Here is a 70478-nt window from a genome sequence, read left to right on the forward strand (position 1 = left end):
AGACATACATTCTTGAGGATTTAGCAAATGACATGATAATGCTGTCTAGGATTTGCCTGAGTAATTCAACTGGGGAGGAAGTTGATGGGTGTGGTTGAATGAAACAGGTTGTCTGTCCCTGGTTCATAACTACTGCAGTCAGGTGATGGAAACTGGGAGGCTCATAAGAATCTCTCTACTCCTGGGAGTATTTTACAGTTCCATAATGAAGAGTTTAAGGAAAGGTTTAGAGACAACTAGTAATAAAATCATAAAAGTGACAAGAAAAATGTAAAGTTGGAAAGTGAGATTAGAAACTCTTTAGAGAAAAGGAAAGGTAATTACACCTGAGAATCCCATGGACAGAGGAGCCTGATGCGGGCTACAGTCCACGGGATCGCAAGTGTTGGGCACGACTTAGTGACTAAACCACCAATTACACCTGAAATTTGGCAATCACATGCTTACTGCATTTCGGTCCTAAATTTGTCTTGGCTTCCTGGAGCCACAGGCTAGGTGAGTGGTCCCTTATAAAATACTCTTTTTTTTTTTTTTTTTTTAAGACTCTTAGGCATGCAGATTACGAGACAGGAGGAAGTGGGTTGGATTATGGAAATCCACCCAAAGGAAAACTTTCTCCCCAGGGAGGTTTTTTTTTTTTTCCTCCTGAGGGAGTGGGGATGGGAAATGTGGGGGAGGTAGTTTTTGAGCAAGGAGGAAGTTACTGAACAGGAATGAGGAAAATCAGCCAACTGGAGAGGTCCTCACTCTTAGACTCCCTTGCAGGTAAAAATCCCCCAGTAAGAACAGCTGTATGAAGAACATTCTGTGCCACACAAAGCTTTTTTCACATGCCTGAAATCCCTCCGTAGAAACAGTGCTTTGTTATCCCACATACAATGCCATCTTCTGGTCCCAGCACTGCGACAGCGGCCCTTGAGACACAGAAGTGATCGATTGTCTGATGTTTGTGCTGCAGGTGGGGAGGAGGGAAGGAAAATGACCTGAGGCTCTGGCCTCAAAATATTTTTGATCCTCAATTAAATAGCAATTAACTTTCAAATCTCCCCCTCCTGGTGCACATCTTAACTCCTCAGGGACAGACAAAACAAAACAAAGTTTCAAAGTCATCCATCACACAAAACATACTGCAATGAAATTCTGGAGAAAGGAGGCAATGGAGGTAAAATCTACAGGTAACATCTCTTTCTATGAATATATTCAGACATTTCTTCTACTTGTTTAACTCACTTGCAGCTATGTTTCTCAGGAATATATTCTTCAAAAATGTACCTCATCTATTAAAACACCACAAACACATCAGCTGAGGAATTCATTGTAATAGGATTTGATCAGTTTGACTCCTTAGGAATAGGGCTCTTATTCATAACAAATAAATAAAAAGACAATACAAAACAAAACAAGAAGGGGAAAAGTCCACTTGGATACTTTGATTAACTTTTAGATAATTCATATTCCCCTTGAGTAGCACAAAATAACACAAAAATAGATTGTTCTGGATTTGCTGCCTGCATTTATCATTTTTTTTCTATTTAAAATAAGAAGGTTTCCCTAGGCATACCCACAAATGTATACATTATGTATACATTTTTATATAAATGGATACATATGATGATATGGGTAAAATTACAGTCTTTTTTCTTTTTGTTGGATCACACCCTATCCTCCCTTCTTTTCCCCAAAGTGAACCATATTAACTTTCTTACCGATGTCTTTTTATGTTTCTTTGATATAAAACATAAGGTTTTGTCCTGTTCCCTATATTCTGTAGCTGTCTTTTATTATCAAACAATACCTTGTGAAATGCCTCCAGGCTGTCTGGCCCTAAAGCAATTTTTTACATGGATCCATGATATTCACTATATGGATAACAGTGTTTACTCAGTCACTCCCTACTCTTGAGTCTGGACTCTGATTCTGGCTTCTTTCTCATGTAGAATAATGATATAGCAGACATTGTAGGCATATGAATTCCCACGTGCTGATGTGTGTATCTCTATGAAGTTAATTCCCAGGAGCAAGCTGTTTGGGTTGAAGGATCTCATCTCCACTGAGAGAATGGTCAGAGGCTCAGAGGAAGGTCTTGGCCATCGATCAGGCGATACCTACTGATACACACACTACTCACCTTCTACTTTCAATTCCATTGCTGCCTCCTCTTGGTAAGAGTGATCTCGGAAGAAGCAGGTAAAACCTCCTTCATCTGAGAACCTCACATTCCGGATCCTGAGGGTCACTTTCCCCTCCCCAATGGTCTCTTTTAGCAGCTGCGTGCGGCCCCGGTATTCAGGTGCCTGCTCTTCATCTTGGTCCTTGCCATTTCGGTAGAGATGAACCACCCTGGAGAAGGGGGGCCGATACCATCCCACCTCCATGCCTGTAGCGTTCTTTCCTGGAGATATGCGACAGGGCAGTTCCACTTCATCCCCCACCAGCGCCCGGATGGGGTGTCCTGGTCCTATTACTCTGAACTGTCCTGTCCAAGACACCAAAGGAAAGAAACTGAGCGTTAGAGGGAACCTGGACAAACAAGTCTTTCATGGGAAGGAAGGGCTGCTTCAAACAGGGATAGAAGAAGAAGCTTGATTTTTAAGTGGAATTCTAGAGCCAGGGAGAAGCTCAATATTTCTTAAAGGTCTCTGGTCAGAGAGATACTGTGAGTTCCCTGCATAGACCATTCTAGCCAGTGGTATCCCATCCCTTAGGAATGCAGCCAAGCATTGCTCAGTTTAATGGTCCCGTGGGCCTTCCTGTTCAGACTTGGCCAGATTGATTCTTACACTCCCCTTAGCGGTTTTGCTTTGGCCACTTCACTGCTATCACCTCTCTATCACTTCTCAGCTCTCTGTCCTGTTCACACCCTGGTCCCAAATTCTTCTCTGAGATCACCCTAGAGGTGGCTCTATTTTCTTCTTCATTTCCTCTGTATCTTCAGCCCTCTCTATGGCTCCTGGACCCTGCCATACATGCTCCCAGTCTGTTTTCATCTGTGGGATGTGTCTCCTCCTCAGACAGGGAGCAACTGGGAGATGAGGCTGCTTTCTCCATTAGACCTGCAAAGATTTCCTGAAGGCATGCATAGCCCCCCTCTGTTAGGTGGCTCCTTGAGGTTGGGAATGTGTCTTCTGAGAGCAGGGCTCCTCTGTAAAAACTTATTAGTGTCTGATCGTGCAGAACAGAACTCTCAGAACAGAACTCTCAGACGTGACAAGACACTTCAACAAACATTTATCGAGGTTTACCATGGGACAAGTGTGACTAAGCATGTTATAGGTTTCATCTCATTGAACCTTGACAGCAGCACCAAAAGGTTGTTATGATATTCCCTGTTTGATTAAAGATAGGTAAGAACCAAGTTCAGGGAGAGCCCTGAGTTAAGGTCACATGATGGAGTTGGGGTCCCTTCTGAAGGCTGTAGGGAGGCTCTGAAGTTGTCTGAGGGGAATTACGTCAGCACATCTATGTTTTGGAAAGATCACTTGCATGGCAACTTGAGGATGTGTTGAAGGAGGTGAGCCCAGGGAACTAGCCTTTCTGTTCTCAGAGTCTCCCCAGGGCAGGAATAAAGAGAAATCTTACCTGCAGAGATGGAAGTCAACTGGAGGAAGAGGAAGAGGAGGGAGGGGAGACAGCTGGGCAGAGAGGAGCTCAATAAACTGGCCATCTCCACTGTCGGTGGGGACAGAGAGCCCCTGCAGCAGGGTCAGGCCAAGGAGTGGCCCTTGGGGTGCATGTCCCCACCCCTGAAAAAGTCCTAGGGGAGGATCGGGGAGGGCAGAGCTGCCCTGGCCCTGCCTCTTCCCCAGCAGAGCCACAGCTGTGCTCCCAGGCACAGCCCCACGTCATCCCTGCCAGGACTTACACAAAAGGGCTACAGAGCCAGGGGATGACCAGGGTTTGCCTTCCCCACCCCCTCGGAGCCGGAGCAGAGGCTGCCTGGTACTGGGCCTTCCTCCCCCACTCCCTCCTGGCAGCCAGCCTTCCAGGGGGCTTCCAGGACTTGACCTGTTGGGATGAATCACTCACTGGACCTCAGGCTGGAGCTTGTCCAAGTGATCTGCAAGGTCTCTCAACCCCTCACGTCCAGGCGCTAGCCAAGGGAGAGGGATCTGTGTTGGATTTTTTAAAAAATGAAGAGGAAACATTTAGACTTAGTTTCCTATTTCTACCATCTTCTGTCATCACCAGGCCATTCATTCCTCTTGGTGTCTGACCTTCCTCTCTCTCACTGCAAATCTAAATGCCCTTCCTTATGTTCTGATGTGTTGCTTGGATTTAGTTAGCTTCTCCCTCCCAAAGAATATTAATACAGTTTGGAAAGTCACAAGTCGAGTATCACGAGTTGATTGCCACCTGTGCTTGGAGAAAGTATTAGAAGATCTGCAAAGTCAGTGACTGTCAATCAACACAGGCACTGAGGACAGACCAGCAACCAGGATGCATCCTCCAGCCGGGGCATCACTCTCGTTTCCTCCATGTCACAAGGAAAGTGAGATCTGGGGTGGAACCTGCATGGAACAGACCATGGGGTCGCAAAGAGTCGGACACTGAACAACCAAATAAACAAATAAGAATCCATTTTCCTTGCATTGGAGGGTCCCAACCACTAAGGAAGTTGCCGAGAGCTAGGATTTGAAGTCACTCTACCTCTGAAGAGCTCATGCCCCTTACCTCCATGCCCTCGACTGCCTCACATCTTTGTAAAGGGGGTGGATTTCTGGAGCTGGGGTGAGCAGTCCCTTGGATGACATGGTCTCTGGACAAGGGGAGAGAAGGGAAACAAAGCTGGTGGTGTTGCCATTTACAGAAATCGTTATAGGAGCCTCTGGGTTTGCTGAGCATGGAGCATGGTGTGGTCGTGTCTAACAACCCTGTGCTGTTGGTCAGGCTGGTCGTGACGGTCAGCAGTTAATTGTTACTTTAATTCTGTGTGGCATATGTTATGTGCTCTTACAAATATTCTTCAGTTGTTTCTTGCTCTCCTCAGCAGTGTCCATTTGAGCCACACCTCTCACCAGGTCTGGTAACAGTCTGTGTACACAGTCATGTATGCAAAGTGACATGCTATAAATATGTTAATGTATATGTTAATCAACACACTATCCATATGTGAGATAGTAAGCACTCAATAAATGGGAGCTTACCTAGATGTTCCCTAACAGCAGTACTGCGTAAGTTTTTCTAGAGAATGTGTAGAATATGGATCATGCACTGTTCTGCCTCTTATGTTCGCTTAATAATGCATAATCCCACATTAGTATATAATATAGCCCTCTTGAACTTTGGAAAATGGATTCTTATTTGTTTATTTGGTTGTTCAGTGTCTGACTCTTGGCGACCCCATGGTCTGTCCATGAAATTCTTCAGGCAAGAATACTGGAGTGGGTTGCCATGCCCTTCTCCAGGGGATCTTCCCAACCCAGGGATCGAGCCCATGTCTCCTGTATCTCAGGCATATTCTTTATCATCTGAGCTACCAGCTACTAGGTTACATATAAATGTATTCCATTAACTTAAATTAATAAATATTTAGCAGAAATGATGTGTGTCAATCCTTATATTAGGCTCTGATTGTAAAAGTTTCAGCAGGACAAAGAAAAAAGTTTTTGTTTTTTTTTTTTCTTTTTTGGCCTGTAGCATGAGGCTTGAGGGATCTTAGTTTCCTGATTAGGGTTGAACCCAGACCTCCCTCAGTGGAAGCCTGGAATCCATGCCACTGGAAAGCCAGGGAATTTCCAAGAAGATTCCAGCTTTCTCCATGGTTTCACTCTTGATATGTCACGGTGGCCTTGTTTTTGTTTTTGCTATTTAATGTTGCATTTCTTCAGGCATAAGGGTGAATGCAGGCCTTCCCACATGCCTAGGGTCCCGTCCCTCTACTGGGCACAACACATGTGTATGCCTGACTCCACTTCTCTCCTGTGCCCAGGCTCCTGCTGGGGGGCACTGAGGGTGGCAGTGGTTCCTGGGGGGAGTTGAAGACATCTGAAAACCAGTCCTGGGGAGATTAAGAAGCGAGATCAAGCTTGAATCTAGGTCCCAAACCCTCAGCACACATTCTATTACCCCACTGGACTTCTTTTACAAAACACAAATTGAAAGAAAAGTGTTAAGAATTTCAAGATAGTGACATAGAGGGCAATTCCCTGGTGGCACAGTGAAGACTCCATGCTCCCAATGCAGGGGGCCTGGTTTGGTCCCTGTCAGGGAACTAGATCTTGCATGCTGCAACTAAAACCCAGAGCAGCCAAAAAAAAAAAAAAAAAAAAGATAGTGACACAGAGCATTAAAGCCCAAACACAGTGCTCCCTCCTAATCATGGGGTCCTGTGCAGCTGTGCTGGTTGTCCACTGCCCTCTGTACAGGTGCAGTTAGCTCAAACAGCATGTGCAGTTGCAGTTTTAATAAATTGCCCTGCACAAAGCTGTATACTCTGTACATGTGAATATACTATAGCTCAGCTTTCTCCTCTGCAAGTGGAGAATGACATCTGTCCCATTAGGACTGTGAGCAGAATTACAGGAAGGAACCCACGGGAACTGTGAATGGTACACAGTAAACACTCTGTAAGTGCCCTTATTTGCTCTCACTTGCAGTGGTTTTTTTCTTCTGGAGCTCCCCCTAGTGGTACGAATAGCAGGAGGAAATTGATATTTTCCGCTTTTGTGGCCTTATTTTCACAGTACGCTGCTGCTGCTGCTGCTAAGTCGCTTCAGTCGTGTCCGACTCTGTGCGACCCCACAAACGGCAGCCAACCAGGCTCCTTCGTCCTTGGGATTCTCCAGGCAAGAATACAGGAGTAGGTTGTCATTTCCTTCTCCACACATGTGCTTAAACTGGTTTGCAAGTTCCTAGGAGACTCAATAACTGATAGACTGTAAAACGTCTAATTTCTATCCATTTAGCCCAATGTTTCATGGGTCTACAGAAGAAATGCGAACACTGATCTGAGTAAGCTGATGCAGGTATCCAGCAAGTGAGTCCTTGTAGCCAAAAGTTTACGTTTTATCTATCAATATTTCTTCCATGTTTGTGTCTTCTTTGTTATTATTCTGAATTTCACCACCAATATTTTAATTTTTCAAAAAGAAAAGCATTCAACTTGTTATGAATCAGGTGAGTCAAGCATTTAGGCTTGCTACCCACCCCGTCCCCTGCCCCATAAATGGGAATGAATTTGTGCTGATTTTGAGCAAAATGTAATGAAGAGAAGGCAATCGCAACCCACTCCAGTGCTCTTACCTGGAAGGTCCCATGGGTGGGGGAGCCTGGTAGGCTGCTGTCCATGAGGTCGCTACGAGTCCGACAGGACTGAGCGACCTCACTTTCACTTTTCACTTTCATGCATTGGAGAAGGAAATGGCAACCCACTCCAGTGTTCTTGCCTGGAGAATCCCAGGGATGGGGGAGCCTGGTGGGCTGCCGTCTATGGGGTCGCACAGAGTCGGACACGACTGAAGCGACTTACCAGCTAGCAGCAGCAGCAGTCCTATGGAAGAGGCGTTAAGCTGTTCTGAGGCTCCTCTTGGAGTAAAACAGGTGCAAGTCAGAGCTAGAGTTCAGTTCAATACAAAGGAGAATCTTCTGTCCATCAGACTGAGGGAGAGAGCGGGCATCCCATTCCTGGACGTCCTGCCAGCTTAGAATGGCAGGTTAGGCTAGGTAACTCTAAGATGTTTCTCGTAGCTGTACAACCTTACAAGAATATACATTTTCTTCTTTCTTCCCCTTTCCTCCTCACTTCTTTCCTACCTCCCTAATGCCTTCACTTTTTGCCAACGCCCACTAAAGATGTTGCAGGTGAAGGCCCAGGAGGCGCTCCCAGTCTGCCTCGCAACAGGTGACGTATACGGCTTTTGCACCGAGAACTGGTTGCCAGGAGCCCTTGAGGGGCGGGGAACAACGCAAAAGCGAGGCGCCCTCAGACCGAACAACAGTGACATCCAGATTCAACCGGGAAAGCTTTTCTTGCTCTTTCAGTTTAGACCCACCTCCCTTGGTTACCTAACTTCCTCCTCTGTCTCTTTCCTCTCCTTTTGTCGACCCTGGATTAAGGAGCCCTTAAATGCTGCGGCGCCAATAGCTCAGGAGAGGGAAGATCCAGTTGGCCCTTCTGGCACCTGGCCGAGTCCCTGAGAGCACCCGCCTGCGGATGGCCCTTCTGTCCCTACGCGATTGCTCCTACGAAGGAAAACGTCGTGGCCATTTTGGAGCTGAGAGACTGTCTTTTTGCCCATCATCTTAGAGTCTGGCAATGACAGTCTTTTTTCTTTTTTTCACCTACCAGAGAAAACTACACGGAGAGAGAATTCTGTTCGGAATTCGTACAACTTTTTCAGGGCTCCCAATATCCCTGCTCTAGAATATGACAGACTCTCTCTCTCTCTCTCTCTCTCTCTATATATATATATATATATATATATATATATATATATATATATATATATATATATATATATATGCCTAGATGCTCAAGTGCAAATGCCAGCTCCATGCAGCTGATTGATAAACATGCCAGACTCCAGTTTACTAGTCTGTGGGAGAATGTTACCTTGGATAGAAAAAGAAACCTCAGCTTCTTTAACTGTAAAATGGGAGTTATGGGGTTGATGTGAGGATTGAATGAGACAAGGTATGTAAGGTACTTAGGTCTGTATCTGACTCTCAAAGGCCATAATAACACCTTTTGTGCAGGGCCTGCCTGGGCATAGAAAATCCAGCCATGAGAGCAGGACTCTATCTTGTTTTCCTTGTATCCTCCTAGGCTGGAAGAAGAGGGATACATAATAGAATATGGTTGTGTAAAGAATAAATGAAAAACTGGAATTTTCACCTTCAGATTGCCAGCCTTTGTAGTCTCCTCTCTTTCAGGCTGTGGGTTCTGCCTTCAGGCACCTTCTTGCATTGTAATCCCTTTAGATCAGTATTTACACTTTTACTTGGTCTATGATCATACCAACTTGTTAATTCAGAGGTTAGTATTTTTGACTTTTGATCTTGAGTCCTGGATTAAGGGCTTTGTGTGATGAGGAGCTTCGGGTGTCTGCTTGCCTGGAGGGAACTATTTTGAGGGGTAGGGATGACCTATGATAAATGGCTTTGGTTGCTTTTCAGGGGCCAAATGTGGCTTACCTGAAGCCAGGATCTCCTCGCCCTTCCCCCTCACCTTTGCCATCCCTTAATATTATACCCAGGACTTCCCTGGTGGTCTAGTAGTTAAGAATCCACCTTCCAACGCAGGGGATGAGGATTTGATCTCTGGTTGGGGAAGTTTTTCCAGTGGTCGTGTATGGATGTGAGAGTTGGACTGTGAAGAAAGCTGAGTGCCGAAGAATTGATGTTTTTGAAGTGTGGTGTTGGAGAAGACTCTTGAGAGTCCCTTGGACTGTAAGGAGATCCAACCAGCCCATTCTAAAGGAGATCAGCCCTGGGTGTTCTTTGGAAGGAATGATGCTAAAGCTGAAACTCCAGTACTTTGGCCACCTCATGCGAAGAGTTGACTCATTGGAAAAGACTGATGCTGGGAGGGATCGGGGGCAGGAGGAGAAGGGGACGACAGAGGATGAGATGGCTGGATGGCATCACTGACTTGATGGACATGAGTTTGAGTGAACTCTGGGAGTTGGTGATGGACAGGGAAGACTGGCGTGCTGTGATTCATGGGGTTGTAAAGAGTCGGACACGACTGAGCAACTGAACTGAACTGGGGAAGTAAGATCCCACATCCTGTGGGGCAAACTAAGCCTACCCACCACAACTAGAGCTCGAGCTCAGTAACAGAAGGCCACTGACTACAATGAAGACCCAGTGCAGTCTGTATATACATGTTCTTCCCAACCTCTACTGCCACAGCTTCCAAGACTCTCACAGGCACAGGACCCAAGTCTTTCTCTCTCTGTCATCTTCCCTCCTGCTCTAGGAAAGGAAGACTTTTTTTTTCCCACCAAGGCAATCCATCTCTGTGTTTATCCCAGGGGATGTTGATGCTCTGAACCCACAGCACCCAGCTGCTCAAGAATCCTTCGAGTGTCAGATGAGAAGACTGATGTCTAGATTTGTTAATTAATCAAGTTGATTCAAATGTATTCTTTCTTGTTGAATGAATGTTATGACAGGCATTTTGACTAATCAGAACAATTTGGTTCTCATTTGCCCTTGTCAGCAGCATTCTAAGTGGTTGGTGTTGCGAAGTCATGAGATAGATACTTTTACCTCAGAAAAAAACATTATGGAGAGGGAAAAATATTATATGTTTGACTGTAGGTGTTTTTCTAATCCTTTAGCTATGGACTTTATTGTTTTAATATTTGCAGCTATTATTCTATACATAAATTGTAATTTTTTTTACAAAACTCTATATTCCGTATTGCTAGGCCACTTCACTCCCATTTTATACCAGATTTCCATCAAGAAGTAGTTTCCTAAATCACAATCTGCCTGATTGTGTGTTGTTGTTGTTCAGTTGCTAAGCTGGGATCGGCTCTTTGGGATGCCATGGACTGTAGCCTATTTATCTGTGCATGAGATTTCCCAGGCAAGAATACTGGAGTGTGTTGCTATTTCCTTCTCCATGACTGTAGGATTTTAGAATATGCTTCTTGAAACCATTCTTTCAAGTTACTGACTTACTAACAACCACAGAAGTTCAACCAATTCAGTTAGTCTGTTGATGCTATTCCCTCAAAGAAGGACAAAGATTTTGAAAGGAGACAGTAAACTATTAAGAGGATTGGGGCCTTAAAATTAGTGAGAGTGGAGCTGAATGTGGAGACGTGTGTTTCTATGGGTGGGGTGGGATGGACATCGGGTATAGTAGTTTTGTGTTGGTTATTGCTACGCTTCCAGTGTGGCCTTGAAACATTATGGCTATTTCTAGTTCCCCAGCACAGCTTTCTGCTTAACTGGGGTTAATTAGGGCTACATACTATTGCATTCAAATCAAGGCTAGGAAATGAGACATTTCCTTTTTATTTCATACAGTGTTTGATATAGTTTCACAGTGAACATATGGCTTTTATAATAATGATTAAAAAAAAACAAAACAAAAAAACAACCTTACCAAACAAACAAGCCTGGAAAATCTCCTTAACTGGGAAAAATAGTTTCTGGAGGAACTTAAGCTTGCCTTGTAACCAGTGCCCTCTAGTGATCAAATTAAGTTATTGCTGTGAGATTGGACACAGCAAGCATGGCGGGACACTGGGTGAAGTTTAGCCGGGGTCTGTCCTTGTGAGAGTACTTAGTGGAGGACATATTGTACCTTAGTTGGTTGACAAAGTTGTACAGAGTTTATACGCACTGAAATATTAATGCATCAATGAACTCACATTTAAGAACCTGGTGGTGTGTAACATACCAGGATTGAATGCTGGTATGAATGTGGAGGAAATAACTAATTCTCGTTCTTGGGGAGTTTTTTAATCTCCTCAAAATGTTTTCTATGATTGTTTTGATATTTGTTCCTCACAATAATATGTAGCATAAGAAGATTAAATAAAAGTTTTATTCCTTTGTGTTGATGATAAAACTGAGACCAGAGATGTTGTGAGGGGCCCGAGGTCGCCAGATGATTGTTGTCAGGGTAAGACCTAGAACCCTGAATTCTAGGTTATCAGACTGGCATTCTTTTCCAGATGTTTCTGCTCCAGTTAGGGGTGGAAATATGCAGGCTTCATTTTATATTTAGGATTTTATTAAGTTCAATTAGATATTGAAGCTAGTGGTTCACTAAGTTTTCTCTACCATTTCTGTAGCCTTTAATTCCCTTTCTACACCTTCTTATTATTTTCCTCAAACTGAACTGTTTGGAGACCTGACTTTCAGCAACAGCATGAAATTTGTATATAATTAATTTTTTCTTATTAATCAAACCTATTTTAAATTATAACTTCCTCCAGTCTTCTAGTCATTGCTATGAGTGTATGGGTTTGAATAATTCTACCCCAGAGTAAGGAAACTTGATATTTTAATTAGTTCTCATATCAAATATATATTATCGGTCTTTATTTTTTAAACTGAAAAAAAAAAAAACCCAAAAACCCAGAGCCTGAAGCATGGATTTATTTTGCTATCTTTCTAGATCCCAGTTTCCAAATCACTTTTGCAGATCATAAGGACTATGAAGGCTGCTGACACCATATTTCTCTCAGATGTGTGACACCCCAGAGTGCCTGGCATTGTGCTTTGCTCCACAAATATCTGTTGAATAAATGAAAACAAAACAAAACCTACAGCCAATGCAGTTTCCTTCATACACCTGTAATACTTTCAATAATGGTTATGGAACAATAATATTTTCTTATGAGGCTCTTAGCAATAATGCCCATGACATAGATAAGAAAAACATTCTGAATCCTTTATTTTTCTGCGCAGACTCCTTGATGATATCCTCTTTTTCAGGCAAGAGTCCCCTTTTGTCTGTGTTCTGTGCTCAGTCTCTCAGTCGTGTCTGACTCTTTGTGACCCCATGCACTGTAGTCTGCTAGGTGCATGGGATTTTTCCAGGCAAGAATACTGGAGTGGGTTGCCATTTCCTTCTCCAGGAGATTTGTCCTGACCCAGGAATCAAACCAATGTCTCTTGCAGCTCCTGCATTGGCAGGCGGATTCTTTACCACTGAGCCACCTGGGAAGTCCTCCCTTTGCCAGTAGTTTGGTAATATTTGGCAACCCCGCCCCCAAATTCATACACGATTTACCCATTTCTACTCTTATGGAGTTATCCTGCCAGTAAATCCTCACATATGAGAATGATGCATGTACAGAATTGTTCAATGCAGCTTTGTTTGTAATTGCAAAATATTATAAACATCTTAGGGTCTATTAAGAGAGCTGATTAAACACATTTTCAGCCACTGAATGATGATTGTATGGAGACAGCCATCCAACAGAATATTATTCAGCTATGATAAAGCAAGAGGAAGGCCTTTGTGTATTATTATAGGACAATCTCTGCAAACACAATCACATTGTGTCAGAAAAGGGGAAATATATTTGTTTAAATAGCCATAATCTATCTCTGAAAGAATACATAAGAAATAAATTCTGTCCATCATGAAGGCATGATAGAACTTTTCTATACCCATTGTGAGGTGTTTGAGCTGAGACTAGGCCGGGGGGCACTTATAGGAGTTGTGGATGGGGACTCTTCTGGAGAGCCTCTGTGGGCCAGGAACTTTCACATCCAAGACTACCTCACTTGATCACCAGGAGACATATATTATTACCTCATTTTGAGAATGAGGCAAGGCACAGAGGGCTAAGCAATTATTTGTGTATCTTGGAGCTGTGGCGTCTGGGTACTTCCTGGTGAATCCAGGGCCAGGTGCAGTAGCAGCATCCAGAGACGGAAAAGATCTAAGAATCTGAGTGAAGGACTCTGAGAGGAGGCCAGTGCCCTCTCAGGGTTCTGTGAAGGGAAAGGAAGCAGCTTCCCTTCACTTGCTGCTTCAGACATCCTGGGGCTTCCCAGATGGCTATTGGTGGAGGATGGTGGGAGGGTATTCTTCTGGGATGGGGAATCAGAAGGACTCCATGTTTCTGTTTCTAAATTAATCACAAACATTCAATGAATTGTTGCTGTTGTTAAGTTGCTAAGCCATGCCAGACTCTTTGTGACCCCATGGACTAGCAAAACAGGCTTCCCTGTCCTTCACTATCTCCCGGAGCTTGCTCAAACTCATGTCCATTGAGTTGGTGATGCCATCCAACCATCTTATCCTTTTCGCCCCCTTCTCCTCCTGCCTTCAGTCTTTCCCCAAATCAAGGTTTCTTCCAGTGAGTCAGCTTTTCACATCAGGTGGCCAAAGTATTGGAGCTTCAACTTCAGCATCAGTTCTTCCAATGAATATTCAAGGTTGATTTTCTTTAGGATCGACTGGTTTGATCTCCTTGCCGTCCAAGGGACTCTCAAGAGTCTTGTCCGACACCACAATTTGAAAACATTAATTCTTCAGCACTCAGCCTTTTTGGTCCAACTCTCACATCCGTACATGACTACTGGAAAAACCAGAGCTTTGTACTATACAGACCTTTGTCAGCAAAGTGATATCTCTGCTTTTTAATATGCTGTCTAGGTTTGTCACAGCTTTTATTCCAAGGAGGAAGGGTCTTTTAATTTTGTGGCTGCAGTCAATGTCCATAGTGATTTTGGAGCCCAAGAAGAAAATCTGCCTCTGTTTCCATTTTTCCCCATCTATGAGTGCCTCCTACATTTGTTACTTTATAGGCAAACATTCATTTTCTTAGTCTTCCTGTCTCTTTGAGGCCTGGATCATCCTATAGTAACACTTTACATACTTACACTGTGTCAGGGTTTCAGTCGTATAAAGTGCTTTATGTTGTTTGAACCTCATAATTACTTAGCAAAGCAAATGAGTGACGGTAGAAAATTTTTTTCCATTTATAGTTAGAAATTAGGGATCAGCGAGGTCAGGTCACATGCTCATATTGGGTGCTGTTTGCTAGGGTGCTGTTGCTGGCTGATCTGATTCTTTGATTCCAGGTTGGTTTTTCTTTTTCCGCTTCAAATTCCTTTCTCTTTTACTTATGTTTTGCTGCCTCTCCCTCGTCCAAAATAATTCCCTAAATTATATAGCCTGTGAAGCTGTCTCATGACTGAGAAAAGTATGGACGTGACATATCTTATATTTTAAGTCTTACTTCTTTCTCCTCCAAGCAAGGAAGCATAACACTTGACTCTCTGTTTGTTCTCCTCCACCAAAAAAATACATGTAAAAAAAGATGATGTATAAACAAACAAAATACATAAGTGCACCTCACAATATGGAATAAAAATGTTCTTGTAAACTATGTTCATGTAAATTGAACAATTCATATTTTATTAGATAAATCTGAAGTCTAAATTTATCCTATTCTAAATATTTTTGCAATAAATCTGTTCTAGTTCTAACATTTTTTTGAGCTTACCTGAAGAAAGATATATCTGCTGCCCTGCCTCCCCACAAATAAAAGTAAACCAATTTCCTGGGGGAAAAAAAACCCACCAACAACAACAACTACCACATGCAACCTAAGTCTATCTAACTCCCAGATAGACTTTGGAGATTGCATGACCCCTCAGTGCCCACAGAATGAAATTACTCAGGAGTTAAAATCAAGAAATGGTCACTTTCTGGGTGGTTCAGTGGTTAAGCCACCACCCTTCCAATGCAGACAGTGCAGGTTCAATCCCTGGTGGGGGAACTAAGATCTCATGTGCCAAGCGGGTGGCCAAAAAAAAAAAAAAAAAAAAAAAAGGTTGTAGGGTGCTCAGCCCATCCTAGTTGTGCTTCTCTTCTGAGCCATTTCATCCTCCTTCCCAACCAGTACATCCACATTCCTCCCTCCACATTAATCTCCTGTTTAGCTTGTGTTCTTTCCTCATAGGCCCCTAGAGTATCAGTTACATCATTACCCCCAGTCCCCTCAGTAACATGTTAGTAAGAGGGTAGGAAATTCAGGGATACTTGCTATTTAAAAAATTCCCCACAATGGCTGCAGTTGGTTTGGGTTTAGGGAGGGAGACTTCAAAGGGTGACTGTTCTCAGATTTAGGACAGTGAGCACAAGAGGAGGATGAAACAAGACACCCTGTCTTGCCTGCCGGCTGCTTGACAGCAACTGGGGACAGCAGGGTCGCCAGTCCTTTTCCCAAGGTCCACTGGGTCTCCCTCTTCTTTTCATTTGTCCCCTTCCCCTGTCCTACTTGTAATTAAAGAGACAGAATAAAAATGTGCTCCAGATACAGAGAGACGATCTCCACCGTTGTCCCTATTTCACAGCAGCATCCTAGAATAAGACCAAGAAGACTGATCTTTGGAAGGGCACCTTCCTTAAGAGCAGCAGAAAGGGCAGGAGGACAAGCTTCCCAGTAGCATCCTACTGTACTAGCATAGTACATGGACCACCATGAGTGCTGCCATCTGAATGAAAGCTTATACATTACCAGAAACTATACCTAAAATGCCATTAGAGGAAATTCGAGGGTGATGGGAAATGAACAGAGATCCTGCCAGGCTTAATACTGGTGAGGCAGCTTCAGTTTACTAATCCAACTAGGATGGGCTATGCACCTACTGGTCACTAAAGGAAGGGCATGGGCATCCCGGCACCATGGGCCGCATAACAACAGCACCTGCAAATAGGGCAACTAAGGAGAGACATTGCTACAAGTTGTTTAGTTGCTGAGTTGTGTGCATGGACTGTCTCACGGACAGTCCTCTGTCCCAGGCAAGAATACTAGAGTGGGTTGCCATTTCATTCTCCAGGGGATCTTCCTGACCAGGGATCGAACCTTTGTTGACTGCATTGGCAAGTGGATTCTTTACTGCTGGAGCCATCTAGGAAGCCCATAGCTAAAAGGAAACATCCCAGAAAATACTGGAGAAGCCTTCCTGAAGAGGGACCCTGCCTGTATTCCTGCCAATCCCCTGGCTCTATCTATGCTTGGGTGAATCTACTCCTAACAGAAATCTTACTCATGTAATGTTTGCCCCAGTGGTTCCATCCGCAACAGCATGGCTGATACACAGAGGACTCCCAAGGAGTCAGACCCCTGGGTGCTTTCGAAATACCTCCCACAGCTGGTCATCAGGCTGAGCAGGGTCTTTGGAGTCAGATAAACAGATGTTCTGATCTCAGCTTATTATGTGTGAGACACTGGGCAGATTATTAAATTCACTTGCTTCTCATTTTCCTAGCTTATAAAAACAGAAATTACATCTATACCAGAGAATGTTATAAGGAGCAAGTGAGACAGTCTAAGTAAATCACACGGCCCCAAACTGTTAATAATACAATAAATGCTATTATTGTGATTCTGTAACTCACAGGATGGAAAGACCTACATATATGGAGGGTGTGTCACCATTATGGCCCATGGAAAAAAGTACCTATTTTACCAATACCTGCAAGGTCTTTGACAAACTACAGACACCATGAAGATGACTTCCCTGGTAGCTCAGCTGGTATAGGATTGCCTTCAATGCAGGAGACTCTGGTTTGATTTCTGGGTCTGGAGGATCCCCTGGAGAGTGGATAGGCTACGTACTCCAGTGTTCTTGGGTTTCCCTGGTGGCTCAGATGATAATGAATCTGCCTGCAGTGCAGCAGACCTCGGTTCCATCCCTGGATTGGGAAGATCCTCTGGAGGAGGGCATGGCAACCTCTCCAGTTTTCTTGCCTGAAGAATCCCCATGGACAGAGGAGCCTGGCGGGCTACAGCCCATGGGGTCACAAAAAGTCGGACACGACTGAACGACTAAGCACACAAAAAATGCAATCAGGCCAGCATGGTTGGAGCAGGGTGAGTGAGAGAAGGAAGGACCAAAAGCCTGGGTTTGTTGCCCAGCTCTGCTATTTATTGGCTGTGTGACCTTGGGGAGTTCATTTAGACTTTCTGAGCAGCAGTTTTCTCATCTGACAAATGGAGATATCACCACACTGAGGCAGTTGAAAGGATTAAGAGAGATAATGCGAGTTCTTTGTAAATGACACACCAATAAGGTATTATGTTTCCATGCTGCTCTAAGTGTAATAAATACTGAAAGCATCTGAAGGTGTGGATGAGTCATGCTGGTTTTTAGAATTTCAGAATGATGTCTTGGAATAATAGGGAAGAGGTAAAACTCAGCAGGTGTTTGTTTACTCTAGTTGCTAAAAGCAGAGCTTGCTTCACAGCTGTTTGAGACTTTCTTTCTGCTAGGATTTGAGTAGTATGATATGATTCTCTGGCCCAAGGCAGGACCCATCTGCCCCACTGTTGTAGGGTCATGGTTTCCATATAGGGCCTTTATGGAAATCCTCAATGGTGTTTTTATGGTATAGTCATGGTGGTGGTAGTTTAGTCGTTAAGTCATGTCCGACTCTTGTGACCTCATGGACTGTAGCCTGCCAAGCTCCTCTGTCCATGGGAGTTCCCAGGCAAGAATACTAGAGTGGGTTGCCATTTCCTTCTCCAGGGGATCTTCCCAACCCAGGGATCAAACTCAGGTTTCCTGTGTTGCAGGGAGATCTTTATGGACTGATCCACCAGGGAAGCCCTGTTTCTATGGTATTTCCATAAGCAGAATTTCTAGTCTGTATGTATACACACACACACATAACTGAATCACCAGAAACGAATACAACATTGCAAATCAACTATACGTCAATAAAAATTAAAAACTAATAAAAAATTAGTTCCAGTCTGTTGCCTCAGGTGTGTTCATTTGACTCCTGAAAACATCTATTTGTAAATATTTTCTCATACTTGTATAATGGGTTCCACACAACCTGTTCTGTAATTGCAAAATCCACAATGCTCTGAAAACCAAAAATTTTGTTTCTAAACTCATTTGGTGGCACACCTGGCTTGACTTGCCTCCACTTTGCGGCAAAGCCAGAGGTAAACCTGTGTATGGTCTTTACTCAGCCTAGTATTGAGAGTCATGCATTTTACTGCAGAAACATGCTTGTGCTTATTATGGGCCTGAGACCTGGATATACATATCAAACAATGGAGTTTCAACATTCTGTGGTTGCTAATAGAAAAATCTGGGTGATGTGTCTTTTTACGCTGAATATCATTTGGTTAGTGTCCTAGAATGCTCCAGTACTTTGGCCATCTGATGCAAAGAGCTGACTCATTTGAAAAGACCCTGCTGAGAAAGATTGAGGGCAGAAGGAGAAGGGGACAACAGAGGATGAGATGATTGGATGGCATCACCAATTCAAAGGACATGAGTTTGGGTAAACTCCGGGAGTTGGTGATGGACAGGGAGGCCTGGCATGCTGCAGTTCATGGGGTCGCAAAGAGTCTGATACGACTGAATGACTGAACTGAAGTGAACTGAGTGTCCTAGAGTGCTTAGCATTAGTGAGAATCATGATAGATATGTGAATTGGATATTTCAGAAGAGAAAAATGTTACAGCAAAATGAACAAGTAGGATCTCTACCAACCAATTTCATACATGCATTCTGATGCATGTGTTTTTTGAAATTGTATGATTAATTATACATACTTGGTGTATATACTTAATTATATATATTTAATTAAACATGATACTTCCTTATCATAAAATCCTTAAAAATCCGATCGTCTCATAGTTCCATGAGTAGAAATACTTAGCAGATTTGTTTGTGAGAACAGAATATTTTCTAGATCTGCTAACCTGACCTCATATACCTTTTATAAGAGAGACAAACTAACCACTGCCTTTTTTATTGTTTAGGTTAACCTAGCATTTCATTACATTGTGTTCATTCATTATTATAGAAGGGCTTATTTATGGAGAAATTATTTGCAGAGGTAACTCACCGTATCACCTTTATAATCTGGTCACTACTGGCCCAGAGCTGCTGAGAGACAGTGGTCCCCATGACCTCAGAGCATCTTGTGGGTACAGGAGGTAAGTACTGGGCTAGACATTTGCAATGTGGCTTTTTAATTTCATTGAAGTTTTGTGAATTCCTGATTGGATTCCCCTGTATATGCCTTAGTGAAGCCCAGCATGCAAATAACTCGTGTTTAATTTTAAATCTTTGTCCTATACATTTTTCTAAACAGCAAGAGCTGTGCAGGACAGAAAACCTAGCCTGAAGGTAACGTAAGAGGGTACAAATATCCTCCCTTCACACACTGACCGCTGCTGCTTCAGATGGGAAGACAGAGCTGAAATGCAGTGTGATCTTTGACGAAGAATACCTTGGGGTGAGAGTTGGATGAGAGATGCGCCTTGAAACAAAGTCTGGATGCACTGGAAAGTCTTTGGAAATGAAGTAAAAGACGTGGAATTCAAGTATTGGCTCTGTTGATTTTGTAGCTCAGTATCCTCTGATTTGCTTCTTAACTTCTCTAAATCAGTTTACTCTCCTCCAAAATTAAAACTTCCTTTGTGGCTCAGCTGGTAAAGAATCTTCCTGCACTGTGGGAGACCTGAGTTCGATCCCTGGATGGGGAAGATCCTCTGGAGAAGGGAAAGGCTTCCCACTCCAGTATTCTGACCTGGAGAATTTCATGGACTGTGTAGTCCATGGGGTCGCAGAGTTGGACACGACTGAGCGACTTATCACTTTCACCTCTCACAAAATTAAAACATTGCCATCTATTTTGCATGGTTGTGTGAAAATTATATTAGATGCCCCACGAAAGCATCTAGCAAATCATCAATTAACTGAGCTACTTTGGTTAATATGTTTTTAGGGCTTACGAGGTGTTAAATTCTGGGCTTTTTCCTCTCAGAGTTGGACAGAACATGAGGCAGATGAGAGGAAAGAAACTGGAAGTATGGGAAATAAAATGAACATGGAAATTGGTTAGGTAATTGGTCATGGAAATTCTCAGTTAATCTGAGTGGGAACGCCACTGTCTCTATAAAAAAAATAGTCCCAAACTGAGAAAACTGCCTTTGGTGTTGCCAAAGGCATAAAGAATACAGGAGCGATGGAAGGAAGGAATCAGGTCCAAGGACTTTTCTGGAAGAGAGGAGTTCTGAGCTGGATGTGGAAGAAGGAAGTGGATTGACTGTGGGGAGGAGGGGTTAGGATACTAAGCTGTGAGTGGGGAAGGACCTCAGTAAATCCCTGAGGAATATGGACCAGGAAGCTGGGAAGCCATATCGGAGAGTACAAAGGTGTGAAAGAAAGAGTTGCAGCTACTGGTGGAAAAAGGTGAGTGGTTTGTATACCGAATATAATTGGAGCCTCTCTCCATACCCTCAGATGCCTCTGCCCATTGAATAAGAGATATTGGCTAGACTGCTTCAATATGCTTTTGAAGGTTAAAAAAAACCCCAACAATTAAAAACAAGTGTGATAAAGGTAATATTTGTAAAACATTTGAAAAAAATTGAACCAATATGACCCCCAAAAATGTATCTAATAATTTTATGGCCCCAGAGGTAATCATAGCTAATATGTTAATGTATTTTCTTTCAGCTTTTAAACACATGTATACCACAATTGTACACATTTTGTATTCTGCTTCCCCCCTCAAATTTGCTTATTTTCCCATGTAAATGTCATTAAACACTCTTTTAAACATGTTTTTATAACTATTCCTTTGAATGAATAACGTTCTAATTTATTGAATCAACATTCTGTGATTTGGACATTAAATTAAAGTTATTTCCTTTCTGGGCTAGCATCAGCAGTGTGGTGATAAATATCACCAAGATAAATTTCAATTTCATAGAATCTTAGACTCCTCTTTTCTGGGGGGTGGGGGATTCCGTCCTTCCACCTTCCTCAATTCAGTGTAGTAAAGGACTCAGGACCTCAGGGAAACAGAGACAAGTTTCCAGAGTGAGAGATTAGGGAATTCCCTGGTGCTCTCATTGTCTAGTTCCTGGGCTCAATCCCCAGTCAGAGAACTATGATCCCACAAGCTGTGCATTCGTCAAAAAGAAAAGACAAGACTAGATGAGGACCTTTTGGGCTTCTGGGAGAGTTCCTACTCAGATGCTCCCCTACAGGAAGGCCCTGCTGGCAATGGGGAAGGTGTCCTCTGGGCTCTCAACCTTGCCAGGACCAAGAAAGAGCATGACCAGACAGCTGACCTAGCCCATAGACACGGTAGAGTCAGGAAACACTTCTTTCAAAGCAGTCTAGGAAAATTCTCATCCATATGATTTTTTTTTTTTTGCTGCTACCAATAACTTGACACCCACATTTTTGATTCTGCCTTGCTGAAAAAACAGCACATCTTTAGAGGAGGAGTCGCTATCATTTTGAGAGGTTAGAAATCCTGCCCTTTTTGTAGCTCAGCAGATCTCAACCACTCCCTAAAGGACAGTTTGAAAATTGTGGGCTTTCTTTTTGTAAGTGATGGAGGGGGCCACCGAGGGCCCTAAGAGGCCCTAATGGGGAATAAGACATCCTTCAAAGTATAGCCTGCAGAGTGAAGAGCTGTCCTTCCTCCAGATTCTCAAGTATCCCCTAGGACCTTCATGTAGGTGATAACTTGTATTTAATTATCTGAACCTAGAATTTAATACAGTTAAAAAAGCGGCTTTAATATACAATGAACTTTCTAGGAATGCAATTACAGTTCTGTGTGAATTCAGGGAAGATTGACTTTGCTACCAAGAGTTGTTCAACATTTTGTTAAGTCACTTCATTGATGGCAACACGCTGGAGGTAGTTGAGTCACCAACTCAGCACCTGTATCAACCGGCGTTTGTAGCAGTTCCAGCCCTGTGATTCTATGGATAAGTGCTAGCATCTGCCTACTTCGTCATGACTTCAACACTCACACGTTAAAATACTGTTTATGTTCTTTTACTACAAATTACTTTTTTTTTTCTTTCTTATGCTACAGTCAGGGAAGCATTTTTTTTTTTTAAGTTCTGTGTGTAGGTAGGTTATTTCCTTTATGAGTTTCAATTCAGCACAGTAAAGGACTCATGACAAGATGTTTGAAGGGTTGAAGGTTTGAGAACTTCAGTTCTAATCAGTCTCATAGTATTTAGCTTTCCCCCACCCCTTCCCAGGACAAGCCAGAAAGAAATCCACCCCCCACTCCACCCCACAAAAGAGCCTTCTGTCTCCTGTGGCAGCCCAAACCCATCCCCATGAACCATACACACACGTGTGCGTGCACACATGCACATTTCTTCCTCCACCAGAAAGACAATAGCTTGGAGCCTCTGGAACTGTCAAAAGGCCTGCACTTGCCCCGCTGTCTCTAGAGCGCCCAGTTCTTCCTTAGACAAGAAATATTGATTGCTAGGCCCTGCTGGAGCGGAGATAATGCTGGCTTCTGCCCACTTGGAGGTTCTTTATTCTCCGGTCTTTTTTCTGTCTTTTTCCCCCCTCCTACTTCAATTTCTCTCCTTGACGTTACCCTCCCCGTCTTTTGCTTCCAGTCCTCCCTCTGCTTTCCCTCCCCAGGCAGGCGAGTACCCTCGCTGCTGGACCCGCGGAGCCGCTCTGGTCTCCAGCTCGTCTTCTCCATCCAACAACTCCTGTCGCGCTGAGGTGGCTCCCGGCCTTCACCCCCTCCCCTCCCCGCCCCTCCGCTGTCTGACCCTGGCTTCTCCTTTCTCTCCCACCCGTCTCGTCCTGCCCCTGGTCGTCGGCTTCAGCCTCTCCCGTCTCACCCCGACCAGGGCTGCTTCTCTTTGTGCAGCCGTCTTTCTCCACCTGCATCCCAGGCTCCCTGTCTCAGCGCCAGCTCCTCGGCCTTTGGGTCGGGCCCCCTCGCCCCCGCCCCAGCTCCCAGTGGTTTGGCCCGCGGGTCCCCCCGCGCGTGTGTGCGGGTGCACCGGCGCCCCTCTCCCTTACCTCCGAACCCCGCTCGCCCGCCGCCCGCCCCCCGGCGCTGTGGGCGGTCCAGGGCGGGGCCGGGATCCGGGGCGGCTCCCGGGGTTTGGGTTGTGGGAGGTGCCCTCTCCCCAGTCTCCCCCCCTTCCCCCCGCCCTGTCTCCTCCCGCACCCTCCTTCTTCCCTCCGCCCGGGAGCTTTCCCGGTCCCCGGCGCCGCCTCCTTCCCTCCCGGCTCCCCGCTCCCGCGGCCGCCGCCGCCCCGGGGAAGGAGAGACGGGGGTGGGGTTTGGGGGAGGTGAGACCGAAGGGAGAGACCCTGGCCGGGCTGGAGAGCGGATTCGCCGGGAGGAGGGTCGGGAGGAGGGGAAGGTGGAGCAAGGGAGGAGGGGGGAGCCGGGAGGAGCGGCCGGGCCTGGGGCCTTGAGGCCCGGGAGAGCCGGGGAGCCGGGCCGGCGCGCCGAGGTAAGAGCCAGGGCCCGGGGGAGGCCGGGCTTGGAGAGGGAAGTGCGGGGAAGGAAGCCGGGGGCCGGGGGGCCGGAGGAGAGGAGGAGCGGCGGGGAAGGGAGCCGGGAGCCGCGAGGCGGCCGATCCGGGGAGCGCGGGGCAGCCGGGCTCGGGCGAGCCGCCGGGGCCCGGGGAGAGGAGGAGTCCCGGGAGGGTGGGGGTGCCGAGGGAGGCAGGAGGAGGGTGGGGACAGGCTCTCTCTCCTCCTTTCCCCCCACCCCGCGCCGGGCTCCGCCCCCGCCTCCTCCGCGGGGCGCTCTCCCGGTCCCCGGGCTGAGCCGGGTCGGAGCCCGCGAGGCGACCGGAGGGAGGCCAGGCCGCCTCCCGGGTCCGATCCTCACGGCCGCCTCTCACTCAGATGCTGCTGTTGCTGCTGCTGGCGCCGCTCTTTCTCCGCCCCCCGGGCGCGGGCGGGGCGCAGACCCCCAACGCCACCTCTGAAGGTGCACCCTTCTCCGGCGACCTCGGGCACCCCGCCACCCCACTCCCCCTTTCCTTGCATCCCCCTACTCTCCCGTCAGCCCTACACGGCATCGGGGCCTGGCAACCCCGTCTGCTCAGCCCCACTTTACTACTCCTGACCTCCTTTCCATCACCCTTCATTATTACCCAGCACCCCCCTTCTCTGCCCCCTATTACTACACTAGGCCACCTTTTGTGACCCGCATTGTTTCCCCGCCCCCCCCCCCCCTTTCCCGGGCCCACATTGCTACCTCAGTTCCGCTGTTTCCTTGGTCCTACATTGCTGCCCAGGTGGCCTTGGAAGACACCCCTCTCCTCTCATCCTCATTCAACCAGATTCTCCTTTAGTCTTTTCTTACCAAACTCATTTGCATATCATACCCTTTCGTGATTTCTTACTTTTCTCCATTACCCCAACCAGCATCCTTCCCTTCCCACTGTGGGCTCCCCGATTAGCCTTAGCCCTGGCCCATTCCGCTGTGCCCTTTAACCCAGGGCTCCCTACTCCTCCCCTCTCCCACCCTCCAGCACCTCACCCCAGCACCTGTCCTCCACCTGCCCCCTAGACCCCGCCCTACGCACCCCTGCCTCCCACTGCTGACTCTGCCTTTTCCTTCCCCCGCCCCCCCCTCGCCCCACCATCCTTCTCTTTCCCCCTCCCTGTGGACTCACCCCCCAGGTTGCCAGATCATACACCCGCCCTGGGAAGGGGGCATCAGGTACAGGGGCCTGACTCGGGACCAGGTGAAGGCCATCAACTTCCTGCCCGTGGACTATGAGATTGAGTATGTGTGCCGGGGGGAGCGCGAGGTGGTGGGGCCCAAGGTGCGCAAGTGCCTGGCCAACGGCTCCTGGACAGATATGGACACGCCCAGCCGCTGTGGTGAGTAGCTTCCCAAAGCCCCTCCCCTTTTCGAGCCAATTCTTCCTGCCTCAAACTTGGCATCATTGCTGGCAAGTCAGCACTTTAAATCCAGTGTAACTAAATTCACGAGTACATTTATGGAATGACTACTATGTAAGAGGGACTTTGCCGTGTGCAATTGCAGGCAGTAAAGTTAGAAGCCTGCAGGTTTCATTTCATCCTCCCGTCATTAGGCCACTGATCATTTGAGGAAATATCTTGTGAGTTAGTCTCTTTGAGGATTACCAGTGGCAGTTTATGCAAAAACGTTCTAAAATGATTTCATCCCATTTGGGAATACCTGTCTCCAGTGGAGAGACCAGTACCCCTCCCCGCCCCCCCAATTAAAACCCAGTTTAACAGGAGTGTAAGCCAACTATAATAAGGCGAATCTGATTGTGCATCTAAAGTTACATACATCTACACATCTCAAAGCCAGACAACCGCCCACTTTGAAGAGATCCCATTTTATGTGCTTATAGCTCCATCTTGGGTTCCTATGATGGAAATGCTGTTTCTTTCTTTTCTGAATGTAGATACTTACAGGATTAAGGGAGGACTGGAAACTAGAGAAGCTATCTTTTTAATACCTGATTTCCCGCAGAGTAGGATGCTTGTGGACTCAAACTCAAAGCTGAGCCCCCTCCCTCTCTCTAAGGGGAAGGAGCCTTGTCCAACTCGCCTCTCTTTATTTTCCTGTCTCCACAGTCCGAATCTGCTCCAAGTCTTATTTGACCCTGGAAAATGGGAAGGTTTTCCTGACGGGTGGGGACCTCCCAGCTCTGGACGGAGCCCGGGTGGATTTCCGATGTGACCCCGACTTTCATCTGGTGGGCAGCTCCCGGAGCATCTGTAGTCAGGGCCAGTGGAGCACCCCCAAGCCCCACTGCCAGGGTGAGGGGAACAGCTGCCTGCATGCAGCGGATGAGGACGCTTGTCAGAGGATGGGAGCGGGGTGGGAATGGATGGTGGGGAAAACAGGGTGCTTTGGGGAGGCAGAGGTGAACGCTCCACTCTTTCCTCCATCCAGTTGCCTCAGACTTCCTCCTGAAGTTCCCCATTTCCACTTTATGCTGAGGGCTTCTTTCCTTTACCTTTCTCTTGTTAATATCTTCCCCATGCTTTCAACCCTTGGGTCTCACATTTTCTTCTTTCCTTTATGAATCTCACCCTCCATCACCCTTCTTAAGATTCAAATACTACAGTTTCCCCCAGCCTCAGTCCCTTTCTGTAAACTTAACATTTCCTATGCATGATCCTCTTCTAGAATTGATCTCTCTCCATTCATTATATGCCTGAATTATTGTAAAGACTCAGCAATAAACCATATGTCATATTTAGAACAATTAATAAGATTGAAAAGAATATCCAGGGTGGCAAATTATCGGGGTAAAAGTCAAAAGACTTCAAAGTGGGGGCAGAATTGTCAGAACATTAAGAACAACCCAGAGATGGGGAAGGAAGAGGACAGTCTTTTTCTATACTTCCCAGACAACCTCCATCATTCCCCAAGGGAATCTGTCTTGTGTCCATCACCTGTTTCTCCATCTGGTTCTGCAAACTTCCCACTTTCATGGGCTCCCAGATTCTCCCTCTGCAATCTTCTCTCCTGGGATGCAGGCATACCTCCCGCTTCCTCTACCTTTGTAGACCTTCTGCCTTTTGAGATGCTTGGACCTGGCTTTCCTCACTTAAATTATTCTGTTTGTGGTTTACCACTCCATTCTGGGAAGTGGGAGTCCCATCCAGGGATGAATTAACTATGACGCTAACGAAATTTAAGCTCCAGGGTTCCTTACTTACGCAGGCCTCTCCTTGTGCTCCAAGAGAAAAACGTAGAGGGTTTAATAATGTGTTCACGTGGTCACAGGGTTTTGTAAAAACTGCCAAAGTAAGATATTTTAACAGCAGTAGCTTCAAGTTAATCGCATTTGTCATTTTTTTTCTCTTAAAGAGAGATCCCCAAATTTTATAATACTTAGGCTCCACAAAACCAGGATCTGCCCGTGTCTTAGCTGTTGGCACTCCTGTCTCATATTCTGTTGTCCTATGAAAAATAAAAGAAGAAAACCACAAATCCTGACCCACAGCCCCACTTGCTCTTATTCCCAGGCACCCTCCCCTCAGAAACGCAGGCTTCTGCTCCCCGCGGTCTTCGGCATGGACAGGTGTGGGAGGGGGCTGGGGATCAGGCCTGGGAAGCCGGGCGCCACTGGTAACTCTTCTCTGATCCCCGTCTTTCCTGCTGCCAGTGAATCGAACGCCACACTCAGGTGAGATCAGAAACCCTCATCGCGTGCACCGCAATCCTTTTACCCCTCACTCTTCACCCTCCACCTCCAGGGATTCTGCCCCTTAGGTGGTGGGTTCTCATCCTGCCCATTCCTCCCCCACCTTCCCCTACTCACCCCAGTCCCCAGTACGCGGCCGGCCCTTCCTTTCCCTACCTGTTTCCAGCCTCCAGTCTCGGTTTTCTGCGAGGCTGCGGTCCCTCCCATCTCCCTGCCTGGCTGCACCCCCCTCGGCTCCGCCTCCTCCAGACTCCGCTTCTGCCAAACGGCAGAGCCCCAGCAGGGGGCGGCAGAGTGCTGGGAGCCCCGGAGCCTCCACCTAGCCTGCCCCGGTGGGGTTCCTTCCGACCTTCTCCGGAACCTTTCCTGCCTGCCCCCTTCCTAGGATTTCACCTGCTGACCCCATCAGCCCGGCCCACCCATCTCACCCACTGCCAGGCCTCACCCTCCCTTGCCTTCAGCGCCTCCCCACATCCTTCCCTTCCCTACGCCCTTTCCCTTCTCTTTCATCTCAGTTCCTTCTCCCACCACCCTTTCTCGGTCCAGACTCTGTCCACCCAGCTCCGTGTTCCCTTGCTCTGTCCCCATCATCCGCACCCCCCACCTCCACGCCCTGTACCCCAGCCTTCCCCTCCCAGCTCTCCCTTTCTCTCCAAAACCGTTCCCATCGCCCTCTCGCCCCCGCCTCAGCCCTTCACCCCGTCTATTCACGCCCCCATTAAGACGCTCAGGCGCCAGCCCCTTTTCTCTCGCGTCCCTCTGTCGTCCTCGCGTCTCCGTCCCTCGCGCCTCAGAGCTTCGGGCTCCCGCGGTTCCCTCCGCCCACCCTGCCCTCCGGGCACACCCCTTCCCCTCTTGCCTCCCCCGCGAACGTCCCCTTAGGTTGGGACCCTCCCCTTCCCCGTCGGTCCCCGTCACGCTGGGGGTCGCGGCCGCCCTGCCCTTCCCCCCCGCCCGTTCTGAGGTTCCCTCAGCCGCTCTCGCCTCCGTCCCCGCCCCCTCCCTCCCTCCCTCCCCGCGCCGGCCCCCCGCCCCCTCCCCGCCGCGCGCGCCGCCCGTGACGTCAGAGCCCCCTCCCAGCCCTGCCTCTCCCTCCTCCTCCCCTCGGTCGGTCGGTCAGTCCGCGAGGAGAGTCCGCGGTGGCGGCGGCGGTGGCGGGAGCCAGAGCCGTGGGGGCCGTAGGAAGCCAGCCTTCCCTGCTTTCCCGAGACCCTATCTCCCTCCTCCGCACAGAACCAGGGATGGAGGCGCCTCCCCGAGAGCCCCTCAGCAGCCCTCCCCAGGAAAAGTGTCCCCCCTGAGCTCGTCCCCCTCCGCAAGCAGCTCCCACCCCCCTGCCCGCCCCCTGCCATGGGTCCGGGGGCCCCCTCTCCCGGGGTGGGGTGGCCACTGCTGCTCCTGGTGGTGCTGGCGGCGGGGGTGACTCCGGTGCGGGCCTCCCACTCCCCTCATCTCCCGCGGCCTCACCCGCGGGTCCCCCCGCACCCCTCCTCAGAACGGCGCGCTGTGTACATCGGGGCGCTGTTTCCCATGAGCGGGGGCTGGCCGGGGGGCCAAGCCTGCCAGCCCGCGGTGGAGATGGCGCTGGAGGACGTGAATAGCCGCAGGGACATCCTGCCGGACTATGAGCTCAAGCTCATCCACCACGACAGCAAGGTAGCCCCGGACAGGGGAGTGGGGGGTGGGGGGTGGGGGCTGGGGGAGCAGGGGGCCTGCTGCACGTGCCTTAGTCTGAGTCGCTTCTGCGATTGCCAGGCAGACCCCTCCCATGTGTGACTAGCTGGAGATAGGCGGGGGATGTGGGAGCTTGGGGAGAGTGGCAGAGGCTGGAGGTTCAAGATGAGGGTCTAGAGGTTCGAGGTGGTTAATCACGCTGCAAGGCAGACCCTTCTGTTCTCTGAGACCCCTGGAAGTGCCCAGGTGGGGGGTAGCTGGAGAAACGGTGATGGCTTTAGGGAAGGTGATGGCTTTAGGGAACAAGCCGATCTGGTTCCTCCCGGGAGTAAACTAACCCTGGGTGGGTTGGGGGATGGAGGGAATGGAGCTGGATCAGGGGTTTACATTTACCATGGTAACAAGGTAAATCTTGGCAGCAGGTTGGAGCGGAAGGAATAGGGACCCAATCAGGAAAATGTTGAGGGACTTGAGTGCTCTAGTTTATTTATCACAACAAACAGCACAGAAGCTTGGGTCCCCACCTGACTCTTTCTCATCCCTTCATCTGCAACCCTGTTGTGGATTCCTGGATCGTGGAATTGTTTTGTGGTCTACTGTAGGCGGGAAGGCTAATGGTCAAGAGATGGGCAGAGGCGCTAGGAAAATGAAGGGGATTAGAGGTCTACACAGGAGCCCCCCACAAGAGCATGGGGGTGGCAAGAAGTCAGAATGCAGAGACGAGAAAGAACAGGAAAGAATGGCAGTGGGGGAGGGCAGCCAGCAAGAGGAGTGGTGACTGCGTGAGACCCTGGGGTGTCTTGTGGAGCTTGGCTCTTGAGTTTGTCTTCCCTGCAGCATTGTGGCCTTTTAAGATGTGAGAAGGGAAATGGAATGTAGGGTTAGGGAGGGGGGAAGTGGGAGAGGGGGAAAGGCCCGGGGTAGTAGGGGATAGTTCTGTAAGATTCCTTTCCCGGCCCAACCCCCCCGCGAATCACTAGGAGTATGGGGGAGGATGTGGCCCAGGCAAGCAAGGTGATTTGGGACCTCAAATCTATCATTTCTCCCAGAAGGCCCCAGAGGCTTAAGGGTTTGGGGGAGAGTGAAAGAGCACAGGGGCGGGTGAGCACCTGGTGACCTTACACCTGGGGTGGGCTGGGCATTTATAGTCATTCTTTGGAACAGCAGTGTACACCTAGAAATACCTGTGTGAGGGAGGAGGGGGCAGAGGTGGGGCTGAAGATGGGATGCTTGAGTAGGAGAGGGCACAAGGACTCTTCTGGAACTTTGAATCACTTCTGACACTTGCACAGTGATTCTCAGACTTCAGTGTACCTAAGCCTCACCAGAGAAGTTTGTTAAGAATCCAGATCCTAACTCCTCGGTCAGGGATGAGTCCCAAGGGTCTGCATTTTCACCAATAAAAATCTTATGTGGCTAACCCCAGGATGCCTATAGGAAGGGTAGCAGGACACAGGAAAAGAACTAGTTAGTGTAGGAGAGGCAGGATGAGAAAGAGGGTCAGATCCCTTGGAGGAGTCAGTTTAGAGAGTAGTAATTGGCTGTGGGAGTGGGAATCTGGGGAGAGGGACAAGGAGGGATGGGTGCAGGCTTTAGGATAAGGGATCGTAGGGAGCTAGGGGAGCCCTGGGTGTGAGCTCCAACTCATTCACCATGACAGGTGATTCCCTGGAGGTGTTGGGGAGCAGATGGGGACCTGAGAGAAGGGAGATGGAGGAGAAAATAGCAGAGGCGGCGAGGGGGAGATGAAAAGGCAGACAAACTGGAATGTGTCGTTTCCTGCCTGCAAATCTGGATCCTTGCTCCTTGGGAGAGAGAGGAAAGGAGAGAGAGGAAGACAGATCTGGTCTATTGGGGAGAGGGTGAGAATCATGTGGCCAAGGGAGTGTGCAGTGATGGAAAATAGAGTGTGGAAGGGGGAAGGAGTGCAAAAGAAGGTAGGGAAGGAAACAGGAAAGACATTAGGGTCCTGTACATTGCCCTGTTTGTCCATATCTTATGTGTTCTTCTTATATGGCCTCATGGTTCCTAATAACCTCCCCTCAGACAAGAAAGGAAGGACCACTGAGGACCCTTGGGAGAAGCTGGGGGCAGGGATCTGGAGTGATAAATGCAGGAAGCTGGGAAGTGAGGATGGTAAAGATACACAAAGATGTGCAAGTGGGAGGAATGCAGAACCTTCAAAACATGCAGTTGAGCAGGCACTGAGCGCTGCCCTTAGCAGGGGTAGGCCTGGGTGGGCAGCAGGGTGTTGGTTCTATGGCCCAGCCTCCCCCTGACTCCCCCTTCTCCAACTTCCCACCGTGTCCCAAATGTCAGGCCTCAGTGGGAAGTGAGCAGGCCCTAGGGGGCCTTCTTTATTTCCTTCTACTTGCCCTGCCCTCCATCACCCTCCCCAGTCCACTGTGCCTCCTGTCTGTCCCCTCTGCCCTGGCTCCCCACTGGCTTCCATTTCTTCTTCCCTTCCTTTGGGGCTCCAGCAGCTTCTGAAATGTCATATTTCAGCAGGAGGGGAACAGGCAGTGGGAGCCCCACGGCTGGCTGTTCCTCCCCCCACTTCCCCTCCGCCCCTCGAGCTCTCTGCATTGTTTACTTTCCCAGCTCTGTCCCTCTCTTGCAGGCACCCCTGAAAGCATCTGGTTTCTCAGGCATCCCATTCTATTTATTCTCCCCAGCTCTTCCCTCATCCTTGTTTCTCCCCACCCCCTTCTGCCCCTGAATGTCTTTTTTCCCAATGCACCCGCCAAATGTCAGAGCCCAGCAGGAGGGCATGAATCCACTGAGCCAGGACCCCCTGGGGGTCTGTCCCTATTCTCTCCTGTTTGTGTGTCTCTAGCCCTGAAAAGAGAAGAGGGAGGGAAAAAAAAAAAAAAAAAACAACAAAACTAGCAGGTGGGAGAGGGAGTTTGCAGAGGTGAGAGAGGACTTTCCATAATATGGCTTTCAAGAGGCTGTCTGGGGACTTGGGGAAAATTTATTCATATTCCTGCAGACTCTTTTCTACTCACAGGTGTTTGGAGCATAGAAACCTAAGGAAAAAGGGAGGGAGGGGTCGTCGAGGGAAGGTGGGCTAGGGGGTGTCTGAGGATGCGCTGAGAGGAGGGAAGGCAGTGTTTGCATGCACACTGGCAGAGGGCGTGCAGGAGAGGGTGTGGGTAAGGTGCCAGGTGGGAGGCAGAGAAGGGTGTTTCACGAATGAGGGGAAAGGAGACTCAGGAAAGAGAAGAAATGGGGATAATGAGAAAAGGATTGAGCAGGGGGATGGGTAACTAGGCAAGTGACTAGGTTGTTGGAGGAAAGAAGAGAGTAGGAGTTGCAGGAAGGGGAGGAGCCCTGGGGGAGCTTCCCATCGCCCCCTCCATCCTCGCCCTCGTGCAGTGTGACCCAGGCCAAGCCACCAAGTACCTGTACGAGCTGCTCTACAACGACCCCATCAAGATCATCCTTATGCCTGGCTGCAGCTCTGTCTCCACGCTCGTGGCTGAGGCTGCCAGGATGTGGAACCTCATTGTGGTATGCGGGGCCCTGAGGGCCAGAAGGTGGGGCTGTCCCCTCTTGGGCCATTTACAAAAGAGGGGGGTGTATTGAGGACCACAGTGGCCACGCTTCCAAGATCAGAGTTCTTTGGAGAACTGAGCTAGTTGGCCTGCTAGCAGCAGTGGTCTGACAGGGCTGCAGCTGACCTGCTCACCATCAGAAGGAATGGAAGGCAGATGAATGAAAGGGTACCCTGAGGGAGGGGGCTTTTGAGAATCACTTTCCCTTGGGCAGAAGTAGGGAGGCTTGGCGAGAGTGAGGGAGAGAAGCCCAGAGGCAGGGAAGGGTGGAAGGAGCTCTCTTAGTGAGGCTGCCAGGAACACACTGGGACAGAAGGCTGTCCCTCCTCTCGTAGCTTTCCTACGGCTCCAGCTCACCAGCTCTGTCGAACCGACAACGCTTTCCTACCTTCTTCCGAACTCACCCATCGGCTACACTCCACAATCCCACCCGGGTGAAACTCTTCGAGAAGTGGGGCTGGAAGAAGATCGCCACCATCCAGCAGACCACTGAGGTCTTCACCTCGGTGAGGATGGATGGGGTGATGGGGGCCTGGGCTCAAATCCCAGCCCAGAGGGATGCGACACGGGATTCCTTCTGGGGCGAAGACCTTGGTTCTTTATCAAGAGAGGACACATTCTGAGTGGGTTAAATGCATGTTCTTTCTGTAACCAGAGGAGTAAACCAGCTGGGTTTTCAGGACCCTCTCCAACTTTTTGATTTTAGGTCTTTAATTTTTCCCTGCTTTGATGCTCTATCCCCCAGACAGATAGACTCCAAGCAACCCAGTTCTATTAAGTAGGTTCATTTTAAAGTTGAAATAAGATGAGGGAGAGAATATGAAACTAGAACCTGGGGAGGTAGTAGAGTCCAGAGGCACTCCAGGGGAGGTGGTGGGCGTGTGTGATGGGAAGAGAGGGAATAGAGAGAGAGCCGGGGGGAGGGAGAGAAGAGAGAGGCAGACAGACACAGGCATGCACATGGCTGGTAATTGATGCGGAGGTGCAGACGTGCAAGGAGAGGTGGAGGGGGAAAAGGGAGACTTGAGGGGGGTAGAAAGGAAATACCTGGCTCTTTACCCGAAGAAGACAGTCTGCTCCCTCTCTTTAATTCTGTTCTTTGGGTCCTCTATTCACTCTCGTGTTCGGTGACTCTTTAATCCTCTCCCAACCTTCTCAGTGACTCAGGACATTCTCTGATCCTTTTGTCTATCTGCCCACTTGCCTCTTGAGGTTGACATCATCCTGCCCAGACCAGACCCTGCCTTGTCTTTTCCTGGTTCTTCTATTTTCCTTTCCCCAATTTTTGCTGTCAGGCAGGGGTGAGGTGATGGGGTGACTTCCCTGGACTCAGAGCCTCAGGAGGGATTCACCAAGCACCTTCCCAGTAGGAAGCCATGTCCTAAAACCCCAGAAGCTCTCGTTCAAACTCTTCCCACAGGGGACAGAGCTGTTGGTTCAGGACCGCTCTGCCTTTGTTCTGAGTATCTGGTCCCCGGGTGACACCTCCAGGATTTACTCCATTGTGCACCCTGTGCTTTCTCTTATTTGTTCCTCATCCCCTCCCAAGACTCTGGACGACCTGGAGGAGCGGGTTAAGGAGGCTGGAATTGAGATTACCTTTCGTCAGAGTTTCTTCTCGGATCCAGCTGTGCCCGTCAAAAACCTTAAGGTGGGCTGGTGGAGGCTGGTGGGCCCAGCCTGTAAGGGTCTGGGTGGGGGGAATAGTGGTGGGTGGGAAAAGAGGCAGACAGAGATGGGTTGGATTTTTTTTTTTTTTTGGTATTGAAATATAATTGACACACAATGTTGTATAAATTTAAGAAGTGCAGTGTGTTGATTTGATACATTAATCTATTGCAATTTGATTACCATCATAGCGTTAGCTAACACCTGCATCAAGTCACATAATTTTGATTCTTTGAGGCAGAAGCATCTCCTGGGGAAGGTTAGCTTCATCCTGTAGTTGACATTTATCCACTACTCATCGAACAGAACCCTGCACTGAGTGCCTTGGGACAGGAAGTCAAAGCTGTGAAACTGCTTGCCTTGGCCCCTTCCTGCATCCCTCAGGAGCTCTGTTCTCTCTCCATTCCATAGCGCCAGGATGCCCGGATCATCGTGGGACTTTTCTACGAGACTGAAGCCCGGAAAGTTTTTTGTGAGGTGGAGTTGGAATCTGAGAAAGGAGGGGCACTGGGTGGGCTCTTTGCCTTGGGTGTCTCTTGGGCTCTCCTCTTTGCCTCTCTGAGCAAATGATTGAAGGATAGGATTAGTATGAAATTCCTGTCTGTTGGCTCTGACTCCACATCTTGGCCTCTCCCACACGTGACACTCTCTCCAGGTCTCATTTTCCTATCACTTTGTGTTTCCAGAGGAGCCGGAAGAATCTCATCTTTCCTGTCTGGCTGGAAATGGCCACTCAGAAATAGAGGCTGGGAGACACTTAGAAGGAGAAGTAGTTGAACCTTCCCTATTACCCCCAGACTTGTAGATTTGTCTTTTCAATGCTCTGCTTTTCTCTGAATCCGAAGAGGCTGAATAGTGTCATGTCAGATAAGACAAAGAAATGAAACGAAGACCCAGCCCCACTCCTCCTCTGCACTCAGGTGTACAAGGAGCGGCTCTTTGGGAAGAAGTACGTCTGGTTCCTCATCGGGTGGTATGCTGACAATTGGTTCAAGATCTATGACCCGTCCATCAACTGCACAGTTGACGAGATGACCGAGGCGGTGGAGGGCCACATCACCACTGAGATCGTCATGTTGAACCCGGCCAACACTCGCAGCATTTCCAACATGGTGAGTGTGTGAGGACTTAGAAGGTGGCCTCTGGGCAGGAGGAAGGGACTGAGGGAATCTCTTAGGTGGGGAGCAGGTATGGGGCTTAGAGGTTTAGGAGGGCAAGGGGCCTCTGCTCACCCTCAACTTGTGCATCGTGTTTCCTATGGATTCCATCTCTGCTGTGACTTCCTTGGGCAGGAAAGAGGGACTGAAGAGAGTGGTACATTCAGTGGGCCCCTGATGAATTGCAGGGCTGTTACCATGGAAACAAGGAGCAGTTGGCAAGAAGTCAAATGAGGGAGAGGTATTAATGACAATATAGATGCTGCATCTGCCAGCACACCTTTATAGAAGTGCTGTTCTGGGCAAAAATTCATTTCATTTTCTTGGTGACTTCAGAGTACTTTAGAGTTGCTTAGTATTCACTCTTGATTGATACTCAATTAGCTTGGCTCCTGATGCTTTTTAAAAAATGATTTTCTTTTAGAATTTTAAATGCAGAAGGGATTTTTGAAATCAGTTAGCCACAGATAGCTGGTTATTGACGGACCTTGGGCTAAAAGACACACTGGTTGATGTGCGAACCAGCCTAGAGGTGAGGGGCACAAGTGGGTAGGGTGTGGTGTGGCAGGGAGCCTCCTTTCTGGTTCAGGACTGTACTAAAGAGTATGAGAATCTTGGCTGAGCTTGATAGGGAAACCTATGTGTCTGCTTATAATTCAGGTATAGCCCCAGATCTGGAATACCTGCCTTGGAGAACATTCTAGGAGAGCGTGAATGACTGTAAAACCACATGAATATCTTATTTATTTTTTGGCCATGCTACGAGGCATGTAGGATCTTAATTCCTGGATGAGGGATTGAACCCGTGCCCCTTGCATCAGAAGTGTGGAATCTTAACCCCTGGACTACCATGGAAGTCCTGAGAATATCTTATTTTTAAAACGCTGTAGTAATAATCACTTTTATATAGTAAACCAGGAGCTTAGACACATGATTTCAGTGACGCTCATAGTGATATTCTGATGTAGATTTTTCATTTCTATCTTATAGACAAGAAATTGAGACTCAGAGAGGTTAAGTGATTTATCACAGGTCACCAGCTGCTGAGTGGTGAAGCTGGAATTGAATTCTAGTTGAATCTAACCCTAAACCATCTGCTCTGTCACCTCCCATGGAAAACCTTGAAGTCTCACTAAAAAGCTTGCCCTTACATCAGCTAACACTGTTTAGCAGATGACAGTTCTTGAGCAAGAGAGAGATAAGATTGAGGAAGTTTATTCTGGCAGTGGATTGTGATGTAAGGGTCAGTTGCCATGTGTACTTTAATCATGGATATTGTCCTATGGCATATTCAAGGGATCTTCATTGAAAAACTATGATAGAAAAATTCTGCCAGGTTGTTTCCATGTAGATCACCTGAGAGGTGAGTTGTCCTGAGACTCTAGGGAAGTAGAGGAGGTGGTAACTGAAGCCAGAAAAGCTGGTTGGTGCCCTGAGCCCAGGACCTGCCAATAGTGCCTTCTGCCCCTCTGCCCTGATAGGAAACAGGGATTTGGATGGGGGTATATAGGCCCCTGGGCTTTTGAGTTGGAGGATCTCTTTCTGACTCTTGGTCTCTAGAGAAAGATGGTGCCTGCCTTTGAGATCTAGAGGTATTGCTATGCCTGCTTGGGAGCCTAAAATGCCAGATGAAGAGGCCAAGATTTTTCAGAGTGTAGAAGCCATCTTAATAATTAACTAGACACGAGGTTGCAGATGGATCAGATAGGACCAAGAGAAGTGGATCAGAAGCAAGGATGGAGCCTATGACTCAGAACCGAGTAGATTTAGAAGAGAAGCAGAGTTGCCTTCTCTCTGTAAGGAAGGCCTTACATTTAGATCAATAGTTCTCAAACTTTAGCCTGTATCAGAACCATGACTGGGCTCTTTCCTTGGAAGTTTTGATTCAGTGGGTCTGAAGTGGGACTGGAACTTAATACATTTCAACAAGTTCCCTGGGATGTTGATGCTACTGGTCTGGGGACCACACTGTTTTTCAGAGGTTGCAATATTTAGGGAAAGTTTTGGTTGTCACAACTGATTTCTAATGAGTTGGCCAGGAATACTTCTTTTTTTTTTTTTTTAGGAATACTTCTTTTTAAAAAATATTTGTTTGGCTGTGTTGGGTCTTAGCTGTGGCATTCAAACTCTTAGTTGTGGCATGTGAGGTCTAGTTCCCTGACCAGGGATCGATCCCCAGCCCCCTGTATTGGGAATGTGGAGTCTTAGCCGTTGGACCACCAGGGAAGTCCCCAGGAATACTTCTAAATAACTTACAATGCAAAGGATCATCCCCACAACAAAGGATTATCCTGCTAAACATGTCAGTAGTGCAGAGACTGAGAAATTCTGGTTTAGAGAAAAAGTTTTTAGGAGCCATACATGAGAGAGTGGATTAGAGTGGTTTTGGAAAAAAACAGCTCCAGGATGGAGCTGTACTAGAGCTCAGGTATGAGGCAGTATACCTGGGGATAAGATATGGGGACTTCTCTGGCATTCCAGCGGTTAAGACTCCATGCTTCCAGTGCAGGGCAGGAGGGTTCGATACCTGGTCAGGAAAATAATATCCAACATGCCTCCAGGAGCGGCCCAAAAATAAAAAATAAATAAATAAATAATTTTTAAAAGAGTCTGGAAAATTAAAAAAAAGATTGTCAGTAAATTCTGGTTGGGATAGAGAAGTTGGGTACAATAGAAAATAAAAATCTGCCTCTCACCATTGGACATCTATTCTCACATATAGAGACTGCCAACAGGGCTGTTAAAAATTTAGGATCATACATTGGTACTTGGGTAATTTATTAATAATTCACTAATTTCTATGGGTTTTGCAGAATTTTTGTTGTTTTTGTTATCTTTAAGCCACCTTATAACATTTCTATTTGAAAATGTATAGCCATCATTGCTGACCCAAAGGGGAGAGACTTTTTGGTAATTTTAGTCATGCCTGGGGGCAGTGGTGCTCCCCGTATCCAAGTGTGTTAGTGGTGGTGACCTGAAGCCAGGGGGGTAGGAAGATCAGGGCTGGGGAGAGTGTCATGCAGAGCAGATGATTCCCTTCCTGTCTGAGTGATTTTTGGATGCAGGGTTTACTTTGAACTGAAGGCTGGATGGGCTTGGAGGCTGACAGGTTGCTCAGGCTAGTTGCTATCTGCTGAGCAGGTGCTATTGGAGAGAGATATTCCAGTTTACAGGGTAGCTGGAAGCGACTGGACTTTGAACGGATTGGAATCCCGGCTCAGCCATGTGCTGGCAGCATACCTTCAAGCAGGTGAAACTGTGTTCTGTGTCTTAGGTTCCTTGTCACTTACTAAAATGAGCATATATAGTATTTACCTCATTGGGTTATCTGAGAATTAAATAAGTTGATATATGCGAGGACAATAATAAGAACAATGTAGATATCGGCTATAATTATGATTAACATTATTCTGTATAAGAAGTGATATTAATGAAACACTTCAACACAAAAGTATTAAGAGGACTCGGTGATTTGAAAGAGTCTAAGGTGAATGCACCCCACTCCAGTACTCTTGCCTGGAAAATCCCATGGACGGAGGAGCCTGGTGGGCTGCAGTCCATGGGGTCATGAAGAGTCGGACACGACTGAGCAACTTCACTTTCACTTTCATGCATTGGAGAAGGAAATGGCAACCCACTCCAGTGTTCTTGCCTGGAGAATCCCAGGGACGGGGAGCCTGGTGGGCTGCTGTCTATGGAGTTGCAGAGAGTCGGACACGACTGAAGTGACTTAACAGCAGCAGCAGCAGCAGCAAGGTGATCCTAAGGTTTCAATCCTATATACTGGGGAGTGTTGGAAAAATAAAGCTTATTCTTAGATATTTTTAATTTGAGATTACTGATTATATAGTTACAAATGCCTTAGAGACAAAGACTCAGGACTTGAAATATTGAGCTGGAAATACAGATTTGAATACTGGTAACAATGATGAGGTTGAAAGAGAAAATGTAATTTATACTCAGCATTTTATAATGTTGTAATTTCATCCTTATAACAACTTTTCAAGGTAGTTAATATCACTCCCATTTTAAAGCTGAATAACTCCATGTGCTGTGCTTCGTTGCTCAGTTGTGTCTGACTGTTTTCAAACCCATGGACTGTAGCCCGCCAGGCTCCTCTGTCCATGGGGATTCTCCAGGCAAGAATACTAGAGTGGGTTGCCATGCCCTCCTCTAGGGGATCTTCCCATCTCAGGGATCAAACCCAGGTCTCCTGCATTGCAGGCAAATTCTTTACCGACTGAGCCACCAGGGAAGCCCGAATAACTCCATAGTTAAATCTAATAACTTGTTTGAGATTAAATAGCAGCTTGGTGGATTATTTGGAATTAGAAGACATCTTTCCATTTATCCATCCAATGGACATTTTTCTTAAAGATGGTTTTTTGAAAAATAATTTTATTTATTTTGGCTGTGCTGGGTCTTCATTGCTGTGTGGGCTTTCTCTAGTTGTAGTGAGCAGGGGCTACTCTCTAGTTGTACTAGTTGTAGTGAGCAGGGGCTACTCTCTAGTTGTAGTGAGCAGGGGCTTTCTCTAGTTGTAGTGAGCAGGGGCTACTCTCTAGCTGTAGTGAGCAGGGGCTACTCTCTAGCTGTAGTGAGCAGGGGCTACTCTCTAGCTGTAGTGAGCAGGGGCTACTCTCTAGCTGTAGTGAGCAGGGGCTATTCTCTAGCTGTAGTGAGCAGGGACTACTCTCTAGCTGTGATGTGTGGGCTTCACATTGTGGTGGCTTCTCTTGCTGTGGAGATGGGCTCTAAGGCATGCAGGCTTCAGTAGATGCGGCTCCCAGGCTCTAGAGCACAGGCTCAATAGTTGTGGCACACGGGTTTAGTTGCTCCTCGGCATGTGGATTCTTCCTGAATCAGGGTTTGAATCCATGTCTCCAGCATTGGCAGGTAGATTCTTTACCACTGAGCCACAAGGGAAGTCCCAAAGATTTCTTTTTTTTTTTTTGGAAGCAGTTTTTAAGTTCACAGGAAAATTGAGAGGAAGATGCAGAGCTTTCCTATATGCTCCCTGCCCCACTCATTCGTAGCTTCCCCCATTATCGGCATTCCCCACCAGAGAGTTTACAGCTGATGAACCTATACTGCTACGTCATTAACACTCAATGTCCATTGTTTACAGAGGGCTCACTCTTGGTGGTGTACATTGAGTAGGTGTTGATAGATAGATAATCACATTTCATTGCCTTCATTTATAGACACTTGTTGTTTGTCCAGAGTGGGTGGGGCACAGTGCTGGATGCTGAGGATTAAAAGCAGAAGAGACCCTGGTCCTGTCCTCAGGAGGAGCAGAGTGCAGGCCTGCCTGTCTTTAATCCTGGACTGTTTCCGCCTCACCACACTGCACATACTTTGCATTTCCCATTCCCCTGTGTCTCCAGAAAGCTGACTAGAAGGGAAAGTAGGCGGGGCATCTGGAACAGAGATTCATATTTATTCTTTATTCATCTATTCATCCCTTCATTAGAGTATGTATGTATGTTGGTCTCCTGCATTGCAGGCAGATTCTATACTGTCTGAGCCACCAGGGAAGCCCATGTATATATGTTAACACATTCCAAGTCTAAACAGAGCTGTGTGGTGCCCCTGGGTATTAGCTGTGCCTTGTCAAGAGGTGGACACTGAGCCTTTCCTGGTATGGTTTCTGGGAGGTAAGGAAGGGTAGACATGATTTTCCCCATTATGTGGAAGACAGTTCCAAAAAAGGAAGCAATTTACTTGCAGTCATTTAGGTAAACAGTGTTACTGCCGGGTATAGAAATTCAGCTCTCTTGATCCATTTCATGACAGAGTTAAAGGAGCTCTTATTCTTTTTAGCTTTCTTGGAAAAAAAAGATGTAAGGTTGGGAGGGGTGTGGGTAGGGATTGAATAATCGACTTCAAACGTGTGAAGGGTGTTTCTGCAGCCCCAAGTCTTCTGAAAACCATCCAAGAGACAGTGAACTGAAAGCACACGAGGATGGCAGGAAGTTAGCACGCTAAAGAAAAATCTTTTTGGTTGACAGAGCGAGGAAGGCTGTGGTGTCACCTTTTCTGGGCTCTTTCAGACTTGGAGGAGCTGTTAGTTCCTGCGTCAGCTCTGTTGGGAGAGTCTGAAGGCTGAGAGAACACCAGTGCTACAGCTCCTCACTGGCAGGGCCACATCTTTGCTTTGCTCTCTCTGCTTTCATTTCATTCTCTCTGCTGTTCATTATGCAGAGCATCTATTTATTAAACTTCTTTGCTTGCAGTTCTGAGCTTGCAGCTGTGCACACTAAGGCCATCAGAACCAGTTAACCCCTGCTCTAGTCTAGTAGCTTCTGATCTTAGATGCGCATGTATAGTTAAAGATGTTGAATGTACACAGGCCCAGTCTGACGGCTTGAACACAAATCATCCATTCAAGTCAAAGTGTCAGAGCCAGACTCAGAAGCCCATCGCACTCCAATCCTTCCGACCTGTTCTTCCCTTCCTAGACGTCCCAGGAGTTTGTGGAGAAACTGACCAAACGACTAAAACGACACCCCGAGGAGACGGGAGGCTTCCAGGAGGCACCCCTAGCCTATGATGCCATCTGGGCCTTGGCACTGGCCCTCAACAAGACGTCCGGAGGGGGCGGCCGTTCGGGCGTGCGCCTGGAAGACTTCAACTACAACAACCAGACCATAACTGACCAAATCTACCGGGCAATGAACTCCTCGTCCTTTGAGGGTGTTTCTGTGAGTTACAGCAACCCCTTTGCTGGCCTCAGTCCTCCCATCCGGAGAGACCTCTCTGAGGTCTCTCTGGAGACATGCCTTCTGTCTCAGTTACCTCTCTGCAATAATCAGTCTCAGACCAGGGAAGTAGGAGCCCCCAAGCCAGAAAACCCCACAGAAGTCTAGAAGAGCAATGATACATACCATTTCTTCCAACCTCTCCCCTCACTTTTCTCAGTCCTGATATTTATGAGTCAGATGAAAATTACAGGATTTTAAAAGAGGAAGCAGCCTGAAAGATCCTCTCCTTATCCTCTTAAAGTGGGGAAATCAGCATCCAGAGGGACTTGGTGACTTGCTCAGGTCACACAGCCAGAGGCCAGGTCCCCTGGTGTTCCATCTGGGGATTTTTCCCATTCAAATCTCCTGGGTGAAGCTTCTTTTCCAAAGAATAATGTTTCTAAAATCTAGGGTATGGGCATCTGGGGTATGTCCTATATGCAGGCAAGTGCCATAAATAGAATTCATTCAGAAGCTCAATTACTTCAAAAACATAAGGATTCAAAGAGGCCCTGATGTTCTCATTTCGCTCTTGCTTTTATCCCCTTTGCCTTCCTCCACATGTTTCTCCCCCTCAGGGCCATGTGGTGTTTGATGCCAGCGGCTCTCGGATGGCATGGACGCTCATCGAGCAGCTGCAGGGTGAGCATGGGGATGTGGGGGGATGGGGAGATCAGTGGGGGGCCCAGGCTGGGGCTGGGCTAGGATTCCATCTGGGAAGAGAACCCTGGGAGACATGAAGACATTGCCTTGGTGCCTCCCTACCTCCTGCCTGCTCTTCCGTGTTCCCCAAGCTTTTAAATAATGATGATATTGATAATAAAAAGCTTAGCTATGGGTGAATTTCTTTGAGTTGCAGTGGTTGTGCATGCAAATTGAAAACAACCACTCTTTTCCCCTAATGGCCCCCATTTTGATTTGAGAAATTTCCCTCTGGTGGGTGACTTGAGGGGTTCATGACTTGTCAGTGGCATATTCGTGGACCCAAGGAAAGCTGAATCTAGGAAACATGCTATTTTAAAGGGAACCTATTGCATTTCCTTGATATGTAAACAATTAGCTCTGATTTTTCTGCAGTATATCTAGTTTGGCTTTTCTAGATGGTGTATGCTTATAACTTCACGCAGTGAGGTATTTGCAAAACTTGTGAATTAGTTTTTCAATTCCACTCCACTCAGACTCTTAGAGCAGGGCCAAAAGAACCAATTCTTGGCCTCTTGTGAAAAGTTTCTTTCTTTTCCTCCTCCCAACCTCCTACATCCTCTCAGATCTTTATAACCAGGACAAGAACGAATAGACTTCAGCCACGGTCCAAGGGCTGTGAGTTGGCTTTAGAAGAAAAAGTTATGGTAACTGGGGCAGCTCTAGAAATCTTAGGAGTGGCTGAATTTCACTTTGTGGCTTTTTAAGAGGCAGATGCAACTTGTGTGAGAAATTAGAAGCCAAGTCAATGGATGAGAAATTTCTAAAAATGAAAGCCTCTGGGAAAATAGATCTTGTGATTCTATCAGGAGAGGAAGAATAAGCAGAAACATGTTTAAAGATTTTTAAGCCAGAATCACAGTGAGAGGCATTTTTCTGAGGTGTGAGCCCGTGGAATGGGTGGCAGACATCCTGTGCAGCGCTCTTCACTGAAGGGCTTAAAGCATAAAAGACATTCTTGTTTCTTTGTGTGGGCTTCCCTGGCGGCTCAGCGGTAGAGAATGTGCCTGCCAGTGTGGGAGACATGAGTTTGATCCCTGAACTGGGAAGATTCCCTGGAGAAGGAAATGGCAACCCACTCCAGTATTCTTCTGGGAAATCCCATGGACAGAGGAGCCTGCAGGCTGCAAGTCCATGGAGTCACAAAAGAGTCAGACATGACTGAGTGACTAAACAACAATTTCTTTGTGTTGCCTTGGAATCTACCCTATAGTGCTTTTCAATCAGATCACTGTTTCAAGTGGCCCCCAGATCCTTCCAAGTATCCTTTGGGGGCTCAGGTGAAGGGAGAATCAGATAATGACCACAGAGATCTACTTTAGGGAAGTGGGAGGTTGAGAATGCTTGGGATCAGCTCTTCACCTACCTGTGGTTACCTCTATCATCTGTCCAGGTGGCAGCTACAAGAAGATTGGCTATTATGACAGCACCAAGGATGACCTTTCCTGGTCCAAAACAGATAAGTGGATTGGTAAGTGGATCTTGTTTATAATTTTCTTTAACCCCTCTGAACCATTGATGAATACTATGTTTGAACGAGGGTGGGGTGGTTGGTACCATGGGGTTGAAATGTCCTAAGGAGATGAACCAGGGGCTGGGTTTCAGAGAAAGGGAATAAGACCTTCAAGATGTGGGTAGGAGACTGGTGTATTTGGAGAGGGTATAGGTGGTGGGTAGCAATGCATTTTTAAAAATAGTACATTCCTGGGATGACTGGGGATTAGGTCCAGGGGGCGGGAAATGAAAACTGCATTTGGGTTTCCCAGATGTTCTGGTGACCTGATGTATCTGAATCAGCTACTTCAAGCCTCAAGTTGCCTCTTAGCTTTCTTAGGAAGACGGTTGCTTAAATTATAGGAGAGGACGTAAAACCTCATTTAATTGTCTTCTGTTAAAATGTGCTTTTTAAGGAGAGAAAGGAAGAAATTATATTCCTTGTGTGCTTGGTGGGCTAAATAATAGGAAGTGGGAAAGATACTCAAGGTGGGCAAAATGAGGACTCTATTGATCAAAAAAAGGCTTGGTGTCTTCAGGAGGGGGAAGGGCACAGCCATGGGAGACAGCTGCCATCTGCCCTACCCAGCTGAAATCTAGTAGTTCTCAGCACTGCTGGAGTTCTGAATTTTTTTTTTAATAATTTGAATTTAGGACAGTATTCTGTATTGCTATAAATGCTGCATGGCCTAAATTATGCTTTTTTTTTTTTTTTAAAGCTCAGCAAATTGAAATTAGTACCCCCTCCCCACCCCCCCCTCGCCACCCCCTGCTTTCTGTGAATTCTGTGACAACTTTGAGCTTCCCTTTAATAATAACTGAGAAACACCTTTGGGAATATCACCTGGCCAGGGTTAAAATCACAGATCAGTTTTTTTTTTTTTTTTTTAAGAAAATTCCTCCTGAGGTTAGGAGGCCAGACTCTATTATGAGGCACTTTAGCTTCATGACTCTATGACTGTCTTTTGCAGCTTCTGATTTGAGTTGTAAGAGACCTCATAAAATTTATTTCTTAGTATCCCCTTCTTTCCCTTCCATTTTTCTTTCCTGAAAGAAAGATGAAAAAACACAAAGAACAAAAAGCAACAACAAAAATACTACAACTTTGGTGATACAGCTCAGCCTCTAGTTCCATCTTCTTGTCTCATTTCTGATTGCTTCCTAAGAGCTAGAGAATCAAAGAGCATTTGGGCCGCAGCAAGCCCTGATTCAGGGCAGTTAGGGCCTCCTGTCCTCAGAGTTAAGACCTGGGTGCCCATCAGCAGCTTGGTCCTTCTCCCCTTTCTCCTGTCCCGCCTTCATGCCTTTGTCCTTCCTCCTTTCTCTTCCCCCTCCCCTGTGCCACGCAGGAGGGTCCCCTCCAGCTGACCAGACCTTGGTCATCAAGACGTTCCGCTTCCTGTCACAGAAACTCTTTATCTCCGTCTCCGTTCTCTCCAGCCTGGGCATTGTTCTAGCTGTTGTCTGTCTGTCCTTTAACATCTATAACTCCCATGTCCGGTAAGTTTCTCTGCTGACATTTCCCTATCCTGTCTGCTTCTCTAAGATAAAGGTCATTTGCTTGAAGGGAGTGAGAAGGAACGTATGTAGCTCCTGAGGCCGTGTGTCTCTGAGATTGCCACTCTGGATTAGTGTTTGCCTAGTGACCACTGGGAACGAAAAGGGGGAAGCTAGGTTTAACTCCCATCCCTGCTCCAAAGCAGCTATTGGAAAAATAAAAACGCTTTTGGGATGAGGTAACATAATTTAGGGCTCTAAAGAGTGTGTGTGTGGCAGGGTCCTGTGCCTGGGAAGCCGTCTGTGGGCCCCCATGACCGAACTGGCTTCGTCTCTGATGCCAGCTCCAAGGCCGCCTGCCTTTGTCTCCTGGTCCTGAGGTTGGGGTCAGGCCGTTGCGGGGTGTTTGGGGAGCTGAGCCTCCCTGGAGAGGAGGGTAATTCTGCTCTTCAATCTCTCCCACCCTTCCGCCTCTGCCCTAGTTATATCCAGAACTCACAGCCCAACCTGAATAATCTGACTGCTGTGGGCTGCTCACTAGCATTAGCCGCCGTCTTCCCCCTCGGGCTGGATGGTTACCACATCGGGAGAAGTCAGTTCCCTTTCGTCTGCCAGGTGAGGAGGGGGTGGCAGGTCGCCTGCCACAGCATGGCTCTCCGGCCCGCCCCCTCAGGAGCGCCTTCTGTGATGCGCCGTCCCCTGCCTGTCCTCCTTGTCTTTCCTCCTTGTCCCTAGTTCTTCTCCTGACATCGCCCTCTCATCTCTGTCTGGCTCTGTCCCTTCTTTCTGTGCCTCCAGACTTTTTCATTCTGTAGCTGGCTTGTCAGTTCCAAGGTTGCCATGGCATGCCTTGCAGAGAAGGGTGGGGGGAGGTATTGAAGGCGCAGGAAGGGGTCTGCACAGAGAACCTTTGGACAATGGTGGCCTGTCTGTGGTGCGGGGGCCGAGAACAAGAACTGGGGACTTCCCGTGGGAGCCTTAGTTGTGGTTGGGAAGGACGGAGGCGGGGATCTGAACCAATAGCAGGGAGAATTGGGGGAAGGGACCGCTCTCACACAGGGAGGAGGCCCTGTGGGACTCTTGGCACATGGAAGGTTCTGGGGCTACAGAGTAAGCCTGGCTTCAGCGGCAATATTTGGTTCTTTCTTATGCTGCCCCTCTCTTTCCTGCCCATTCTCACTCTTCTCCTCTGCTCTGTACCTTTCCTGATCACACCTCTGTACACGTGGCATTTGCACATACATACACCTACAATTCTTCAGAGAGACCCAATACTGTGGGAAAGCAGATAATTAGCAGCGACACACAAGAGGTATCAGAGCAGGGATCTGCTGTGGGAGCGAGGAGAAAGCAGCTGACTGTCCGAGTGGCTGCATGGACCTCACCAAAGGCGGCATGTGAATTGTGGAGGATGCAGGGGCTTTTGTCGGCTGGAGAAATAAAAGAGGGTTACTCCAGGAACGGAGGGAGTGTCCTGTGGGTAGCAGAGGCACAAAAGAGAGTAGATCAAGGGCAAGGGTAAGCAAGCAAGCAGTTGAGCAGGGCTGGAGCATGGGGCAGGTGAGCGTCTGGGGCAGGTAAGGGTCTGGGGGGAGAAGAGGCTGGAAAGGTGGGTGGGACCATGTTGTAAAGGGTCTCATGCCACATCTGGAGGTGTTCAGGCTGCAATCTGCAGGCCTTGAGGAACAGTCAGAAGTGATTGGCTATTAAAACCCATTTTTTAGCAAGATTATCCAGGTGGCAAAGTGCAAAGAGACTGTCTGCTGCCCAGTAGCCCTCCCCACCCAGCCCCTACTGGCTGCATCCTGCCAGTCTGGTCATCTGTTCCCTCCTACAGCCCTGCCCCATCCTGGCACTGCCCACCTGCTGCCCTGCCCTATTCTCTCCTGCTCTCTCTCCTTTCCTAGGCCCGCCTCTGGCTCCTGGGTTTGGGCTTTAGCCTGGGCTATGGCTCCATGTTCACCAAGATCTGGTGGGTCCATACAGTCTTCACAAAGAAGGAGGAAAAGAAAGAGTGGAGGAAGGTGAGCTGCTCTGGATCCTTCAGCCCTTAGTGCCTAGGCTCTCAGGGATTGGGAGGCACTGTCCCCTACCCCAACATGCCTGTACTCTGTGTGTTGACTCAGACCCTGGAGCCCTGGAAGCTGTACGCCACGGTGGGCCTGTTGGTGGGCATGGACGTCCTCACCCTTGCCATCTGGCAGATCGTGGATCCCCTGCACCGGACCATTGAGGTACCCTTTGAGGAGGCGCTTGGGTCAGGAGGCCTTGCAGGACGCACTGGTGGAAAGGCCTCGGGAGCTGCAGGGGGTCTTGAGGAGAAGAGCTGCCCATGGGAGGTGTGTTCCAGGCCTGGGTATCTCAGCAGCTCTCCCTGCTTTCTGGAGGGAGCCCTAGCAGACACTCTGAGTTCCTGTGACGAAAGGAAGTGTTGGCAATCTGGGAGGATGGGCAGACTTTCAGACATCGTGAACGTGAGGGAACAAGCACTTATAAGGTGTTTAGGCAAATGTTCCCAGGCCTGGAGTTGGCTGTGGCATGAGAACTGAGGATCTCTTCAGAAAGAGGGGGCAGAACTGGGAGTGGGGACTGAGCAGAGGTGGGGAGGGGAGGGGAGGACGGCAACCATCTTGCCTGTGGCTCTCTCTCTTCCTTAGACTTTTGCCAAGGAGGAGCCGAAGGAAGATATTGACGTGTCTATTCTGCCCCAGCTGGAGCACTGTAGCTCCAAGAAGATGAACACGTGGCTTGGTGTGCAGGGTGTGGGGGAGGGGTGGGGGAGATGCCCGTAAAGGGGGGCTAGTGGGGAGGGAATGTGTGTGGAGTGGGCAGTAGCTTTGAAGGGGGAAGGGTCTTTGGAAAAAGAAGCAGAGAACTCATGTCAACTCAGTTGGAATCTCCTCCTGTTTGCCACTGCATTAGTCTTTTCTGAGCTTGGGGAGAGTTGGTCTTTTGCCTGAGGTGCTTAGTGTCCACCGCAGGGATGAGGCAGAGCTTGTGTTCATCAGAGGGACCAGTGATGTGGCCTCATCCTCATCTCCATCTCTGTCTGGTTCACTCCCTGGAGTGAGACTGGGGCTGCGAGGGGTTAGGCCCCTTTGGCCCTTTTAACATCACTCTGACCACAAATGGCAAACCTGCCCTCAGCGTGGAAAGCCATCTTCCCACTCAGGGTGAGGAGGTGAGACACTGTGTACTGACAGCCGCTCATGACCATCATCGTCCTGTGTGATGGGGCTCTTAGTCCCAGGAGGAAGCAATGAGGTCAGGGCGAGTTGGGTGGGCCCAGGGGCAGTGGACAGGGAGGGGTGTACTAGGTCAGAGGGGCTGGGTTGGAGAGGAGACCCACATGTCATTGCCATCAGAAGGAGCACAGAGAAGCGGGGAGTGAGTGGAGGATAACCCTTCCCTGCCATCCTAGGCATCTTCTATGGTTACAAGGGGCTGCTGCTGCTGCTGGGTATCTTTCTTGCTTATGAGACCAAGAGTGTGTCCACTGAGAAGATCAATGACCACCGGGCTGTGGGCATGGCCATCTACAATGTGGCGGTGAGCTCCCTGGACACCTGGCATTGACCGTGGGGACTGGCCACAGCAACCCAGATGGGGGTGGCCTGGGAAGAATGAGGTGCCCAATGTGGGTCAGTTGGGTGGAAGTCTTAAAACGTTTTCTAATGCCTTGGGTTTGAAAAGCACTTTAAAATGTATAAAGTGCACATCAATCTTCGTATAACCACCCAGTGAAGTGGTGATTAGCATCCCCACTAGATAGATGTGGAAGCAGAAACAGGTGAAATTCCTCATCTGTGGTTCCCAAGCTGGAATCTGAATGAGATTTCCTGCCAGGGGTGCTCAGGACTGGCTCTTAAGGACTCTGATGTGTGTAAAGAGATCCTGAGGGCTCCTGTCTGGAGGGAGGGGCTGTCCTAGAGCCGAAGCTGGTTTGGGACATTTTATCTGGGATTCTTACCAACCTACAGTTGAGGATGATCCTGACTATTGTTCAGTCGCTAAGTCGTGTCCTACTCTGAGACCCCATGGACTACAGCACACCAGGCTTCCCTGTCCTCCTCTATCACCCAGAGTCTGCTCAAACTCATGTCCACTGAGCTAGTGATGCCATCCAACCATCTCATCCTTGGCTGCCTCCTTCTCCTTTTGCTCTCGGTCTTTCCCAGCATCAGGGTTTTTCCCAGTGAGTTGGCTCTTCCCATCAGGTGGCCAAAATGTTGGAGCTTCAGCTTCAGCATCAGTCCTTCCAGTGAATATTCAGGGTTGATTCCCTATAGGTTTGACTGGTTTGATCTCCTTGCTGTCCAAAGGACTCTCAAGAGTCTTCTTCAGCACCCCACAATTCAAAAGCATCAGTTCTTCAGTGCTAAGCCTTCTTTATGGCCCAACTCTCACATCCCAACTTTGGGTCCTTTTTGAATGGGAAGTTCCCTAGGAACCTGTCCCCATAGACTTTTCTGGGGGAAGAAGATCATGGCTCTTGTCTAAGCCAGCAGGTCTGTGACCCCACACACGCTCTGCCCCCAGGTTCTGTGCCTCATCACTGCCCCGGTCACCATGATCCTGTCCAGCCAGCAGGATGCTGCCTTTGCCTTCGCCTCTCTCGCCATAGTTTTCTCCTCCTATATCACCCTGGTGGTGCTCTTTGTGCCCAAGGTATGGCTCTGGTTGTCCTCCCAGCCTCTCCAACCTACTTTGTGCCCAAGGTATGGCTCTGGTTGTCCTCCCAGCCTCTCCACCCTACTTCCCTTCCTCCCACTTCATCCGTTTTGGGCCCAGCTCCCTCCTGTTTTCCTTCCTTCCAACTGCAACCCACCATGAGCTAATCGCTGACAGTCCCTGCTGGCCCATCCACACCCCCAACTCCCGCTCCCAGATGCGCAGGCTGATCACCCGAGGGGAGTGGCAGTCGGAGGCACAGGACACCATGAAGACAGGGTCCTCGACCAACAACAACGAGGAGGAGAAGTCCAGGCTGTTGGAGAAGGAGAACCGCGAGCTGGAGAAGATCATCGCCGAGGTGTGTGGTGAAGGCAGAGGTGGTGGCAGGTCAGGGAGGCCCACGTCTCGGGTGGGGTCAGGCTTCCAGAGGTAAAGCCTGAGATCGGGGTTCCTGTGCAGGTGATTTACCAAGGGAGGGTCTCAGGAGACAAGCTGTCAGGGAGTGAGTGGAGAAGGACAGGGAAGGGGAGAAGGTGGAGTCAATCTCAGGTAAAAATCTGATGAACTGCTGGCCTCAGCGGGTGGAGGGGCTCTGGAGCAGGAACTACATTATTGACTCTGCCTCCTGGAGGCGAGGGCATGGCCCTGGGCTGGGCGTGGCTGGTTGTGGGGGTTGAGTATACTCTCCAGGGAGAGGGATCTGGGCAGATATGCAGGGTGTTTGCAGTGGCCCCAGCGGGAGTTAGGGGCCAGTGCAGTATCAGGCTGGGGGTATTCAAACTGGGTTGGCATTAATCTGTTGAGTGCGTTGTCGGAAGCGCGTTGTCGGAAGCGGAAGCTATGTGCTCGGCCCTGTCTCCCCTCTCCCACCCCCTTTCTTTCCCTGATCTCGACTGCTGCCCCACTGTGTTCAGTGTGTGCTTTCGGCTCTCCCTGTTCCTGCCTGGTAGTTCCTGTTCCTTTCTTCTGTCCTCTTCCCCTCTCCCTTTCCCCCACATTTTTCTCTGCCTCTCCTTCCCTCCTCCCACCCTTCCCTGACTTCTCTCCCACTCGCCCGATTGTGTTCTTCCTCCAGAAAGAGGAGCGCGTCTCTGAACTGCGCCATCAGCTCCAGTCTCGGCAGCAGCTCCGATCCCGGCGTCACCCTCCGACACCCCCAGACCCCTCGGGGGGCCTGCCCAGGGGGCCCCCTGAGCCCCCTGACCGGCTTAGCTGTGATGGAAGTCGAGTCCACTTGCTTTACAAGTGAGGGAGGTGTGAGGGGGGACAGGCAAGTAGGGGGAGGCAGAGGGGGAAGGAGGGGAGCTCGGGGACGAAGCAGGGGATCCGGACCCTAGGTGGGAAGAACACCGTTCCATCCCATCTCTTGTAAATACCTGCCCCTCTTGAGTCCCAGAGTCCCAGGTTCCAGCGTCGTGTGAGCCTCCATGTGAGTCTCCAGTGCTCTGGGAGCCAGGCCCTGTTCTCTCATTCATTTGAATCATTGTCTATCTCTACTTCATAATCAAGTTTGTACCCAGCTTGAAGCTTCTCACTCACTGGCTCCTTGGTGCCTCAGGACACACACCCCCTCTTCTTTTCCTCTGGTTGCCACGACAGCCCGGCAGACCCCTTGACTTTGTGCTCTGCTCTCACCGGCAGGGGACTCCCCAGAGTGCTCTCCCCGTGGCAACAGAGCCTGGCCATTTCTCTCACCATCCTCATCTCCTTCCAACCCACTTGCCCCATGTTTTATCCCTCTTGAATTTAGCTTTTGCAAGGCACTGACTCTTTTTGTCAAGGGTCACATGCTCCTTCCCTCTTCCCAACACACATCTACCCTCCCTGTTCTCACTTTCCTGTTTGCACGTGTTTCACATGTGCTCTCTCCATTCTTCCTGTGGCCACACGTGCCCGGCTGTATTGCCTCCCCTCATGGCTGCGTGTGCCTCCTCATGGTCATGGATATGCCCTTGGGAGAGCTGTGTGGGTGGGCGTGTGCCATTTGTACATGTCTAAGTTTACCTGTGCACTTGCCCCGTGTGCCCTCGTGTGCCCTCTTCTTTTTGCACCTTAAAATCATTGTGTTCTTCCAGCAGAGCCATATGCTCCCACCCTGCACATTGTTACACACTTTCCCCCATTCCCATCTGGTGTGGCCGTCCACGTCTGGGTCCACATCACACGGTTTCTGCTCGCACTCACCCTGCTCTCCTTTGTGCTCTGGAGCATCCTCGGTCCACACTCACAATCCTCCTCTACAAGAGTGTTCCCTTCGGTTTTGTATTTTTCTGAGGGAAAGAAGGGAGAAGAAATGGGGGCAGGTTTGGGGAGCTGCTTGCAGTGGGTAGTTGGTGAGAAGCCTGACCAAAGGAAGGCACCCCTGCCTGTGGAGGCAGAAGATGGTCCTGTGTGGCGGGAGATGGTGTCCTTTGTGCACTGTGGTGTCTTGGGGGAAGGAGCTCCCCAAATCTCAATAAACCAGTGAATGGAGTGACTCAGCACCTTGTCCCTTACTGTGAACTGAATGAGCTTCAGCCCAAGAAGGGAGGCTCTGGGGCCCCTCCGCACTGATGAAAAGGCACTTCAGTGGAGGGATGGACAGAGGTGTTGATCCATCGAGGGCTAAGCAGGACACAGTTAGGGCTGAGATTAGTGAGGGGTGCCATAACAGGTTAAAAATGTGGGCCGGAGTCAAACTCCCAGAGCTTCAGATTCTACCACATACACAAAGCATTCCTAATCTCTATTCTCCACGTCCTCACTTGTGAAGGTAATAGGCATCATTCCCACCACTGTCTTCACATCCATCCCTCCACAGAGTGGATGCCAGGACGAGTGCTCACGATGGTTCTTGGCTCATGGAACATGTTGGGTAAACAAGCCACTGTCACTGTTTAATGAGGTTTCTGACAGTGATGGGCATGTATTGGGAGCCTGGAGCATGTGGCTGAACAGATGTGAGGGCTATTCCTCCTAGGAATTGAGGATAATAAAAAAACGTGACCACTCGGAGGTAGCGGATTAGATGGTCCCTGAGTTCTTCCACCCTGAAAAGTCATTGAGAACTCGGAGCATCTTGGCACAAGCTTGCTGTCCAAATGAAAGAAAGTCCTCAATGGCCATTGGAAACGAAACAAAACATTGCTCGACAATTTTGTAATTTTTTGTGTCCCCTTGGAGAAGTGTTTTTTTTTTTTTCCCCGAAGCTCAGTTTCTCTCCTTCCCCATAGCACTGATTTTTAAAAAATGATTTTCATATATTTTTTTCGAAAGCGCTGTAAGGATTAGATGGGTCCTGTCATTTCACCACCCTGTTTAATAGCCAATTTCTGAAGTTTCCCAAGAGCAGGGGAGGTTAAATCTTGGACCAGTACTTGAAAACCATTCCACTGTGAGTATCTGCTTTGGATCACTAGGATTTGAATCTGGCAGCCCTTCAATCCACAATGGAGCATTCTCAAGGCAAAGGGAAGAGGCCTGTGGAGGAGGTCAGCTGGCAGTGTAGAAAATGGACAGTTGGCTTCAGAAGCAGCAGTGGGAGCTGCCTCCCAGCCCTGGGCAGAACAGAAAAGACCAGAGTCACCACCTTGAACTTTCCTGTACTTGTTTAGTCACTAAGTGGTGTCCGACTCTTTGCACCCTGTTGGGTTCCTCCGTCCATGGGATTTCCCAGGCAAGAATAGTGAAGTGGGTTGCCATTTCCTTCTCCAGGGGAATCTTCCCGACCAGGGATTGAACCTGCGTTTCCTGCTTGGCAGGTGGGTTCTTTACTACTGAGCCACCTGGGAAGCCCTCTTTGCACTTAGCAGGGCTGCAGATTACAGAAGATCAGTTCTACTGAGCCACGGTTAAGCCAGACATTCTTGGCTGGCAGGAGCACAGACGGGCCAGGTCAAATGGTAGGGCTAGCGGAGGCCCCTGGTGTGGGGAGGAAGTATGTGACTACTACTCAGCAGTTCTGGGAAGAGCTCCCTTGGCCTCTCCAGCCCTGCTGGGTCAGGGTGGGCTTCACCCCTGGGCTTTCAGATCTCCTGACTGTAGAACATCTTGAACTCTAGACTGTTTGCCAGACCTCAGTGGCCCCTGCTCTGCCTTGACTTGGTCTTTTGCCTCCCTGCCCTGATCACTTATTAACAGGAAGTGTTTGGTGAACACTTTGCTGCTATGTTAGTTTTACTATTTTTTTTTCAGTCAGTCAGGTTTCGATGCGGAAATTATGGTGGTAGGTGCTTGTCTAGGCCTTCAGTTCAGTTCAGTTCAGTTCAGTTCAGTCGCTCAGTCGTGTCCGACTCTTTGCGACCCCATGAATCGCAGCATGCCAAGCCTCCCTGTCCATCGCCGTCTCCCGGAGTTCACTCAGACTCACGTCCATTGAGTCCGTGATGCCATCCAGCCATCTCATCCTCAGTCGTCCCCTTCTCCTCCTGCCCCCAATCCCTCCCAGCATCAGAGTCTTTTCCAATGAGTCAACTCTTCCGCATGAGGTGGCCAAAGTACTGGAGCTTCAGCTTTAGCATCATTCTTTCCAAAGAAATCCCAGGGTTGATAGGCCTTGGGGTAGAGCAGTTGGCAGGGCTTCCCTCGTAGCTCAGTCAAAAAAGAATCTACCTGCAATGTAGGAGACCCAGGTTCGATTCCTGGGTTGGGAAGATCCCCTGGAGAAAGAAATGGCAACCCACTCCAGTATTCTTGCTGAGAAATCCCATGGACAGAGGAACTTGGCAGGCTACAGTCCATGGGGTTGCAAGAGTTGGGCACGATTTAGTGACTAAACCACACCAGAGCAGTAGGCAAGATGGGCTTTTGTGGGATGTACATTCTCAAAGTGGAAAGTTGAAGTAAGTAGGCAGGTTAAATTAAACAATGTAGCTTGAGAGAAGAGCCAGGAGTGTGGGCATCTCACAGTCGTTAGTTCTGCTGCTCAAGACTGTGCCGAGGGAAGGGGTCATGTGCTCATGTCTGTTTTCTGGCAAGGAGACTGCAACTCCGAGAGGAAGACTCTGGTCCAGGGTCACACAGTTGAGGAGAGGAGACAGCATCCAGGTTGAGTGAATTAGTGTCTGTTGCTGCGTAACCTGTTACCCCAAAACCGTGGCTTAAGATAATAATCATTTATTATGTCTCACGGCTTTGTGGGTCAGGAACTCAGGACAGTGGAGAGATTTGAAGGTTGGGGGCTGGAATCCTCAGAAGGGTCTCGAGATGGGGGTTGGCCAAGACCTCAGCTGGGACTGTGGGCTGGAACCCTTACACCTGGCCTTTCCATGCAGTCTGGGATTCCTTATAACATGGTGCTTGGGTTCTGAAGCCAAGAATCTGAGCCAGCTAGGTTGAAGCTCAACTTTTTCCTGACACAGCCTTGTACGTCACATAGCATCTATTGGTCAGGGCAGTCACAAGGCCGTGCCCAGATTCAAGGAGAGGAAGAACGGACCTCATTTCATGGTGGGGCTGAGCATCAGTCCCACCATGAGAAGAGCATGTGGGATGGGATAAATATGTTGCTGCAGCCTCCTTTGGAAAGAATGATCCACTGCATCTGGTCTGTCTGCTCCAAAGCCAGTGTTCATGGCGCCTCAGACACTGCCATCTACCCACCCAGGCCCATCACCCAGGCACTGCTTGCTGTTTGCTGCCTTTCAGTCTCTTTCTGGGTCTTTGGTTGCTTCTGGATGCTTCAGGGCCAGCAGTAGTCCCACACCTAGCCCTTTCTGCCAACTGTAGTTCCTCCTACGGTCCATTGTAATTTTAGGCCACTCTGCTGCTGCTGCTGCTAAGTCGCTTCAGTGGTGTACGACTCTGTGCGACCCCATAGACGGCAGCCCACCAGGCTCCCCCGTCCCTGGGATTCTCCAGGCAAGAACACTGGAGTGAGTTGTCATTTCCTTCTCCAATGCATGAAAGTGAAAAGTGAAAGTGAAGTTGCTCAGTCGTGTCCAACTCTTTGCGACCCCATGTACTGCAGGCTCCCAGGCTCCTCCATCCACGGGATTTTCCAGGCAAGAGTACTGGAGTGGGCACTCTGGATAGAGCTTATTCTCTGGTTTTTGAAACAGGAAATTCTCTTTGTACTTCAGGTTCCATTATCCCAAGGGGAATCGGAGAGTGGGCTTCATATCAGACAGTCCTCTCCCATCCCCCACCAGCAGGGTTGATTTTCAAAATACTTAATCAATGAAGCATCCACTTACACAGCCCGTGGAGCAAGGAAGGGAACCCCCAGAGATGAAGGGGCTGCCACCGTGAACTGCACAGAGGCCTCCGCGAGAGGGCGCTGTGCTGGGACCGAGTGCAGTAAAGCTAAGCAGGACAGGAGTGTTCTGGGGGTGGAGGGGAGGAGAATTAATCTTATTCTTCCGGAACCCACCTAGGTTCTTTATTTAGCTGGGGCCCTGGAAATGAGACCAACAAAAGACAGATTAACAGGAGAAAAACAGAAGTTTATTACCGCGTGCATCGTGCACACACATGGGAATAGTCAGTGATGAGAAACCCAGAGAGACCATTAGAACTGGGGCTTCTATACCATTTTAGGCTAAACAAAGGAAAGGGGTTTTGAGCTTCTGGGTGGTGGAGGCAAGTTTTGGGAAAGCGATCAGGAAAAGTGTGTGCTAAGTCAGTCGCTTCCGTTGTGTCTGACTCTTTGCAACCCCATGGACTGTAGCCCGCCAGGCTCCTCTGTCTGTGGGATTCTCCAGGCAAGATTACTGGAGTGGGTTGCCATTTCCTCCTCCAGGGGATCTTCCCGACCCAGGGATTGAACCCGCATCTCTTAATCTACTGCATTGGCAGGCAGGTTCTTTACCACTAGTGCCACATGGGAAGGAAAAGTGTAGTCAAGAAGTATCGTTACTAAGGTTTGTTATGCAGATTTAAGCCAGTTCCCTCTCCTTAGTGTGTTGTTAAAACTCCTTTTCCAGGTACATGATGGGGAGACGCCTTAATGAATGCAAATTTCTTTTATAAAAAGAAAACCTGTGCTCTGTTTTAGAGCTTTTCCCACAGCTGCGGGTTAATGGCCTTTAGCTTAAAATAATCCATACACCAAAGAGACATGTTCTGGGGTAGCATATCCTGGAACATTTCAGGCATGAGTGATGAATTCTGGTCAGGGCAACCGGGAAGGCTGGCTTCAGCGGGTGCTGGAGGGACACAGCAGAAGCTGGGCTTGTGCTTCCGGACCTGTTCATGGTGCAGTGAGCCCCTCATAAGTGCACTGGAGGTTATACCTGAGGTCCCTGAATAAGGTCCTTTAAGTGCTTCCAGGGCTTTCCAGGCAGCACTAGTGGTAAAGAACCTGCCTGCCAATGCAGGAGACTTGAGACTGGAGTTCCATCCCTGGGTTGCGAAGGTTTCCTTAGGGAAGGGCGTGGCAACACACTCCAGTGTTCTTGCGGAGAATCCTCTGGGCAGAGGAGCCTGGGGAGCTAGTCCATGGGGTCACAAAGAGTCTGACACGACTGAAGTGACTGAACGCAAGTGCTTCCAACTTGTGTGTCCTACTGGATGGGGAAGTGCCCACATTCATAGGACGTAAATCTTGTAGTCTTTAATTGTCTGTAAGGGTATCCCCTTTTCCACTTGTTTCCAATTCAATAGCTTCTACATGTTTCTAAAATAACTTATATTTTCCTTTTTAATCATTTGGCTCCCTGGTGTAACTCCTTACCTCACATCTTTCCATCATGCATTAGCACAGCATGCATTAGCTCACTTCCACACAGTGAATCGGCAAATATTTCATGTTAATATTGTTCCCTCTGCCGTGTTTCAAACCTCTCGGAAGGATTCTCTGATTCCCACACCACCCACACGTTCGCACACTTTATTCTTTCATTCTCTATGCCTTTGGCCTCGTACTTGGCCCCAACTCAGTTGTGTGCATGCTAAGCCACTTCAGTCTTGTTCAGTTCTTTGCGACCCTATGGGCTGTAGCCCACCAGGCTTCTCTGTCCACGGGATTCTCCAGGTGACAGGTGAGAATACTAGAGTGGATCGCCATGCCCTCCTCCAGGGGACCGTCCCGACCCAGGGATTGAACCCGTGTCTCCTGCATTGGCAGGCGGGTTCTTTAGCACTGGTGCCACCTGGGGAGCCCCAACTCAGTTGTGTAGTGGTTACTTATGCTGGAATTGTGTCTCTGACCATCTCAACCTGCTTCAAACACTCTGAAGGTTGTGACTGAGTGAGCTCGTGCTGGATTTTCTCCTGGAGTATCCAGTAGATAACTGTCCACACAGACTGAATGCATTTGGCATGTTAGCCCTAAAGCCTCTGTTAAACCATTTATTCAACAAATTAGGTTTCATGAAAACAGATTATTTACACTGCTTCATTTAATTCTCTGTTGTATTTCCCCTAGAATCTCTAGAAAGGATTTTCCTGTATGAGGACATTAGGGCTTTTGGGCATAGGTAGCTGATAAACAGACAAAAAGAGCAGAAATTTCCAGGTCCCACTGAGAGAGGATGAAGGTGATCATGAGAAAAATGTATTACATACGTGATTTGAAAAGTAGAACTAGGGTTGGCATCACTTGTAGGGTTGAGATTAGGATTATTAAATTTAAAATGGGGATCTACATTGAGATTAAGATACAATCTAATTAGGCCAAGGAGACAAGAACATTAGTCCATGAAAGCTAAAATGAAGATTAGGATTGAAATAGAGTTAATGCTGCTGTGTTATGCTGATTCCAGAGTAAATGTTGAATCAAAGCCTTTTTGTGTTGGGACCTGAATAAAACTAGGCTTTTCCTTTTTCTTATTTTGTCAGCATGTGCCTGAGAGAATTTGGTATTGTCTTTGCCATGGAAAAGCAGGAGACAGCAACTGTGAGATTAGGATCCCAGAACCCTTTACACATTCTTTAGAGACATTCACTCACTCTCTCATTCCTTTATAGAGCTAATTAGGGGCCAACTGTCTGCAACATTATGGTCTACTTTTGGGAGTCTGAAATCTAGTGGAGAACTGAGGAACACACCCCATAAGCTGTTCCCAAACTTCCTCCAGGCAGGCTATTGTTTCTTGTTCCCAGGGAACAAGAAGTTCCTTGGAGTTCCTGTAGGATGCTCTTAGTTCAGGGAAGCAAACCTCCTTCAGCTGGGGGATCAAATTATTTCTAGATGGAGATGTTTTCCTCAAAGTTCACTGAGAGCTTGAGACTTCTCACCTGGGCTGGGGAGACACTATTTGTATCCAACCGCAGGGTTGAGACCATGAGGACTTGAATCAGTCCTCTTGGGTCCACATATCTGACATGGTTCAACTGCTACTTAAACTCTGCATTTCGGAGAGGATAATGATATTATCTGTTTCATAGTGTTGTACTAGAGATTAAACGTGTAGGCCACTTTAATTTACCCCTGGGATATCATACTCACTATATAAATACCTAATAATAACAAGATGATAATTATCATCTTTCTGAGCAAGAGCACAGGACTGATAACCGCGGTGGACCACTGCTAGGTCTTAGGTCAGGAGTCTGGGATGCCAGATGCAATATCACATTATGCCATTAGATGGCACCAGACCCACATTGTCCAAACAGTGACTCCTGAATCCTTGTTCTCAATCACATTAATAATCGGTTCTGCCTAATGAAGATAAACGGGAGAACTATATAAATACATTGTTGTGTTAGGGGGAAGAAGGTTCTTTTCTGAACAATAAAAATAGAAGATTATAATTTATAATTTAAGAACAGTGAATATGACTTTTAAAATGTTATCCTTATAATGATACCTGTCAGGGACCATGCAGTAGAAAGATTTCTATGTGACTTTGATCTATCACATCAACCATGATGGTTTCTGTATCATTAGGAAATTTGATTCAGCATCATACAGAGGGTTAGAAGGCTTCTGCATCCACTTTTAGTTTGTTTGAAAAATATTTATTGGGACTTCCCTGCTGGTCCAGTGGTTAAGGCCCCAGGCTTCCAGTGCAGTGGTTGCAGGTTCAATCCCTAGTCAGAGAACTATGATTTCATGTGCTTTGTGGTGTGGTCAAAAAAAATTAAATTAAATGATAAGTATTTATTAAATTACAGCCAGGAACCTCAGAGGTCATCTAGGCTCAAAGTCTTCCTTTTACCCATGAAAATATCGAGGTAGAGGGAAATGAAGTGACTTCCTCATATCAAGTCACTGGTCAAAGGCAGTGGAACCCGGGTCTCCTGACTAAGGGTCTTTCCTCTACCCAGATGACTCTGGATTTAAAGGCTGTTACAGATGTGCTCTGCAAAGAGTTGGACACATGTGCTGATCTGTGCTGCTCATGATCATCACACTAGATGGTAAGCAGGACGTTGGACACAGCCTGGAAGAGCGATTCACCACAGATTAAAATTCAATAGTCAGCAGTATATTGGGTTGCATTAATAGAGGTAGAGCACCTGAAACAAAGAAGGTGATAGTTGTGATCTACCCAGTGTTGGTTATACCAGCCTGGGACATTGCAGCTATTTTCAGGCAGAACACACTTTCAAAGAAGGGGGTTGGGAGGCTCAAAAAAGATCTGTCTTCAAATATCTGAAGGGCTATCATGTGAGAGGAAGATTAGATTTCTACTTTGGCCCAGAGGAGTACAATCAGAAGCAGGGAAGCAGCAGAAGGGCACTAGTTTGGAAATCAAACAGGCTTGAGGACACAGGGCCACTCACTAGCTATGACTTTGGGATGATTTACCTTATTGAGCCCAGGTTTGTTCATTTATAGGAGGGAGATTCTATCTTCCTCACAGAATTTTCTGGTAAATACATCAACTAGGGTATACTAATATTTGGCTGCCTTCCTAAACTAGGGGTTCAGATCTGTAAATGAGCTCCAGTGGACACCTAAGCGTGTGTGTGCTGCCATCCGTTCCCCCTCCCCGCTCCCATGGTCTGGGTTTTCCTTTGCTTGTAAGGGATGCATCGCCCTGCGTGTGTTGTCCTTCCCAGCCTTCCTCGAGTTTCCTGCTTTAGCGCAACCACAGCACAGAGAAGCACTTCCTCCTGCTGGGCTTCTCTGATTGGCCCCCCCGGCAGCCTGTCCTCTCCGCCCTCCTCCTCTGCTACCTCCTGACGTGTGCGCCCGTGTACTGCTTCCTCTGCCAGCTGTCCCTGGTGGATGCGGGCTTCACCACCAGCACGATGCCACCCCTGCTGGCCAACATGCACCGCCAGGCGCTGAGGCTGGAGCGTGCTGGCTGCCTGGCGCAGCTGTGCGCGTCGCTGGCGCTGGGCTCGGCCGAGTGTGTCCTCCTGGCGGTGATGGTTCTGGACCGCGCGGCTGCTGGTGCAGTCTGCCGTCATCCTGGCCTACCTGGTGCCGTGTCCCGTGCTGTATGGGGCATGAGGATCAGAGGCAGCCGCAGGAAAGTAGTGGGCATCTATAGGTTTCACCTGACAGCCACCTGCCCATTCCACTGATCTGCCATCTACCCCTACCTGCAACCCACGCACAGCTACAACCAGCGTTGGGCAAATTCATTTCTCTTTTCTACACTGTAGTCACACCCACCCTCAACCCACTCCTCACCACCCTCAGGAATAAGGAAGTGAAGGGGGCAGCGAAGAGGTACCTGGGGGCTCTGGGGAGAGGGCAAGATGCACAGTGAGTCAGGCGGGGAGGGAAGGAGGGGAGTGTTACCCCAGGGCCCAAGGATGGGAATGCCCACTGGAAAGTCAGTCAGTTTAGCCTTCAAGCTGTTCATTTCTCCATGAGAGTCTTTAAGGTTTGTCCTTCAGCAGCTGATGGTTAATGGGGGAGATCCCTTCCTCCCATCAGGAAAGGCTCACGTGCTTCTAGGGAAGTGTCTATATCTGTACACGTGCAGGTTTAGTGTTGGTGGAAATGGTCCTTGGGCTCTCTCTAAGCCAGTAAGGAGAGAGTACATGATTTGAGGAAGAATTTCACCATCCTCAGGGGATGCTATAACCAACCCCCACCTCCCCTGCATCCAGAGATTCCATGTGCTAAAATGACGTACGACATGATCACGGCTGTTAGAAGAGACCATGGAAGACCCCGGGGCCTGCTATCAGAGTATCCCCAAATGACAAGAGGATCGTGGATTTTTCCCTGCAGGAGACCCCATCCAGAAGCATAAGCCCTGGTCTCTCATCTCAGGGAATCAGTCCAACCAAATGTCCACCTGCCCACTTAAATCGTGCCCACCCCAGAGCACGTGACTCATAGTTGTGATGAACAGCACCTATGAGTGCGCCTTGTGCTGAGTGGGGTCACGTTCAGAAACGCTTCTGCAGGAAGTGGTTCTCGAGACAGTTATAAAGAAGGGAAGGGACTAGTAGGGGAGAGGGTGGACATATATCAGGTCAAGAGAAAAGCATACATGTGATCAGGAGGGAGACTTGAAGTGGTGACCGAGGAGGAAAGGAAGGGGATGAGATGGAGGAAGCAGAGAGGGGAAAGCTCCACAGGCCAGAGTGTGGGCAGAGTGTTGTGGTCAACCAAGAAACCAATCTCCACCCCCCTCACTCAACCCAGAGAAGACCTGCTAGAGCCTAAGGCAGGCAGGAAAGAGACTGCTCCTCAATACCCCATCTTTCTGAAAGTGTTCCCACCTCCAGCATATCTATTCCCAAAGAGCTCCCACCAGAGGCATAAAATCTCTAGATCCCCAAGGTGAATATCTTGCCATGATCACCATCATCTCCAGAAATAAGAACCATTTAAGTGGGTGTGAGAATAACAAGGGGCTTGGTACCAAGATTCATTCATACCAAATAGCTTTTAAAAAGTCAAGAGGACATAGTTAATTGAATTTCTAAATTATTTATGAATAAGCCTGCAATCATGTCAGAGTAAGTAATAACTCACTTTGTAATAAACTATTTCACTCTTCTCTGTAAGTAGAAAGTGAGTTTGGCTCAATGTTTATTTACTGATATGACAGATGGAGCACTGGGCTAAACATAGATGCAAATACAAATATGAGTAAAACATGAGGCCCCCACCTAAAACTTACTATATTGTTGGATGCAGAAGAAATAGACATTTTGAGATAAATCAGAAGGAACCAAGAAAGGATTAAACTGCAAGCTTCCTTGAATGTTATCTCTAATTTGGCTTAAATTTTCATTTATTTGTTTATAGTATATTATGCCTATATTATATGATTTCTGCCATTTAGTCAATTATGTTAGAATCAAAGAATCCCTGAGCTAGAAATATTCTGCAGGTTTCCTCCCTACTCTGTCCACTCTTTGGGTTCTATTTATCTTTCTGATTAATTTTGAGAATTTTTCAAAGGATGTGATTAGTGAGTAAGAGTAACAAGGATAAATGATCTTTTACTCCTGGTATCACTGCACTCCCAGGATGGTCATCCATCAACGCAGAAAAAGTAAGTTATCTTTGCTGTACCCCACAAAAAAACGCGACATTGCAAATCAGTTATACATCAACCATAACAAATGGTCAGAGGCCTACTTGTCCTACTTCATTTCTGATCCCAGCTCCTTGATGAAATAGCTATTCAGCATATCTACCAGCTGCTTCTGCAGGGTCTTACTGCCCATGACCAGCACGGTCAGCTGCTCAACATTCGTCCAGGACAGCTTTCTAAGGATGGCAATGGTATTGATAAAGAGCCTCTTCTTTTCGTCAGCCGGTAGCTCCATTATGATCTGAGGAACTGGCTTAAACTTTCCACTCGTCATCCATGCACCTAACAAACCCCCGACGGCTCCCCCAATGGCTATTCCTGGATGACCACCCACCAAACCACCCACAACGGCCACAGCCCCAGTAACTAGGCCACCCAACCAGGAGTACTTGAAGGCCGCCTTAATCTTCTTCTTCTGAGAGACGGAGCACAGCAGTTTTATGATATCCTCCACTGTAACGTCAGTGCTAGGCACGTAGTCCCCATTCTCTCCGGATCCTCTGGGGGTCCTCTGTGGTTTTATGGTCTTCGAACTCCTCTGAAGGAGGAGAAGATTAAAATGTAAGACATTTAAGCAGAGAGCTTCTAGAATGAAATACAGAGGAAAAGGCCCTTGACATTGCCAGGGTCTGAGGGTTTCAGGAAATGCGGAGGTGGATGTTCTAAAGGTACAAAGTCTCAGTTATAAAATGATAAGGTCTGGGAATCTCATGTTCAGTGTGTTGACCAGTGGTCCCCAACCTCAAACAATGAACAGGAACCAGACCGTGGCCTGTTAGGAGATGGGTTGCCCAGAGAAAGTGAACGGCAGGAGAAATGAAAACCATCACCACCTTTCCCAGCTCCCTGGCCGAGGTCCTTGGAAAAATTCTCTTCCACCAAACTAGTTCCTGGTGTCAAAAAGGTTGGGGAGTGCTGGTGTTGACCATAGTTAATATTATTGTATTGGATACTTAAAAGTTGCTATGAGAGGAGAATTTTAATGTTCTCATCACCATCACAATACAAAATGTTGATTATGAGATGAAGAATGTGCTAAACTTTTTGTGGTAAACACTTTGCCATGTATAGGTATATGAAGGGAAGGGAAGGGAAATCACTCAGTTGTGTCCGACTCTTTGTGACCCCATGCACTTTAGCCCACCAGGCTCCTCCATCCATGGGATTTTCCAGGCAAGAATAATGGAGTGGGCTGCCTTTTTAAGTCATCATATTATATGCTTTAAATTGACAAGCTGTTAAATGAAAATCAATTCTCAATAAAGCTGCAAAAATATAAAAATGAAGTTAGTGGTCATGAATACTATGTGAAATTTCTCAATACAACTATGGCCTTTTCTTCATCCACAATCAACTAAACAGATGCAGGGAAAGGCTAGGATTTTAGTTGGATTTCAACACAAACCTCGATAGTATGTGTGAAAAAAAATAGTAACTATAATGACTGCCTAGGGAATCTAAACTGGAGAGAGAGATGTAAAGATATGAGGGAGATGAAGCACAGTGATAAATGTCTATGTGCGTCCTGAGGAAGAAACTGAAAGGAGATGGTATAGAAGTATAGTCTCCGTGGATACTGAATTCTCAGGAATCATGGAGGTTGCTGTGGAGAGAGTGAGAGTGAGTCAGGACAAAACCCTTCACGGAAAAAAAGGGAGCCAAGGGGGTGAGGTGGGGATGACAGCTAGGAGGATTAGGGGTCAAAGCTGCAGTCAAAACTGAGGATGATGTCCTTTAATCTGCAACATCTCCCACACAGGGAAGGTGTTCTTTTTTTTTTTTTTTTTTTAAAGATTTATTTAATTTTGGCTGTCCTGGGTCTACGTTGCTGTGCACGGGCTTTCCCTTGTTCTGGTACACAGTTTTCTCATTGCTGTGACTTCTCTTGTTGCTGAACACGGGTTCTAGAGCACAGGCACAGTACTTGTGGGCACTGGCTTTGTTGCTCAGGGGGAACGTGCAACCTTTACAGATCAGGGATGGTACCTGTGTCTCCTGCATTGGCTGGTGGACTCTTAGCCAGCAGACCAACAAAAATCCCCCCAGACAAGGGTTGTAATGCATGTGTTAGAGATGATGACACCAAGCAGTATGAGGTTAAATAGCTGGCTAAGGTCTCTCAGCAGAGATTGAAATCTTAAGCCAGTTAACAATTAAGAGTAGCAATGATGTGAGAAGGAATGGTGCTGCCTCTGGCTTCCACACACTGCCAGGGACAGTCTACCCAAAAGGGCCTTTCTCTCCAATGTTTTCCCTTCGCTACACTGGGGGAGCTCACTCTGAATATTCCATCAGTTCAGTTCAGTTCAGTTCAGTTGCTCAGTCGTGTCCGACTCTTGGCGACCCCATGAATCGCAGCACGCCAGGCCTCCTTGTCCATCACCAACTCCCGGAGTTCACTCAGACTCACGTCCATCGAGTCCGTGATGCCATCCAGCCATCTCATCCTCTGTCGTCCCCTTCTCCTCCTGCCCCCAATCCCTCCCAGCATCAAAGTCTTTTCCAATGGGTCAACTCTCCACATGAGGTGGCCAAAGTACTGGAGTTTCAGCTTTAGCATCATTCCTTCCAAAGAAATCCCAGGGCTGATCTCCTTCAGAATGGACTGGTTGGCTCTGCTTGCAGTCCAAGGGACTCTCAAGAGTCTTCTCCAACACCACAGTTCAAAAGCATCAATTCTTCGGTGCTCAGCCTTCTTCACAGTCCAACTCTCACATCCATACATGACCACAGGAAAAACCATAGTCTTAGACGACTAACTAAGGGCAAGGGTCGTAGAGTCTCTAGAGCTCCATCTCTCTCCTAAACACCAGGAGTAGTTGATTCCCTGGCTTCCTCTCCAGTGAGAGGCTCATCAACACCCTTTTCCCTTCTCTACAACTGCTCTGCCCTTTATAACCAGGGAGGACATTTTTATTGCCACCACCAGCTCATCCTGATTTGCCATTGCCACAAGGGTCAGGCCCTTGTCTTGCCTACGCCTCATTACAGGGTCCTCCAGGAACCCACATCCTGACCTCTGCCTGTATTTCAGTACTTCCCAGGACTTAGGGAGCTTCTTACCTCCAAGACATTCTATTCATTCTCCTGCTAAATAGCAGGAAGCATGCACCCCAGTTCTTCTCCCCTTTGGTAACTGCTCTGATCTTAAGCGCCCATTTCAGAAATCAACAGTTGTGTCACTTGGCCTTTCTTCCATCCCTGCCCTGGCCACTTCAAACCCGGAGAATCCAGAGCAGGAGCAAGAGACCAACTTCTCACCTGGAAACTGAAGGTCTAAATATACTTGCCACAGAATAAGACACAAAGGCGGGCATAGTACACACCACACTTTACAAAAATGGTCCTATAGACGAGGGGCACATTCTGGAATACCAAATGATGTGTAGGGACACATTATTGAACCTTCTTTCAGACAGAGTTCTGTTTTGGATCTTGAAAGTAATTTTGGGGTTTGTCTTTGTATCTGTGTCCAAGTATGTCTAAGCTATGTGTTTGGAAATTCATGTGTACCTGTGGTAAAGATGTCTGTGCAGTTTTATCCTTCTGTGCCTGTTTTCAGAGTTTGGCATCTTTGGCTTACCTGTCTGAACTAGCGTGTGGCTATGTAATCACAGAATTAGATGAGTTGACTTCTTATAACTCTACATCTCTAGAACCAGTGGTCTATACACCTGAATGTTATCTCTTGCATTTATTTATCTCCAGTATGACTATAAAATAATCTAGACATGACAGTCAGTCTTTCACTTGCATGTACTTTTATCTTTCACTATCCCTAGCATGGAACAACAGACTGGTTCCAAATAGGAAAAGGAGTTTGTCAAGGCTGTATATTGTCACCCTGCTTATTTAACTTATATGCAGAGTATATCATGAGAAACACTGGACTGGAAGAAACACAAGCTGGAATCAAGATTGCCAGGAGAAATATCAATAACCTCAGATATGCAGATGACACCACCCTCATGGCAGAAAGTGAAGAGGAACTAAAAAGCCTCTTGATGAAAGTGAAAGAGGAGAGTGAAAAAGTTGGCTTAAAGCTCAACATTCAGAAAACGAAGATCATGGCATCTGGTCCCATCACTTCATGGGAAATAGATGGGGAAACAGTGGAAACAGTGTCAGACTTTATTTCTGGGGGCTCCAAAATCACTGCAGATGGTGACTGCAGCCATGAAATTAAAAGACGCTTACTCCTTGGAAGAAAAGTTATGACCAACCAAGATAGTGTATTCAAAAGCAGAGACATTACTTTGCCGACTAAGGTCCGTCTAGTCAAGGCTATGGTTTTTCCTGTGGTCATGTATGGATGTGAGAGTTGGACTGTGAAGAAGACTGAGTGCCGAAGAATTGATGCTTTTGAACTGTGGTGTTGGAAAAGACTCTTGAGAGACACTTGGACTGCAAGGAGATCCAACCAGTCCATTCTGAAGGAGATCAACCCTGGGATTTCTTTGGAAGGAATGATGCTAAAGCTGAAACTCCAGTACTATGGCCACCTCATGCGGAGAGTTGACTCATTGGAAAAGACTTTGATGCTGGGAGGGATTGGGGGCAGGAGGAGAAGGGGACGACAGAGGATGAGATGGCTGGATGGCATCACGGACTCGATGGACGTGAGTCTGAGTGAACTCCGGGAGTTGGTGATGGACAGGGAGGCCTGGTGTGCTGCGATTCATGGGGTTGCCAAGCAACTGAACTGAACTGAACTGAACTGATCCCTAGCATATTAGATCCTGGGTCAGGAAAAGAGGAAGGACCTTTCAATTAGTTAGAATTGTGTTGAAATCCTGATAAGCATTTACAAACCATATGACCTTGGGCCTATTATTTAATCTCAATTACCTTCTTTTTTTTACTATATAAAATAGAAGTAGTAACCAATTTTCAGATGACTAAGATTAGGATAAATATATGAAAAGCGATATAAATTTATACCCCAGTCTGTCTTTACCTTGCGTAGAACCCTCAAAAAATCTGTTTTCTGATGTGAAATAAGGATAATAGTTACCATGTATGAAAAGCCTATTATGCTGTGAGGCTGCAGTGCTGGAGACCCTGGGTTCAGTCCTTGGGTCAGGAAGATCAGCTGGAGAAGGGAATGGCCCCCCAGACCAGTGTTCTCACCTGGTTACTTTGATCGGGAGAGGGCTTACACTGGGTTGAGCTGTTAATCGGATTCATGTTCTCTTCCAGGAAGTAAGTATCACTTTCATCATCCTATAATGGGCAGATATAAAAACATAAGAAATACATACAGCCAAGTGATATTGAAAATAGGGTCACTATAATAAATGAATTATAAAATACAAGTAAAAACAGTATAGAGAAGATGTTTTCTAAACAGGGTGTCTTGCTCATTCCATCTCCCAATTAGTCAGTGAAGGTCTCTGTAATGGGTCAGTTCAGTCACTCAGTTGTGTTCGACTCTTTGCGACCCCATGAGTTGCAGCTCGCCAAGCCTCCCTGTCCATCACCAACTCCCAGAGTTTACCCAGACTCATGTCCATCGAGTCGGTAATGCCATCCAGCCATCTCGTCCTCTGTCGTCCCCTTCTCCTCCTGCCCTCAATCCCTCCCGGTATCCGGGTCTTTTCCAATGAGTCAACTCTTCACATGAGGTGGCCAAGGTATTGGAGTTTCAGATTTAGTATCCATCCGTTCAATGAATATTCAGGGCTGATTTCCTTTAGGATAGATTGGTTGGATCTCCTTGCAGTCCAACGGACTCTCCAGAGTTTTCTCCAACACCACAGTTCAAAACCATCAATTCTTTATCATTCAGCTTTCTTTATAGTCCAACTCTCACATCCATACACGACTACTGGAAAAACCATAGCCTTAACTAGACTGACCTTTGTTGACAAAGTAATGTCTCTGCTTTTTAATATGCTGTCTAGGTTGGTCATAACTTTCCTTTCAAGGAGTAAGCATCTTTTAATTTCATGGCTGCAATCACCATTTGCAGTTATTTTGGAGACCAAAAAAATAAAGTCTGACACTGTTTCCACTGTTTCCCCATCTATTTCCCATGAAGTGATGGGACCAGATGCCATGATCTTCGTTTTCTGAATGTTGAGCTCTAAGCCAACTTTTTCACTCTCCTCTTTCACTTTCATCAAGAGGCTTTTTCATTCCTCTTCACTTTCTGCCATGAGGGTGGTGTCATCTGCATATCTGAGGTTATTGATATTTCTCCCGGCAATCTTGATTCCAGTTTGTGTTTCTTCCAGTCCAGCGTTTCTCATGATGTACTCTGCATATAAGTTAAATAAGCAGGGTGACAATATACAGCCCTGAGGTACTCCTTTTCCTATTTGGAACCAGTCTGTTGTTCTATATCCAGTTCTAACTGTTGCTTCCTGACCTGCATATAGGTTTCTCAGGAGGCAGGTCAGGTGGTCTGGTATTCCCATCTCTTTCAGAATTTTCCACAGTTTATTGTGATCCACACAGTCAAAGGTTTTGGCATAGTCAATAAAGCAGAAATAGATGTTTTTCTGGAACTCTCTTACTTTTTCCATGA

At 47.8% G+C, this 70478-nt stretch overlaps 3 protein-coding genes across 3 annotated transcripts in view; 1 reads left to right on the top strand and 2 right to left on the bottom strand.

The window, feature by feature from the left end:
* MOG (myelin oligodendrocyte glycoprotein) overlaps nucleotides 1-3664 on the bottom strand; it is a 7572-nt gene extending 3908 nt beyond the window's left edge. The window contains 2 exon segments of the mRNA XM_068994141.1: nucleotides 2129-2476; nucleotides 3580-3664. Coding sequence (XP_068850242.1) covers nucleotides 2129-2476; nucleotides 3580-3664 — 433 coding nt within the window.
* Nucleotides 3665-23627: 19963 nt separating this feature from the next.
* On the top strand, nucleotides 23628-52989 carry GABBR1 (gamma-aminobutyric acid type B receptor subunit 1). Its single transcript, XM_068961021.1, has 23 exons — nucleotides 23628-23705; nucleotides 24106-24190; nucleotides 24889-25092; nucleotides 25822-26007; nucleotides 27366-27386; nucleotides 28900-29060; nucleotides 32457-32591; nucleotides 32971-33141; nucleotides 34185-34286; nucleotides 34715-34780; nucleotides 35224-35415; nucleotides 41922-42164; nucleotides 42782-42845; nucleotides 44299-44376; nucleotides 45749-45899; nucleotides 46379-46511; nucleotides 47804-47920; nucleotides 48023-48130; nucleotides 48554-48647; nucleotides 49318-49445; nucleotides 50436-50564; nucleotides 50785-50928; nucleotides 51646-52989. Exons 2-23 carry the CDS (start codon nucleotides 24106-24108, stop codon nucleotides 51817-51819), a joined length of 2886 nt encoding a protein of 961 aa, XP_068817122.1. The 5' UTR covers nucleotides 23628-23705; the 3' UTR covers nucleotides 51820-52989.
* An 11009-nt stretch (nucleotides 52990-63998) lies between these two features.
* On the bottom strand, nucleotides 63999-64223 carry LOC138069528 (protein C19orf12 homolog). Its single transcript, XM_068960853.1, has one exon. The coding sequence runs from the start codon at nucleotides 64221-64223 to the stop codon at nucleotides 63999-64001; it is 225 nt and encodes a 74-aa protein (XP_068816954.1).
* Nucleotides 64224-70478: the final 6255 nt, after the last annotated feature.

This window comes from Capricornis sumatraensis, chromosome 22, assembly GCF_032405125.1.
Source record: "Capricornis sumatraensis isolate serow.1 chromosome 22, serow.2, whole genome shotgun sequence".
NCBI classification, from domain to species: domain Eukaryota; kingdom Metazoa; phylum Chordata; class Mammalia; order Artiodactyla; family Bovidae; genus Capricornis; species Capricornis sumatraensis.

Bases quoted from the DNA above. Each gene is read 5' to 3' on its own strand.
- LOC138069528 (XM_068960853.1), bottom strand. From the start codon at position 64,223: ATGACGAGTGGAAAGTTTAAGCCAGTTCCTCAGATCATAATGGAGCTA.
- GABBR1 (XM_068961021.1), top strand. From the start codon at position 24,106: ATGCTGCTGTTGCTGCTGCTGGCGCCGCTCTTTCTCCGCCCCCCGGGC. The intron at 24,191-24,888 runs GTGCACCCTTCT...CTCACCCCCCAG, and splicing joins CCCCAACGCCACCTCTGAAG to GTTGCCAGATCATACACCCG. The intron at 27,387-28,899 runs GTGAGATCAGAA...ACCCCTCCTCAG, and splicing joins GAATCGAACGCCACACTCAG to AACGGCGCGCTGTGTACATC.